Source organism: Zea mays, chromosome 2, assembly GCF_902167145.1.
Source record: "Zea mays cultivar B73 chromosome 2, Zm-B73-REFERENCE-NAM-5.0, whole genome shotgun sequence".
NCBI lineage: Eukaryota > Viridiplantae > Streptophyta > Magnoliopsida > Poales > Poaceae > Zea > Zea mays.
This window is the reverse complement of record NC_050097.1, coordinates 140601814-140673902: the sequence shown is the minus strand read 5'-3', so window position 1 is coordinate 140673902 and position 72089 is coordinate 140601814. Positions and strand designations below refer to the sequence as shown.

The following is a 72089-nucleotide window of genomic DNA, read 5'->3' as shown; positions in this document are numbered from 1 at the left end:
AGGCACTCACATTCTCTCGCCCTTATTGGACTGACGCCTAGTGCAGGTGCCTCTCGGTTTGGAGCTGCTCCGGCTGGGTTTCTTTCTCAACTTGCGTGCTCTCTTTCTATATGTATCTAGCGGTATACTACCTATGTTACCTCCAGATGTCCAGTTCTTTGTCGTGTCCTTCTCCAGCAACGAACAGGTATGCCCGCCTCTTCCCTTCCCTTCCTTCTCTTCGAAACCTTGGAAGTGGGAGGCGAGGGATGGGGGTCCCTGATTTGCTGCCTATGGTACCCGTTCAATGGCTCGTCACGCCTGCCTATATGGCCTTTCCTTATCACGATGTCGACTCGATATGCTTCTACCACTTCTATGTACCTGTCACCCATCCTTCTGTCATTGCAAAAATTATTGTATTATTCCTCTATTGTTTTGGGTGTTAGTTTTTTGTTGTGCTAAGGACTGAACATAATTTGGGTGTGCTAATACTTTATTTATTGTCTGCACATGGTTTGTATTCTTCTGATGATGGCTCATGGATAATGCAAAATATGTGTTAGGATTTGGAGATCCATGCGGGCACTACCATAGGGTGCTCGTCCCTTGTGTTCTTGCCTCTTGCATGCATTACGTCGTTTCTGAGACCACATTAGCGCAATGGACTCCATGATGTTTAAGGTTGCTGAATTGGATGGAGCAGAAATGATTTGTCACGCTAACAGTAAAAAGAAAAGTTATTTGTTAGTTTTAAATGTTAGTAATTGCTACGAAGTACCATAATTTGTATGGAGCGCATCCAATTTTTATTAATGCCTGACTTTAGCAACCAATCTATATTTTGATCTATCTTTTTTATAAGTTTGAGTTCATGTGACTTATTTTAGAAACTTAAGCTCACAAACTTCGTTTTATTTGGCCTATGTATGGTGGAATTATGCCATTCTATAATCTCTGTTCGTTCAGTCAGTCGTTGTGAACTCTCTTCGAATCACTCCCTTCATTGGTCGTGTTGTACCAAGACATATTGGATGGAATAAACAACAACATCAGTTTGTCAAATCAAAAAATATATTATGCGGAGAGCAGAGACAATCAATAAAAAATCTTAAGATCTTTTTGTGGATAGTTTACGTGGGTATTATTGTGAGTCGTCGCAACGCACGAGCACGGACAACCGACTAGTTTAAATTTAGGTCCCGTTTGGTTTCATTAGTCCTAAGATTAAATTTTAGTCCAGAGACTAGACTTTAGTCCCTACCCTGTTTGATTACAGGGACTAAACAAATTCTAAATACATTAAATGCAACACATAAAGACCAAAATACCATTTTTCTTATTTCACACCAGTTTTATAGACAATGACAATTAGAGTAAATGTTGCTCTTTAGTCCCTTTTAGCACCCATCACTAACGGAATCGCAGGCTTTGCCGAGTGCCCGAAGCACTCGGCAAAGCCTTAAAAACACTCGACAAAGGTTTTGCCGAGTGTCGCACTCGGCAAAGAAGGCTCGGCACACAGTGCATCGGCAAATCCTTCTTTGCCGAGTACTTTTTCTCGGGCACTCGAGTGCCAGAGAGCACTCGGCAAAGAAAAGCAGCCGTTATGGCGCCGGGTGACGGAGACGGCGGCTTTGCCGAGTGTCTATCTTTGCCGAGTGTCTGCCCGGCAACACTCGACAAAGGATCCATCTTTGCCGAGTGCCACCTGGGACACTCGGTAAAGAACCCGTCAGGGAGGGTCCCCATGTCAGGTTCTTTGCCGAGCGTTATGGCCTTGACACTCGGCAAAGCGCCACTTTGCCGAGTGTTACACTCGGCAAAGTGACCAGTATGCACCTTTTTTATTTGTTTTTTGTATTCCATCCACACAAACAAAAGATATCACATATACATCACATATATACATCACAGATATCATCACAAACATAAATAGCCAACACAAACATAAATATCCATCACAAACATAAGTGTTCAACACAAGTATCAAACACAAACATAAGTCTCATACGTCTCAAGCTCTGACATAAGTATCAAACACAAACATAAGTATTATACACAAGTTCTGAAGTCTATACACTGAAAACACAACACTCATGGAGGTGGGCGGTTTGACTGGTGCTGCGTTGGGCTGAACCCTTCCGGAGGGTTGTTGGATGCCGCCCCAGATTGGCCCTGCACAGAGAAGAGATTGCATGTGTTATACCAGATGCATTATGAAAGGGAATTAGGCTTACACCTATTTCCTAAATGATTTTGGTGGTTGAATTGCCCAACACAAATAATTGGACTAACTAGTTTGCTCTAGTGTATAAGTTATACAGGTGCCAAAGGTTCACACTTAGCCAATAAAAAAATCAAGTATTGGGTTCAACAAAAGAGCAAAGGGACAACCGAAGGCACATCTGGTCTGGCGCACCGGACTGTCCAGTGTGCCACCGGACAGTGTCCGGTGCACCACGGACAGTGTCCGGTGCACCAGAAAACTCCAAGTCGAACTCGTCACCTTCGGGAAAATCCAGAGGCGCTCCACTATAATTCACCGGACTGTCCGGTGTACACCGGACAGTGTCCGGTGCTCCAAGGGAGAGCGGCTCTAGAACTCGCCATCTTCGAGAATTCGCAACGGCTAGTCCGCTATAATTCACCGGACATGTCCGGTGTACACCGGACTGTCCGGTGTGACATCGAAGCAACGGATACTTCGGCGCCAACGGCTACCTGCAGCGCATTGAATGCGCGCCAGCGCGCGCAGAAGTCAGGCACGCCCATGCTGGCGCACCGGACACTCTACAGTGCATGTCCGGTGCGCCACCGGACATCCAGGCGGGCCCAGAAGACAGAGCTCCAACGGTCGGAACCCAACAGCTTTGGTGACGTGGCTGGCGCACCGGACATGTCCGGTGTGCACCGGACTGTCCGATGTGCACCATACGACAGTCAGCCCCACCAAACGACTAGTTTGGTGGTTGGGGCTATAAATACCCCCAACCACCCCACATTCAAGTCATCCAAGTTTTCACACTTCCAACCACTTACAAGAGCTAGGCATTCAATACAAGACACACCCAAGTGATCAAATCCTCTCCCATATCCACAAAAGCATTAGTGACTAGTGAGAGTGATTTGTCGTGTTCTTTTGAGCTCTTGTGCTTGGATCGCTTGCTTTCTTTCTCATTCTTTCTTGCAATCAAACTCACTTGTAATTGAGGCAAGAGACACCAATCTTGTGGTGGTTCTTGTGGGAACTTTGTGTTCCAAGTGACTGAGAAGAAAAGCTCACTCGGTCCGAGGGACCGTTTGAGAGAGGGAAAGGGTTGAAAGAGACCCGGTCTTTGTGACCACCTCAATGGGGAGTAGGTTTGAGAGAACCGAACCTCGGTAAAACAAATTCGCGTGTCACACTCTTTATTTGCTTGCGATTTGTTTTGCACCCTCTCTCGCAGACTCGATTATATTTCTAACGCTAACCTGGCTTGTAGTTGTGATTATTTTTGAGAATTTCAGTTTCGCCCTATTCACCCTCCCCTCTAGGCGACTTTCAATTGGTATCAGAACCCGGTGCTTCATTAGAGCCTAACCGCTCGAAGTGATGTCGGGAGAACTCGCCAAGAAGGAGATGGAGACCGGCGACAAGCCCACTACAAGTCACGGGAAGGCTTCATCGGAAGAGTCCCTCAACAAGGAAAAAAAGAGGGAGAAGAAGGAGAAGAAGACTTCTTCTCACAAGTCGCATCGGAGTGGCGACAAAATAAAGAAGATGAGGAAAGTGGTCTACTACGAGACCGACATTTTATCACCTTCTACCTCCGGCTCCGACGCGCCCTCCATAACTTCTAAGCGCCATGAGCGCAAGAAGTTTAGTAAGATTCCCTTACATTACCCTCGTACCCCTAGACATACTCCATTACTTTCCGTTCCATTAGGCAAACCGCCAACCTTTGACGGTGAAGATTATGCTAGGTGGAGTGATTTAATCAAATTTCATCTAACCTCACTCCACAAAAGTATATGGAATGTTGTTGAGTTTGGAGCACAGGTACCATCCGTAGGGGATGAGGATTATGATGAGGACGAGGTGGCCCAAATCGAGCACTTCAACTCCCAAGCCACAACAATACTCCTCGCCTCTCTAAGTAGGGAGGAATACAACAAGGTGCAAGGACTAAAAAGCGCCAAGGAAGTTTGGGACGTGCTCAAGACGGCGCACGAGGGTGATGAACTCACCAAGATCACCAAGCGGGAAACGATCGAGGGGGAGCTCGGTCGCTTCCGTCTTCGCCAAGGGGAGGAGCCACAAGATATGTACAACCGGCTCAAGACCTTGGTGAATCAAGTGCGCAACCTCGGGAGCAAGAAGTGGGATGACCACGAGGTGGTTAAGGTTATTCTAAGATCTCTTATTTTCCTTAACCCTACTAAAGTTCAATTAATTCGTGGCAACCCAAGATATACACTAATGACTCCCGAGGAAGTAATCGGGAATTTTGTGAGCTTTGAATTTATGATCAAGGGCTCACGGAAGATCAACGAGCTTGACGGTCCTTCTACGTCCGAGGCTCAACCGGTCGCATTCAAAGCGACGGAAGAAAAGGAGGAGTCTACACCAAGTAGACAACCAATCGACGCCTCCAAGCTCGACAATGAGGAGATGGCGCTTGTCATAAAAAACTTTCGCCAAATCCTCAAGCAAAGGAGGGGGAAGGATTACAAGCCCCGCTCCAAGAAGGTTTGCTACAAGTGTGGTAAGCCCGGTCACTTTATTGCAAAATGTCCTATTTCTAGTGACAGTGATAGGGGCGATGACAAGAAGGGGAGAAGAAAGGAGAAGAAGAGATACTACAAGAAGAAGGGCGGCGATGCCCATGTTTGTCGGGAGTGGGACTCTGACGAAAGCTCTAGCGACTCCTCCGACGACGAGGACGCCGCCAACATCACCGTCACCAAGGGCCTCCTCTTCCCCAACGTCGGCCACAAGTGCCACATGACAAAGGACGGCAAAAAGAAGAAGGTTAAATCTAAATCCTCCACTAGATATGAATCCTCTAGTGATGAAAATGCTAGTGATGAGGAAGATAACTTGCGTACTCTTTTTGCCAACTTAAACATGCAACAAAAAGAGAAATTAAATGATTTGATTAGCGCCATCCATGAGAAGGATGATCTCTTGGACTCCCAAGAGGACTTCCTAATCAAGGAAAACAAAAAGCATGTTAAAGTAAAAAATGCTTATGCTCTAGAAGTTGAGAAATGTGAAAAATTATCTAGTGAGCTAAGCACTTGCCATGAGACAATAGACAACCTTAGAAATGAAAATTCTAATTTGTTAGCTAAGGTTGATTCTATTGCTTGTAATGTTTCAATTCCCAATCTTAGGAATGATAATGATAATTTGCTTGCTAAGATTGAAGAATTGAACTTATCTCTTGTTAGCCTTAGGAATGAAAATGAAAAATTAATTGCTAAGGCTAAAGATTTTGATGTTTGCAATGCTACTATTTTCGACCTTAGAAATAAGAATGATATATTGCATGCTAAGGTTGTAGAATTAAAATCTTGCAAACCCTCTACATCTACCATTGAGCACACTTCTATTTGTACTAGATGTAGAGATGTTGATTAATGCTATACATGATCACATGGCTTTAATTAAACAACAAAATGATCATATAGCAAAATTAGATGCTAAAATTGCCGAGCATAACTTAGAAAATGAAAAATTTAAATTTGCTAGAAGTATGCTCTATAGTGGGAGACGCCCTGGCATTAAGGATGACATTGGCTTCCAACAGGAAGGCAATGTCAAAATTAATGCCCCTCCTAAGAAGTTATCTAATTTTGTTAAGGGCAAGGCTCCCATGCCTCAGGATGATGAGGGTTACATTTTATACCCTGCCAGTTATCCCGAGGACAAAATTAGGAGAATTCACTCTTGGAAGTCTCACTCTGGCCCTAATCATGCTTTTATGTATAAGGGTGAGACATCTAGCTCTAGGCAACCAACCCGTGCTAAGTTGCCTAAGAAGAAAGCTCCTAGTGCATCAAAAGACCATGACATCTCATTTAAAACTTTTGATGCATCTTATGTTTTAACTAACAAATCCGGCAAGATAGTTGCCAAGTTTGTTGGGGGCAAACACAAGGGCTCCAAGACTTGTGTTTGGGTACCCAAAGTTCTTGTTTCTAATGCCAAAGGACCCAAAACCATTTGGGTACCTAAAGTCAAGAACTAAACATGTTTTGTAGGTTTATGCATCCGGGGGCTCAAGTTGGATTATCGACAGTGGGTGCACAAACCACATGACAGGGGAGAAGAAGATGTTCTCCTCCTATGAGAAAAACCAGGATCCCCAACGAGCTATCACATTTGGGGATGGAAACCAAGGTTTGGTCAAAGGATTGGGTAAAATTGCTATATCTCCTGACCATTCTATTTCCAATGTTTTTCTTGTAGATTCATTAGATTACAATTTGCTTTCTGTATCTCAATTATGCAAAATGGGCTACAACTGTCTTTTTACTGATGTAGGTGTCACTGTCTTTAGAAGAAGTGATGATTCAATAGCATTTAAGGGTGTGCTAGAGGGTCAGCTATACTTAGTAGATTTTGATAGAGCTGAACTCGACACATGCTTAATTGCTAAGACTAACATGGGTTGGCTCTGGCACCGCCGACTAGCCCATGTTGGGATGAAGAATCTTCACAAGCTTCTAAAGGGAGAACACATTTTAGGACTGACAAATGTTCATTTTGAGAAAGACAGGATTTGTAGCGCATGCCAAGCAGGAAAGCAAGTTGGTGTCCATCATCCACATAAGAACATCATGACGACTGACAGGCCACTAGAGCTCCTACACATGGATCTATTCGGCCTGATTGCTTACATAAGCATCGGCGGGAGTAAGTATTGTCTAGTAATTGTGGATGATTATTCTCGCTTCACTTGGGTGTTATTTTTGCAGGAAAAATCTCATACCCAAGAAACATTAAAGGGATTCTTGAGACGGGCTCAAAATGAGTTTGGCTTAAGGATCAAGAAAATTAGAAGCGACAACGGGACGGAGTTCATGAACTCTCAAATTGAAGGCTTCCTTGAGGAGGAGGGAATCAAGCATGAGTTCTCTTCTCCCTACACCCCACAACAAAATGGTGTAGTAGAGAGGAAGAATCGAACTCTATTGGACATGGCAAGAACCATGCTTGATGAGTACAAGACTTCAGATCGGTTTTGGGCCGAGGCGGTCAACACCGCCTGCTACGCCATCAACCGGTTATATCTACACCGAATCCTCAAGAAGACATCCTATGAACTCCTGACCGGTAAAAAGCCCAACATTTCATATTTTAGAGTCTTTGGTAGCAAATGCTTTATTATTGTTAAAAGAGGAAGAAGATCTAAATTTGCACCTAAGACTGTAGAAGGCTTTTTACTAGGATATGATTCAAACACAAGGGCATATAGAGTCTTTAACAAGTCCTCCGGACAAGTTGAAGTTTCTTGTGACGTTGTGTTTGATGAGACTAACGGCTCTCAAGTAGAGCAAGTTGATCTTGATGAGATAGGTGATGAAGAGGCTCCGTGCATCGCACTAAGGAACATGTCCATCGGGGATGTGTGTCCTAAGGAATCCGAAGAGCCTCCAAATGCACAAGATCAACCATCCTCCTCCACGCAAGCATCCCCACCAACTCAAAATGAGGATGAGGCTCAAGTTGATGAAGTAGAAGATCAAGCAAATGAGCCACCTCAAGATGACGGCAATGATCAAGGGGGAGATGCAAGTGATCAAGACAAGGAGGATGAAGAACCAAGGCCGCCACACCCAAGTGTCCACCAAGCAATCCAACGAGATCACCCCGTCGACACCATCCTCGGCGACATTCATAAGGGGGTAACCACTAGATCTCGTGTTGCACATTTTTGTGAGCATTACTCTTTTGTTTCCTCTATTGAGCCACACAGGGTAGAGGAAGCACTACAAGATTCGGATTGGGTTGTGGCAATGCAAGAGGAGCTCAACAACTTCACTCGGAATGAGGTATGACATTTAGTTCCACGTCCTAATCAAAATGTTGTAGGAACCAAATGGGTCTTCCGCAACAAGCAAGATGAGCATGGTGTGGTGACAAGGAACAAAGCTCGACTTGTGGCCAAGGGATACTCCCAAGTCGAAGGTTTGGATTTCGGTGAAACCTATGCACCCGTAGCTAGGCTTGAGTCAATTCGCATATTGTTGGCCTATGCTACTTACCATGGCTTTAAGCTTTATCAAATGGACGTGAAAAGTGCCTTCCTCAATGGACCAATCAAGGAAGAGGTCTATGTTGAGCAACCTCCCGGCTTTGAAGATAGTGAGTATCCTAACCATGTCTATAAACTCTCTAAGGCGCTTTATGGGCTCAAGCAAGCCCCAAGAGCATGGTATGAATGCCTTAGGGATTTCCTTATCACTAATGGATTCAAAGTCGGAAAGGCCGATCCTACTCTATTCACTAAAACTCTTGAAAATGACTTGTTTGTATGCCAAATTTATGTTGATGATATTATATTTGGGTCTACTAACGAGTCTACATGTGAAAAATTTAGTAGGATCATGACACAAAAATTCGAGATGTCTATGATGGGGGAGTTGAAGTACTTCTTAGGATTTCAAGTGAAGCAACTCCAAGAAGGCACCTTCCTCAGCCAAACGAAGTATACTCAAGATATTCTAAGCAAGTTTGGAATGAAGGATGCCAAACCCATCAAGACACCCATGGGAACCAATGGGCATCTCGACCTCGACGAAGGAGGTAAATTCGTCGATCAAAAGGTATACCCGTCGATGATAGGTTCTTTGCTATATTTATGTGCATCTCGACCGGATATTATGCTTTCTGTATGCATGTGTGCAAGATTCCAAGCCGACCCTAAGGAAGCTCACCTTACGGCCGTAAAACGAATCTTGAGATATTTAGTTTATACTCCTAAGTTTGGGCTTTGGTATCCTAGGGGATCCACATTTGATTTGATTAGTTATTCGGATGCCGATTGGGCGGGGTGTAAAATCAATAGAAAGAGCACATCAGGGACTTGCCAGTTCTTGGGAAGATCCTTGGTGTCTTGGGCTTCAAAGAAGCAAAATTCCGTCGCTCTTTCTACCGCCGAAGCCGAGTACATTGCCGCAGGCCATTGTTGCGCGCAACTACTTTGGATGAGGCAAACCCTTAGGGACTATGGTTACAAATTAACCAAAGTTCCTCTTCTATGTGATAATGAGAGTGCAATCCGCATGGCGGACAATCCTGTTGAGCATAGCCGCACTAAACACATAGCCATTCGGTATCACTTTTTAAGGGATCACCAACAAAAGGGAGATATCGAGATTTCTTACATTAATACTAAAGATCAATTAGCCGATATCTTTACCAAGCCTCTTGATGAACAAACCTTTAACAAACTTAGGCATGAGCTAAATATTCTTGATTCTAGGAACTTCTTTTGTTGATTTGCACACATAGCTCTTCTATATACCTTTGATCATGTCTCTTTCATATGCTATGACTAATGTGTTTTCAAGTCTATTTCAAACCAAGTCATAGGTGTATTGAAAGGGAATTGGAGTCTTCGGCGAAGACAAAGGCTTCCACTCCGTAACTCATCCTTCGCCGTCACTCCGAGCATCTCTCCATCCTTTGAAGGAGAGTTCAAAGCAAAAGGACTTCGTCTTTGGTACAATTCTCACTCATTTATTTATGACCAAAGGGGAAGAAAGTAGTTCTAGGGCTCTAATGATTCCGTTTTTGGCGATTCATGCCAAAGGGGGAGAAACTATGAGCCCAAAGCAAAAGGACCGCACCACCACCAATTTGTAAAATTTTAGTTTTTCAAATTGGTATCTTATTTGTGATATAATTTCAAATTGGTATAACCTCTTCAAAATTAATATCAAAACCCTCTTAAACACTAAGAGGAGGACTTCATTAAGGGGGAGTTTTGTTTAGTCAAAGGAAAAGCATTTGAAACAGGGGGAGAAAATTTCAAGTCTTGAAGATGCTTTGCAAAATCTTATTCATTTACCTTTGACTACTTGCAAAAGAACTTTGAAAAGGATTTACAAAAGAATTTGCAAAAACAAAACATGTGGTGCAAGCGTGGTCCAAACTGTTAAAAATGAAGAAACAATCCATGCATATCTTTTAAGTGTTTATATTGGCTCAATTCCAAGAAACCTTTGCACTTACATTATGCAAACTAGTTCAATTATGCACTTCTATATTTGCTTTGGTTTGTGTTGGCATCAATCACCAAAAAGGGGGAGATTGAAAGGGAATTAGGCTTACACCTATTTCCTAAATGATTTTGGTGGTTGAATTGCCCAACACAAATAATTGGACTAACTAGTTTGCTCTAGTGTATAAGTTATACAGGTGCCAAAGGTTCACACTTAGCCAATAAAAAGATCAAGTATTGGGTTCAACAAAAGAGCAAAGGGACAACCGAAGGCACATCTGGTCTGGCGCACCGGACTGTCCGGTGTGCCACCGGACAGTGTCCGGTGCACCAGAGGACTCCAAGTCGAACTCGTCACCTTCGGGAAAATCCAGAGGCGCTCCACTATAATTCATCGGACTGTTCGGTGTACACCGGACAGTGTCCGGTGCTCCAAGGGAGAGCGGCTCTGGAACTCGCCAGCTTCGGGAATTCGCAACGGCTAGTCCGCTATAATTCACCGGACATGTCCGGTGTACACCGGACTGTCCGGTGTGACATCGAAGCAACGAATACTTCGGCGCCAACGGCTACCTGCAGCGCATTGAATGCGCGCCAGCGCGCGCAGAAGTCAGGCACGCCCATGCTGGCGCACCGGACACTCTACAGTGCATGTCCGGTGCGCCACCGGACATCCAGGCGGGCCCAGAAGACAGAGCTCCAACGGTCGGAACCCAACGGCTTTGGTGACGTGGCTGGCGCACCGGACATGTCTGGTGTGCACCGGACTATCTGGTGCACCATACGACAGTCAGCCCCACCAAACGACTAGTTTGGTGGTTGGGGCTATAAATACCCCCAACCACCCCACATTCAAGTCATCCAAGTTTTCACACTTCCAACCACTTACAAGAGCTAGGCATTCAATACAAGACACACCCAAGTGATCAAATCCTCTCCCACATCCACAAAAGCATTAGTGACTAGTGAGAGTGATTTGTCGTGTTCTTTTGAGCTCTTGCGCTTGGATCGCTTGCTTTCTTTCTCATTCTTTCTTGCAATCAAACTCACTTGTAATTGAGGCAAGAGACACCAATCTTGTGGTGGTCCTTGTGGGAACTTTGTGTTCCAAGTGATTGAGAAGAAAAGCTCACTCGGTCCGAGGGACCGTTTGAGAGAGGGAAAGGGTTGAAAGAGACCCGGTCTTTGTGACCACCTCAACGGGGGGTAGGTTTGAGAGAACCGAACCTCGATAAAACAAATTCGCGTGTCACACTCTTTATTTGCTTGCGATTTGTTTTGCACCCTCTCTCGCGGACTCGATTATATTTCTAACGCTAACCTGGCTTGTAGTTGTGATTATTTTTGAGAATTTCAGTTTCGCCCTATTCACCCCCCCCTCTAGGCGACTTTCACATTACCAATATCTAACTACAATTTTGATACTCACAGGAGTATGGAAGAGAGCAGGGTCAACTGGAGGGAACAATGGAGGTGGCAGAGCGATGCCCTGTGTGGTGCTAAGGCTCTGCATGTACTGGAACATCTCCGCCATCCTCTGATCAGCCACCAGGTGAGCCTCCCGCTCCGCCCGCTCCGCCTCCCGCTCCGCCATAATCCTCGCCTCCATCTCGTAACGTTCCCTCCTCTCTTCTTCTAGTTGAGTCTGTAATATTACAAGCCCATATAACTCAAGGAAGGACCAGTTACAGAAGCACTAACCTCGAGTTCCTGTATGCAAAGCTGTGAGCTGTCGTGCCGAGGTCGTATGGCTGGACTCGAGCCCGTGCTCTTTGCTCTCACCTGAGACAGAGTGGGAGTGGAGGACGAGTCGATTGCCGAGTCAGCAATCCAGTAGCGCCCATGTCTCTTGCCTCCTCCGACCCTCATGAGCACATCAGGGTCGATCGGCTCGGTGCTTGGATCATAGTCTGGGCCATAGACCTCCTGCGCCATGGCGGTGTAGTCATGAAGACGGCTGTAGACGGCGGGGTTGGTGTAGGCCTCGGGCCCATCATCCGGATTGTAGGTGACGTCTGACGTCGCCTTGCCCTTATGGGCCATAGCATAGGCCGAGAAGGTGGAGCAAGGCCGACCACCATGTGACGCTGACTGCAAGAAAACCAACGAGATAGTTAGAAACAATATCTAATCCAATGCTATATACCTAAATAAAAAAAGTGCGTACCCATGCTTCGGCATATTGCCCCAGGCTCCGGCTGCCTTGGTGGTGGGAGGGACCTTGCATCATCATACGCCGTTCCCGGCTAGCGGTGTGTGCCTCCTCCCACTCAGCCGAACACCACCTATCCACCATCTGCTCCCAGCACAGAGGATGTGCGGCGCACCAATGTGGAATCACCTACAAAGTAAACACGTAAAGTGCATATCAGAAGATAAAATAAAATTCATGCATGGAGTGCTGGAACCAAACATGCATGACTTTACCTGCAGGTACTGGTCCCTAGTCAACAACATGGTTCGGGCTTGCTGCTTGTTCACCCTCTCCCCAAAGACGGAGCCATGGTAGGTGACGATGGCCTGGATTCGGGCTTCATAGTGCATGTCCACGACGAGCTTCTTACAGCTCGTGGTGGCCACCACATCCACCCTAGCCCCGTATCCAGCCTCGCATCTGAAGAAATCCTGCATACAAAAACGATGTATCCATACATTATTTGAAGAATTTGCAACGAATTTGACATATTTTACATTATACTGAGACTTACCCACAACTCTTGCTTCATCCGCTCCGCCTTGTTTGCGAATTTCCGGCCGTCCCGGTCTACTGCATCGGGGGCGACGGCGTAGTGGTCGAAGGTGAAAGCTGGGCCCGTCACTCCGGCGTACTCCACCAGTCCAGGGAAGTGTTCCCTGCACAGCAGGCCGAGGATGCCATTGGGGGGGGACGATGACGCCCAGCATAATCCAGAACCGTCCAAGACCTGTCCAAGTGATAAATAAAAAGTATTAGTTTATATTATGATTTTGAACACATAATAGAATGAAGAATATAAAGTTACATACCTCTCCCCATCCGGCCGAATCAGCGGTCGCCTGTCCCGAAGTATGGGACGCAGAGGGAGACTCGCGGGGCCTTGCAGGTAGATGCTCCTCGAACTTGAGCTGCCAGAACCTGAGGCGTCATGCTACTGGTCGTCGTCGTCCTGCTGCTGGTCGTCGTCGACCTGAGGCTCCGCCTGCTGTTGGACAAGGTCGTCCTGCTGCACCGACTGCTGTGCCTCGACCTGCTCTGCCTCGTCCACCATCCTACTCCTCCTCCCCCTCCTCCTCCTCCTCAGCCAACCGCCCACCATATTTGTCCAACAACCTGCAATTAAGAGTAAACAAATAAGCACATATAAAAAGATGTATTTAAAAACAGGTGCGAAATAAAAAGTCATATAGCATTACATCGATTAAAAATAATCTTCATATGTGTCGGGGTTAGCCGGATCATAACTCTCATCATCATTATCAACCATTTCAATCTCAACACCATCGGAAGACGCAAGTTTGTCATTAATGTCATTGCCTTCAAGGATTACTAAGTCATTATCATTTTGCACCTCATCATCCTCCTCATCAACAACCATTTCAATATCTACATCCATTCTGATAGCTTCGGTTAAGTCTATCTCAAATCACCCTTCTAGCCCATCTTCTTGGAAGAACTCCCCATCATATGTGTCCGGGTCTAAGTTGTAATCTTCATCGTTAGGAACAGGTAACCTCCCGTGCGGCGATACCTTATACACAACATCCCAACCCTTAAGATGTTCTTTCATTTGGCACGCATATGGGAGATAATACACTTGTGTGGCCTGTTGGTCCACGATATAGACATCGTCTCCTGGTAAGGTGGAATCTTGTCGAATTTCGACTATCCCAAGATTAGAATGTGTCCGTCTCGTCACTTGAGGGTTAAACCAATGACATTTGAATATCACTGGAGTAAGAGGTTTGGAACCATAAAAATTGAGCTCATATATTTCTTCGATTCATCCAAAATAATCGACATTGTCAAGGCCGGGCGTAAAGACTCCAGAACACGTTGTTTTCCGATTGGGCCGACTTTTGTCGTAGTTTGTTGTGCGAAAACGGTATCCATTGACGTCATACCCAGAATATTTCTTGACCCTATAACCAAAGTCATTGGCTACTTGTCTCAACTCGCCACTCATAGACGGATCTCTTTGGCCCTGCAAGTATTCGCAAGTTAAAAGACGCTAAATTGAGTTCAAAGACATATGTCTTTTACAAACTAAGCACGTACCTTACGTTTGAACCAGGAAATGAAATCGGGCAACCCATTTCTCGCACCCTTTCTAAGAAGAGTGTCATATTCCTGTGGAGTGGGGTCCCTTGATCGACGCCAGAATTCATGAAGGAATTGTTCCATGTATGGCGTTACCTCTTCAAGGTTGGTCAATACATATAGCATGAAATGCCGCCACTCTTCATGTGTCAGGGTCTTGGTGGTCGAGCCACTTGTGCTTCCGAGTTGGCCTCGAAATATGCTAAGGTTCGATTCATTGTCGCCATCATTGTAATGAGGGGGTGGATTATGCACGCTCGGCAATTTGTCACCATAATAAGTTGTTGTGAAGTTTGAGACCTCCTCTAGAATGTATGCCTCTGCAATGGAAGCCTCGATTTTGCATTTATTTCTACATTTCGTTTGAATAGTCTTTAGACATCTCTCGATTGGATAGCACCAACGTCCCTGCACGGGCCCCCCCATTCGTGCCTCATAGGGGAGATGAAGAATCAAATGCTGCATTGGATTGAAGAAGCCGGGTGGAAATATCTTCTCAAGCTTACACATTAACACGGGTGCCAATCTTTCCAAGTCCGCAACCACGGTTCAAGATAACTCTTTTGCACAAAGCTGATGGAAGAAATAGCTCAACTCTGAAAGCGCTAGCCAGACATGCTCAAGGACATAGCCTCGAACCATCACAGGAAGAATCCGTTCAATCCATATGTGGAAGCCATGACTCTTCATCCCTAAGACTCGCATAGTAGATAAGTTCACCCCCTACTCAGGTTAGCTGCATACCCATCAGGGAACATCAACATCTTGATCCACTGAAGTACTTCCTTCCTCTGGGCCCTACTTAGGACGAAATCGACCTTAGGCCTTCTCCACGTCTTTCCGCCACTTGGCGGCTTCATCTCTAGGTTTGGTCTATCACATAACGCTGCTAGATCCACTCTTGCCTTCATGTTATCCTTTGACTTATCAGGAATGTCCATAATTGTTGCCCACAGTGCCTCGACAACATTCTTTTCAGTGTGCATCACGTCAATATTGTGTGGAAGGAGCAGGTCGTCATAATAGGGGAGCCGAGTCAAGCAAGACTTATGTGTCCACATATGCTGCTCACCATAGCCCACAAAACCACCTTCTGTATTAGCCACGAGCCCATCTATCTGTTGACGAATTTCAGCACCAGTCATCGTTGCAGGTGGGCGGTCTGTCACTACGACACCTTTCGTAAAGTTCTTGATGTCTAGGCAGAATGGATGGTCAGAAGGGAGAAATTGTCGATGTTTATCGAAGGACGAATATTTGCCACCCTTTTTCAACCAAATGAACCTGAGAGCTTCCTTGCAAACTGGGCATGGGAACTTACCGTGAACACACCAGGCGCAGAATAGCCCATACGCCGGTAAGTCATGCATGGAGTACTGGTACCAAACATGCATTCTGAAGTTTTTCTTCGTAGCTCGGTCATACGTCCATACCCCTTCCTCCCAGGCACGTACCAATTCATCGATCAAAGGCTCCATGTACACACCCATTTTATTCCCCGGGTGTCCGGGAATTATCAACGACACAAATATATTCTGCCTTTGAAAGCACACACCAGGGGGAGATTGATTGGGATAACAAACACGGGCCAACATGTGTATGGGGCAACGCTCATTCCATAGGGATTGAACCCATCTGTGGCCAACGCAACACGTACATCTGTGGCCAACGCAGTGTGTCTAAGTCGAGCCATCTACAAAAGACATCGCAAGCAAAAGGGTGAGAACAGAATTAATATGACCAGCAAATAATGAATCATAAGTAAATGAAGGATTAGAATAAAACATGATTTTCAGCAAGGTATAATATATAGTAGAACATAGGTTTGGTCGGTATGACCAACTTTTGAAGGGATATCAAAGTCAAGGCAGAGACAGAGGTCTATAGTCCTTAGAACGACCATTCTACTCTAGGTTAGCGGACCTACAGTCAGCACGGCTTTGATACCACTTATGTCACACCCGGTTTTAGAAGGCAAACCGAATGCGAACCATGTACGTGCCAGGATCAGTTATTCACGTACACAGCAGTTACATAATATGGACATCATCACACAGTGCTCAAAATAGTATTACTAAGGGAAATAGTCGATTACATCATACGTCTGAGACGTCCATATAGTTCTTACAATAAATCAAAGTGCGGAAAAGAAACGTAGATAACCGCGGCCTTCACAGGCAGCCGACTGGGGGTTGCCGCTAACCCACACCTAGAACTCGTCGTAATCTTGGAACTCCTGGAAGTCTCCTTCCACAGCTTCATCTTCGCCTGAGCAGTGGTTGCAATGCTGACAACCTGGGGATGGGGGGGTTTGGTGTGTAGAGCAAGGGTGAGTACACATCAACATACTCAGCAAGTATCCTGTTTGGCTGTAGTGGACTAGCTGTATGTGGGGATAAGTCAAGCAGTTGCTTTTAGTTGGTCAGATTATTACTTACTAGTAGAAAGCCAAGTTTTAGCATTAACCCAAGTTATTAATCCCAAACGTACTCCTTTCCAAACGGAAAGAGTACCACTTACCAGCACCATAGTCATAACCAAAACCATCGATCTCATAACCACCTGTACCAAAGTATCTCTGATCAAGTACCACTAATCACTGGAGCTCCCTTGGCCGCTCATAACCGCGAGCACGGCTGATATATCAGTTTTCAAACACTCTGCAGAGGTTGTGCACTTTACCCACAAGCCGTGATTCCCATTCTGCCCGGAGATCATGACTCTCCATTGATCACTACCAAGGTGACCCAGCAGGGCATCACTATGTAGCCTTTACAAAGATTCCCCGGGGCTGTAGCCACCCGTTAGGTTTCCTAAATGCACCGCACTCCTCCCCAAGGGGCAAACCCAAACTTGGCAGAGCGAGCCGCATACACCGAGCCCCATTGACGGCACGACGGCTAAGTGAACTACACCCCGGATCCTCTAATTATTCAGCTAAGGGCACCCCATTCCACCCTCATGGTTGCACTGTTTTCCCGGGCGGTCATCCATAGAACAGGTCCTTACGGAGAGGCACTCGAGAAACCGCTCGAGCCCCCTTAAAGGCCACAAGTATAACATCATAATAAGAAGAGGGAAAACAGCGTATCATAGATAATCTCATCATGTTCATTGATTAGGGTTTGAGCAATAGCATAAAGCTAAACAGTAATAATCCAACCCAAATAGGTAACAAGGACATGGATAACAAAACTAGTCAATCCTTAGGCATAAATGTGTAAAGCGGGAGGTGAATTAAATAATGAATAGGACATAGATAGGTCAAGGGACACTTGCCTCCACCAAACGACTGCTGCTCAGGGGCTTCTCCTGCGGGTTCCTCGGGCTCTTCAACCGGATCGTTCTCTATACGAGCGCAAACATACATACATCCACATATTTAATACCAAAGAACAGTACACCATACAATAGAATGCGATAAGTAAACAGACGTTCTACGCAGGCTCGCGAGTACGGTTAAGAGAGAAAGAGGAAAAGACAGTCGAGAAACGATAACGTTACATGATTATAAATTAATCACTCGCTTAATAGAAGGAAATTTAATGTAGACACTATGTTTAGCGTAAAGTAAAGTCATGTTTCATGTCTAATTATTATAAGCAGGTGGAGATAAATAAAAGGATGGTCGCGCGGCGAGACGCGCGACAAAGCTCTCTAAAACAAATTAAGAAGTTAACGACTCGTCGCGTGACCGAGCACGCAACGAGACACTTCGCCTTAGTTAAGAGGAGACGTTAAGCGTCGCGCGACGAAGCGCACGACGGCATACGTCGACTAAACTGAGTCCAAAGTGGAACGTCGCGTGAATACACACGTGGCGCTACACCTTAAACAACCTGAAACAAAAATGGATCGTCGTGCGACGAAGCGCACGACGCAACACAAGATAGAATCTGAATTTAGACAAATCCGTCGCGCGGCGAAGCGCGCGACGCAACACGCTAATTAACGAATAATCACCGCGAGCGCGGGCGAGCGAAGATACGGTCGGGCGAGGGCGGGACGGGGGAACGGGCGGGCGAGCTGGGGCCAGGGCGGTTGAACCGGCCAGGGGCGGGGGCGCGCGGGCGAGCGGGGCTCGCCGCGCCGCGGGAGGGCGCCGGGCCACCACGGCCGGCCGAGCCGAGGGGCGGGGCCGCGCGCAGGGCCCGGGGACGGGCAGGGGGCGAGGCCGAGCGCCGCCGGGGGCCGGGGTGGGGCCGCGCGAGGGGAGGCCGGGGACGGGCGCCGCCGCGCCAGGGAGGGCCGAGTGGGGGCCGAACGCCGCCGGGGAGGGAGGGGTCGAGCGCCGCCGGGGCGAGGGAGGCCGGGCGGGGGCCGCGCCGAGGGGCCGAGCGGGGGCCGCGCCGAAGGGCCGAGCGGGGAGGTCGAGCGGGGGGCCGAGCGCCGCCGGGGAGGCCGGGCGGGGCCGAGCGGGCGGGCAGGGAGACCGGGCGGGCGCCGCCGGGGAGGGAGGCCGGGGACGGGGAGCCGAGCGCCGCCGCGGGAGGGAGGCCGGGCGGGCGAGCCGGGGGCGGGCGCCGAGCGCCGCCGCGGGGAGGGCCGAGCGGGCGGGCAGGGGCGCCGCCGCGGGAAGGGGCCGAGCGGGCGGGCAGGGACGGGGTCGGGCGCGGGCAGGGGGAAGAGGGAGGGCGCGCGCGCGGGGAAGAAGAGGAGGGAGAGGGAGAGAGAGAGAAGAGAAGGGGAGGGGAGGGGAGCTCACCTCGGGGTCCAAAATCCGGTGATCGCCGTCTCCAAATCCTAGGGCACCACGGGGAGAGAGAGGTGGAAGAGGGAGAGGAGAGGTTGTTGCGCGGGAGATCCAAATGAGAGAGGGAGAGGAGGGGGGGCGCATGGGGGGGTTTGGGGGCCAGGGGCGCGCAGGCCGAGGCGGGCCGGGCCGGCTGGGCTGGGCTAGGCTAGGTTGAGCTGGGTCGGGCCACTTCGCGGATCGAAAACCCACGACGAGTGCGGACCACTAAACGGAATTAAATCGCGAACCGAAATCCAGAACGGAACGAGACGAACATTCAACATCAGACAAAGAAATGTGCTTCGGCATGATGCAACACCCATGACACTTAGGTTTTGGTTTATACATGACACGGACACCTGCCGCTATACTGGTTTGAAATTGGAAAGAAGGAGCAAACGGGGAAAGAGAAAAGAGTGTAACGCCCGAATTTGGTGAGAGAAAAGAAGAAAAAAATCTACCCCCAAATTCAGGGCGTTACAAACCTATCCCCCTTAAAAGAATCTCGCCCTCGAGATTCAGGGTTGGCCAGCAAAGAGCTCAGGGTATTTAGCCATCAGATCATCTTCACGCTCCCAGGTTGCTTCTTCCTCAGAGTGGTGATCCCATCTGACTTTGCACATTCTGATGGTCTTCCTTCGGGTGACTCTGTCTGCAACCTCAAGGATTTGCACTGGCTTCTCAACGTAGGTCAAGTCCTCCTGGACTTCAAGACCTTCCACTGGCAACTGCTCTTCTGGCACACGCAAGCACTTCTTCAACTGAGACACATGAAAGACATCATGCACAGCAGACAAATTCTCGGGCAAACTGAGCTGATAGGCCACTTCTCCACGTCTTGCAAGAATCTGATACGGACCAATGTAGCGGGGTGCTAGCTTGCCTTTCACTCCGAATCTTCTGACTCCTCTGATCGGTGACACTTTCAGATAGACGAAGTCTCCGACTTCGAAACTCAGCTCTCTTCTTCTTGTGTCTGCATAGCTTCGCTGCCTCGATTGCGCTATCCTCAGATTCTCTCGAACCATCTTGATGTTCTCTTCGGCTTCAAGCAAAATGTCTGGCCCAAACACTTGCTTTTCTCCAGGCTGATCCCATTGCAACGGAGTTCTGCAACTCCTTCCATAAAGCGCCTGAAATGGTGACATCTTCAAACTGGCCTGGTAACTGTTGTTATAGGAAAACTCTGCATAAGGCAATCTCTTATCCCATCCAGACTGATCTTGCAACGCACAGGCTCTCAACATATCTTCAAGAATTCGGTTGGTTCTTTCGGTCTGGCCATCTGTCTGCGGATGATAAGCTGAGCTGAAATTCAGATGCGTGCCCAAAGCTTCATGCAACTGCTGCCAGAAATGAGAGGTGAACTGCGTTCCTCTGTCTGACACTATCTTCTTTGGCACACCATGAAGACAAACGATCCGAGACATATACAATTCTGCCAATACTGCACTGCTGTAGTTGGTCTTGACAGGTATGAAGTGGGCTGACTTGGTCAAGCGGTCCACCACTACCCAAATGGAATCATAGCCGGCTCGAGTGCGAGGCAATCCGACTATGAAATCCATACCGATTTCATCCCATTTCCACTGAGGGATCTGCAACGGTTGCAACAATCCAGCAGGTCTCTGGTGTTCTGCCTTAATTCTTCGGCAACTATCACACATAGCCACATGCTCTGCGATTTCCCTCTTCATTCCGTACCACCAGAATTTCTTCTTCAGGTCCTGATACATCTTCTCACTGCCAGGGTGAATCGAATAAGCTGTCTCATGAGCTTCCTTGAGAATCAACTCCCGAATGGACTGGACATTGGGAACACACAAGCGGTCTTTGAACCATATCACGCCTTCTGCATCCACTCGAAAGTTTTTGCCTTTGCCATCTAGAATCAGTCGCTGGATCTCACTGATTTTCTCATCATTCTTCTGCGCTTCTTTGATTTCGCGCTCCAAGGTAGGTTCCAACTCAACTGTGACTCCTCGCGAATTGTTCAGAAATCCGAGACTCAACTTGTCGAACTCCTTGGCCAACTCATAAGGCATCGGACGAGCGACCATCAGATTGACTTGACTTTTTCTGCTCAAAGCATCTGCCACTACGTTTGCTTTGCCTAGATGGTAATGAATCTCCAACTCGTAATCTTTGATCAACTCTAACCATCTTCGTTGCCTCATGTTCAACTCTGACTGAGTGAATATGTACTTCAGACTCTTGTGATCTGTGTAAACATCGCATTTCTGTCCATACAGATAGTGCCTCCATGTCTTCAGTGCGTGAACCACTGCTGCCAACTCTAGATCATGGATTGGGTAATTCTTCTCATGAACCTTCAGCTGTCGGGACGAGTAAGCCACAACTCTTCCCTCTTGCATCAACACACATCCCAAACCTGTGTAACAAGCATCACAATACACCGAAAAGGGCTTGTGCACATCAGGCAAGACTAGGACAGGCGCTGTAGTCAACTTCTCTTTCAGCGCTTCAAAGGCCTCTTGACATTTCTGGGTCCACTTGAACTCAACTTTGTTGCCTAGCAACGCTGTCATTGGTTTCGCAATCTTCGAAAACCCTTCAATGAATCGCCGATAATATCCGGCCATTCCAATGAAACTCTTGATTCCTCTAGCATCTGTTGGCGCTTTCCAGTTCAAAATGTCTGCCACTTTCTTCGGATCCACAGCCAATCCTTCTTTGTTGATTACGTGACCCAAGAACAGGACTTCACTGATCCAGAACTCACATTTGCTCAACTTTGCATACAACTGGTGCTCTCGCAATCTCTGCAATACCATCCTCAAATGACCTGCATGCTCTTCTTCGCTTTGAGAATAAACCAGAATGTCATCAATGAATACCACCACAAACTTATCAAGGTAATCCATGAATACACTGTTCATCAAGTTCATGAAGAATGCGGGCGCATTGGTCAAACCAAAAGACATCACTGTGAACTCATACAAACCATACTTGGAAATGAATGCCGTCTTCGGAATGTCCGAAGGTCGGATCCTGAGCTGATGATAACCTGACCTCAGATCAATCTTGGAGAACACACTGGCTCCTCTCAACTGGTCGAACAGATCTTCTATTCTGGGCAAAGGATACTTGTTCTTGATCGTGACCTCATTCAAAGCTCGATAATCGATACACATCCTCTTGGTGCCATCTTTCTTCTCCACAAATAGGACAGGGGCGGCCCAAGGCGAGGTGCTTGGCCGAATGTAACCTTTCTCTGACAGCTCATCAATCTGCTCCTTAAGTTCAACCAACTCTGGTCCAGATATTCTGTAAGCTCTCTTGAAGATAGGGGCGGTTCCGGGAAGAAGCTCTATGGCAAACTCAACTTTCCGCTCTGGTGGCATACCCGGTAAGTCCTTTGGAAACACATCTGGGAACTCAGACACAACCTTGATCCTCTCAATTGGGTCTGCTTCACTGCTATCAACAGCTATCTGATAACAACTTCCTTTCTTTGGCTCAGGCGGGACTAACTCGGTCACCACTTCCTCTCCTAGTGGGGACACCAACTTGATTGTCCTTTTATCACAACTGATAATTGCCTGGTACTTATCTAGCCAATTCATCCCTAGGATGACATCTATTCCCTGAGTACCCATTACTATAAGGTTGGCGGGAAACGCTATCCCCCTTATTTCCACACTTATATTCAAACAAATGCTATCGGCTCGAATTCTACCACCGGCTGAGTCAATTTGAATGGGGGTTGACATGGTAGTAATTGGAAGATTATGTGCTTCTACCCATGATGCAGTAATGAAAGAATGCGTTGCTCCAGTATCAAATAACACTTCTGCAATATGGGAGTCGACTGGGAACATACCTACTATCATGTCGGGGGTCTCCTGAACTGCTTCAACCTCCAAGTGGTTCAGTCTTCCATGATTATAGCGCGGCTGAGAGCGATTGCCTGCTCCAGGCTGAGGCACATTCTGCTTTGCTGGGGCATGGGGGCCTGACTGCTGCTGGGCTGCCTTCTTCGGACATTGCATCACCCAGTGGCCTTGCTCTCCACAGTGGAAACATGCTCTGTTTCCAACCTGAGCTGGTGCTGCCTGACTGTTCTGCTGGTTTGCTGGGGCAGGAAGGCGAGGTGCTTGCTGATTCTGCCTCTGAAACTGACCTCCTGACTGATTGCTCTGACGGTTCTGGTACTGGTGCTGAGGATACTGCCTTTGAAACTGCTGATGCTGCTGAGGTGGACGCTGGTTCTGCCTGAACTGCTGAGGTTGATTGCTTGAGAAACGAGGACGATTGCTGCTTCCAGGCTGAGGTCCACTGATCTTGCGCTTACGATCTTCCATCTCCTTACGCTTCCTTTCCGTCATGATTGCTCTGTCAATCAGGTGCTGGAATGTCGGGAAGGTGTGATTCATCAGTTGGTACTGCAGAGGGTCAACCAAGCCTCTCAGGAAACGGTACTGTCGCTTGGCGTCAGTGTTGACATCTTCAGGAGCATAGCGAGACAATTGCAGAAACCTGTCCCGGTACTCACTGATAGACAATGACCCTTGCTTGAGGGCCAGGAACTCCTCCTTCTTCACTGTCATCAGACCTGCAGGGACATGGTACTGACGAAAGCTACTTCTAAACTCTTCCCAGGTGATGGCGTCAGGATGGGCATGGGTGGCGAGGTAAGACTCCCACCATGACTGGGCTGCTCCTCTCAACAGACGGGGACCATACAGGACTTTCTCCCTGTCATCGCACTGAGCGGTATGCAACTCCCGCTCCACAGTGCGCAGCCAATCTTCAGCATCCATAGGGTCAGAAGAATGAGCGAACGTTGGTGGATGACCTCTCATGAATTCAGCACGCTTGTCTCTGGGCATCTGAGGCATCTGAGGCTGAGGTGGAGCCTGCTGCTGCTGCTGCTGAATGGCGGCCAAAGTCTGACCGATGGCTTGAACTGCCTGAGTCTGCATCAGAAACATCTGCTCGATGGACATCGGGGGCGGGGGCGGCAGGTGCTGCTGCTGGGGCACCTCCTCCTGTTGAGCGGCTCGCTCCTGCTGAGCACGCCTTCCTCCTCTGCGCCTGTTCTCTGACATCTGCAGAATGCAACCACACATCAGAACTGATCTGGCAAATCTTGCAGCATAAGGAAAGAGAATAGAATTCTTCAACAGCACTGAACAGATGAGCATCTTCACTAATCTCCAACACAGACCACACAACTTCTCAGATAGAAAGGAAAGTGGAATAAAAGGGGTTTCCCAACTATATAATTAACTCCATTAACATAATAGATAAACCAAAATGCAGGGGGTACCCACACTCTGGTGACAATCATTACAAAGATCCAAACCAAACATAGTTCATCATGACAAACATAAATGCACAGGATATAGCAAACTACCCTGTCTAACTAAGACTAACTAAGACTGAGACTAACGCTAAGACAGAAGCTTCTACGTATATATTTCGTATTAATTACAAGATCCAACTCTAACGATTTATGGTTCTAGAGTTATCTTGGTCTTGCAGTCGGGGTTGCCATAAGACTGGTGTCCACGCTGAGGTGAGCGGTACGGGTGCTGAGTCCCGACGGGAGCGGGGGAACCACCATCCAGATGACGACGTTCCGCTCGCTCAGCCCGCAGCAGGGCGATCTCAGCACGAGCCCTACTCAGCTCGTCTAATGCATGGTCCAGCTCCGTGTTTAGCACGGCGGCTAGGTTGACTGTGCTGCTCAACCTAGGATTGCCCTCACCGACAGGTGAGACAATCACGCCTCCTGTGCTGCCAGATGGACGGCGGGGGTAATACTTCAGGTCAAGACCATCAGCTGCCCCACCGAAAACCGAGCAGTAGTGCGAAAGCGCACGCCGTGCAGCATCTTGCATGGCTGCCTCAGCTGAGTCCCGCTCAGAGATAGAATAGTGCTCTGAACAGGCCTCCGCACCCTGGAGACTGTTCTCCGGGCAGCGCACCAAGCAGGTTGCCTCCCAGCGGTCCGGGTAGACCCCGCGACTATGCTGGTAGACCACACAGCGATACTCGACGGACCTAGTATGTCGGTTAAATGCCCGACGTAGCAGGGTGTCGAGCGCATCATGGAAGTGACACCCGCGAGCAGCGTCGCGAGTGATGGGTCGAGCAACCCATCCTTCCGGCTCAGGGTTAGCAGAGAAGTCGGTGTCGTGGCTCGAGCTGTCGTCGCCATCTCCGTCGTCTGGGTCTCCTCCAGCAGCTACTCCAGAAGCTGGGGCGCCCAGTGGTGGTGTAGGGGGCGGCTCCAGAGGAAGCACAGGGGAGCAGCTCCTCACAGACTCTATCTCCTGGTGGAGCGAGAAGGAAGAGCTCTGCTGCTCCTGTCGTCGATGTTCCTGCTCCTCACGCAGGCGGTGGTGTAGTCTCTCCAAGTGGCTGGACTGTCCGGCCACGGGACGGCGAAGCGGACGCTCAGCAAGGCGGGAGGGTAAGAAGGGGATGACTGACTTTCGTGCAGTGTGTCTAAGTCGAGCCATCTACAAAAGACATCGCAAGCAAAAGGGTGAGAACAGAATTAATATGACCAGCAAATAATGAATCATAAGTAAATGAAGGATTAGAATAAAACATGATTTTCAGCAAGGTATAATATATAGTAGAACATAGGTTTGGTCGGTATGACCAACTTTTGAAGGGATATCAAAGTCAAGGCAGAGACAGAGGTCTATAGTCCTTAGAACGACCATTCTACTCTAGGTTAGCGGACCTACAGTCAGCACGGCTTTGATACCACTTATGTCACACCCGGTTTTAGAAGGCAAACCGAATGCGAACCATGTACGTGCCAGGATCAGTTATTCACGTACACAGCAGTTACATAATATGGACATCATCACACAGTGCTCAAAATAGTATTACTAAGGGAAATAGTCGATTACATCATACGTCTGAGACGTCCATATAGTTCTTACAATAAATCAAAGTGCGGAAAAGAAACGTAGATAACCGCGGCCTTCACAGGCAGCCGACTGGGGGTTGCCGCTAACCCACACCTAGAACTCGTCGTAATCTTGGAACTCCTGGAAGTCTCCTTCCACAGCTTCATCTTCGCCTGAGCAGTGGTTGCAATGCTGACAACCTGGGGATGGGGGGGTTTGGTGTGTAGAGCAAGGGTGAGTACACATCAACATACTCAGCAAGTATCCTGTTTGGCTGTAGTGGACTAGCTGTATGTGGGGATAAGTCAAGCAGTTGCTTTTAGTTGGTCAGATTATTACTTACTAGTAGAAAGCCAAGTTTTAGCATTAACCCAAGTTATTAATCCCAAACGTACTCCTTTCCAAACGGAAAGAGTACCACTTACCAGCACCATAGTCATAACCAAAACCATCGATCTCATAACCACCTGTACCAAAGTATCTCTGATCAAGTACCACTAATCACTGGAGCTCCCTTGGCCGCTCATAACCGCGAGCACGGCTGATATATCAGTTTTCAAACACTCTGCAGAGGTTGTGCACTTTACCCACAAGCCGTGATTCCCATTCTGCCCGGAGATCATGACTCTCCATTGATCACTACCAAGGTGACCCAGCAGGGCATCACTACGTAGCCTTTACAAAGATTCCCCGGGGCTGTAGCCACCCGTTAGGTTTCCTAAATGCACCGCACTCCTCCCCAAGGGGCAAACCCAAACTTGGCAGAGCGAGCCGCATACACCGAGCCCCATTGACGGCACGACGGCTAAGTGAACTACACCCCGGATCCTCTAATTATTCAGCTAAGGGCACCCCATTCCACCCTCATGGTTGCACTGTTTTCCCGGGCGGTCATCCATAGAACAGGTCCTTACGGAGAGGCACTCGAGAAACCGCTCGAGCCCCCTTAAAGGCCACAAGTATAACATCATAATAAGAAGAGGGAAAACAGCGTATCATAGATAATCTCATCATGTTCATTGATTAGGGTTTGAGCAATAGCATAAAGCTAAACAGTAATAATCCAACCCAAATAGGTAACAAGGACATGGATAACAAAACTAGTCAATCCTTAGGCATAAATGTGTAAAGCGGGAGGTGAATTAAATAATGAATAGGACATAGATAGGTCAAGGGACACTTGCCTCCACCAAACGACTGCTGCTCAGGGGCTTCTCCTGCGGGTTCCTCGGGCTCTTCAACCGGATCGTTCTCTATACGAGCGCAAACATACATACATCCACATATTTAATACCAAAGAACAGTACACCATACAATAGAATGCGATAAGTAAACAGACGTTCTACGCAGGCTCGCGAGTACGGTTAAGAGAGAAAGAGGAAAAGACAGTCGAGAAACGATAACGTTACATGATTATAAATTAACCACTCGCTTAATAGAAGGAAATTTAATGTAGACACTATGTTTAGCGTAAAGTAAAGTCATGTTTCATGTCTAATTATTATAAGAAGGTGGAGATAAATAAAAGGATGGTCGCGCGGCGAGACGCGCGACAAAGCTCTCTAAAACAAATTAAGAAGTTAACGACTCGTCGCGCGACCGAGCACGCAACGAGACACTTCGCCTTAGTTAAGAGGAGACGTTAAGCGTCGCGCGACGAAGCGCACGACGGCATACGTCGACTAAACTTAGTCCAAAGTGGAACGTCGCGTGAATACACACGCGGCGCTACACCTTAAACAACCTGAAACAAAAATGGATCGTCGTGCGATGAAGCGCACGACGCAACACAAGATAGAATCTGAATTTAGACAAATCCGTCGCGCGGCGAAGCGCGCGACGCAACACGCTAATTAACGAATAATCACCGCGAGCGCGGGCGAGCGAAGATACGGTCGGGCGAGGGCGGGACGAGGGAACGGGCGGGCGAGCTGGGGCCAGGGCGGTTGAACCGGCCAGGGGGGCGGTTGAACCGGCCAGGGGCGGGGGCGCGCGGGCGAGCGGGGCTCGCCGCGCCGCGGGAGGGCGCCGGGCCACCACGGCCGGCCGAGCCGAGGGGCGGGGCCGCGCGCAGGGGCCGGGGACGGGCAGGGGGCGAGGCCGAGCGCCGCCGGGGGCCGGGGTGGGGCCACGCGAGGGGAGGCCGGGGACGGGCGCCGCCGCGCCGGGGAGGGCCGAGCGGGGGCCGAACGCCGCCGGGGAGGGAGGGGTCGAGCGCCGCCGGGGCGAGGGAGGCCGGGCGGGGGCCGCGCCGAGGGGCCGAGCGGGGGCCGCGCCGCCGCGCCGAGGAGGCCGAGCGGGGGCCGCGCCGAAGGGCCGAGCGGGGAGGCCGAGCGGGGGGCCGAGCGCCGCCGGGGAGGCCGGGCGGGGCCGAGCGGGCGGGCAGGGAGACCGGGCGGGCGCCGCCGGGGAGGGAGGCCGGGGACGGGGAGCCGAGCGCCGCCGCGGGAGGGAGGCCGGGCGGGCGAGCAGGGGGCGGGCGCCGAGCGCCGCCGCGGGGAGGGCCGAGCGGGCGGGCAGGGGCGCCGCCGCGGGGAGGGGCCGAGCGGGCGGGCAGGGACGGGGTCGGGCGCGGGCAGGGGGAAGAGGGAGGGCGCGCGCGCGGGGAAGAAGAGGGAGAGGGAGAGAGAGAGAAGAGAAGGGGAGGGGAGGGGAGCTCACCTCGGGGTCCAAAATCCGGTGATCGCCGTCTCCAAATCCTAGGGCACCACGGGGAGAGAGAGGTGGAAGAGGGAGAGGAGAGGTTGTTGCGCGGGAGATCCAAATGAGAGAGGGAGAGGAGGGGGGGGCGCATGGGGGGGTTTGGGCGCCAGGGGCGCGCAGGCCGAGGCGGGCCGGGCCGGCTGGGCTGGGCTAGGCTAGGTTGAGCTGGGTCGGGCCACTTCGCGGATCGAAAACCCACGACGAGTGCGGACCACTAAACGGAATTAAATCGCGAACCGAAATCCGGAACGGAACGAGACGAACATTCAACATCAGACAAAGAAATGTGCTTCGGCATGATGCAACACCCATGACACTTAGGTTTTGGTTTATACATGACACGGACACCTGCCGCTATACTGGTTTGAAATTGGAAAGAAGGAGCAAACGGGGAAAGAGAAAAGAGAGTAACGCCCGAATTTGGTGAGAGAAAAGAAGAAAAAAATCTACCCCCAAATTCAGGGCGTTACAAATGATATCAAAGTGTTTCCATGCTTCACCATCGGATGCGTGCACCATCTTGTCAGGATTGTATCGTTTTCCATTTTTGTGCCATGTCACCTGTTTCGCGGATTCTTCTGTCATGTACAGACGCTGGATCCTCGGTATGAACAGAAGGTGCCGTAGGATTGTCAAGGGGATGTCGAGCTGCCTCTTCTGTCCATCACTAGAGTCTACCTCCATGAACCTAGACGATGTACACTTGGGACAGTACTTTGCCTCCGTGTATTCTTTCCTAAATAACACGCAACCCTTCGGACAAGCATGAATCTGCTCATACGTCATCTTGAGTGCACGAAGGAGTTTCTGTGCCTCGTACATGCTCTTTGGTAGAACGTGATCATCCGGAAGCAGGCTCCCAATAACCGTCAACAAGCCATCGAATGTGTCTCTACTCATGTTGTACTGCGACTTGAACACCATTACACGCCCAATGGCATCCAGTTGAGAAACCTTTGTCTGGGCGTGAAGGGGCTTCTGTGCCGTGTCGAACATGTCGTAGAACGCCTTTGTAGTCGGCTCTGGCTCGTCATCCATACATTCTCCCGTGTATTGTGCCTCCTGATAGTCGTTCAACATATCCGCTACCCCCGCATCCGCGTCATAATCCTCGATACGTTGTCTCGGCACCTCCTCTCTCGTACGATGCGCTTCACCATGAAATATCCACCGAGTATAGCCCGACGTAAATCCATTCTTACAAATATGTTCTACCATGGCCTTCTTTGGTTTTCTTTTCCGGTTGGCACAATTGCTGCAAGGGCATGAGACTAGACTCGCTCCTTTAGCAGCTTCGTCATATGCCCGTTCCACGAAATCATCAGTCTTTCTAATCCATTCAGTGGTGACATCGTTCCTTCCTCTACGGCCCGTGTACATCCACTCACGGTCCTCCATCCTATAACATATATAACGGACTATAGTTTAATATAACATGTAAGACATATGCAAACAAAATAACTCAAGCCTATCAACAAAAAATTCGGCAGCACCTCCCCTGTACGGGGATGTTTACAAAACCTGCAAATAAAACTAGCAGCACGATGGCTGACATCCACAAATATATCTAATTTACACACCTAGTATAAACTCCCTAAATTCAATAAACATGTAGTATAAATTTAATACAACACATATACTAAATTCAATAAACACACATAATTCATTATAAAAACATAATATAAACACGTAGTATACACTCACTAAATTCAATAAACATGTAGTATAAATTTAATACAACACATAATATGACAATAAACACAAATAAATTTAATAAATTAAATAACATATGACAATAATACTGACGGTGGAGGGCGCGGGCAACGGCGGCGGCGTTCCGGGCGCGTGGGGCGGGCGACGGCGTGGGCGCGGTCGATGGTGGCTTGCCGGGCGCGTGGGGGTGGGCGTGTTACGGCGGCGGCGCTCCGGGGTGGCAGGGCACGGACGGCGGCGGCGCGCGGCCGGGGGCGCGAGCTAGGCCGGCGGCGAGCGCGGGCGCGCGGGCGCAGGGCCGGGGGCGATGGCGGGCGCTGGGCCAGGGGCGCGCGGGGCCGGCGGCGAGGGCGGGCGCGGGGTCGGCGGCGAGCGCGGTGCGGCAGCATCGGCATGAGAGAGCTTGAGCATGAGTGAGAGAGAGAGAAGAAGGAGAAGCCGTTGGTCGGTTAAGTTCAACTTCTTTGCCGAGTGCCCGCGATGTGGCACTCGGCAAAGATTTTTTTAAAATTAAAATATTTACTTTGCCGAGTGCCCCAAACCTGGCACTCTACAAAGACGTATTTGTCGAGTGTCTGCGTACAGGCACTCGACAAAGTCTTTATTTAGGGTTTTAAGAAAACCTATGCCGAGTGTCACACGGCTGGCACTCGGCAAAGACTTCTTTACCGAGTGTCTTATGTTGACACTCGGCAAAGCAAATTTTAATTGTTTTTTTTCAACCAAACTTTTTTGTGGTGTGTTCCTACATTATGTAGACCTACATGTATCATTTTGAGACAATTATAATAGAGTTTTCAATAGGTAGTAGATTTAGTTCGTTTATTTGAATTTATTCGGAAAATTCAGATTTGAACTGCAGGTCACTCGAAACTTGAAAAACCGTGCATGCAAAAATGATATCCATGCTACTTAGCACAAGTTACGGTCTATTTCAGGAGTGGACCGGAAACTTTGAGCAACATGCTCACTAAACATGGCCGTGAACTTGCCATCCACATGTTTAAAAATTGTATAAAACACAAACAAAGTCAGAAAATCATGAAACTTGTCAACGTGTCATGATATCGTATATAGATGCTGTGATAAAAAATTGAGAATGTTTCGAGAAAGTTGTGAGACATTTTGTGTAGAAACCTAAGAGAACTACACATGAAATCATGGAGTTTCAATGTGGATCTCTTAGGTTTGTACACATAGTGCGTCACAGCTTTCTCGAAATTTTTTCAAATTTTTATCATAGCCTCTACATATGATATCATGACACGTGGACAGGTTTCATAATTTTCTGACTTTGTTTGTGTTTTATACAATTTATAAACACCTGGATGGCAAGTTCACGACCATGTTAATTGAGCATGGTGCTCTAAGTTTCCGGTCCGCTCCTAAAATCGGTCGTAACTTGTGCTAAGTAGCATGAATATCATTTTTTCATGCACTGTTTTCCAAGTTTCGAGTGACCTGCAGTTCAAATCTGAATTTTCCGAAAAAATTCAAATAAACGAACTAAATCTACTAGCTATTGCAAACACTGTTATAATTGTCCCAAATGGTACATGTAGGTCTACATAGTGTAGGAACATACCACAAAAAGTTTGGTGGCCAAAATGAAAAAAACAAAAATATGGTTTGCCGAGTGTCTATAGAAGACACTCGACAAAGTCTTCTTTGTCGAGTGCCCAGGATTTGGCACTCGGCAAAGAAGCCTCTTTGCCGAGTGCCAGTCCTCGGCTCTCGGCAAAGACTAACGGCCGTCAGCTTTAGGACGGCCGCTGACGGCCCTTTGCCGAGTGTTTGACACTCGGCAAACATGTCTTTGCCGAGTACGGACCTGTGCCGAGTGTCCTGCACTCGGTAAAGAGGCTCGTTACCGAGAACCGAACTTTGCCGAGCGCGGCTCTCGGCAAAGCCTTCTTTGCCGAGTACCCGAGAAAAGGTACTCGGCAAAGCGTCCGGCACTCGGCAAAGACTCGGATTCCGGTAGTGCATGTGAGAGACTAGAGACTAAATCTAACTAGTTCCTACTTTAGTCCTTCCATTTGGCAAAATAGAAACTAAACGGGAATAAAAACTAGGGACTAAAGATCAGTCCCTCTAATCAAACGGGGCCTTATGACACCAGTTTGAGAAATTCATCAACTCGCAGCCACGGCGGAGGCACAACGGTAATGATTGCGCCAATCCGGACCACATCAGCCGCAAAGATCTCTCACGCACGCCCATTGTTGTAGAAATTAAGACGGTTGGATAGCCGTTTGGGTGTTCCGCTAATGATGAGGCGCACTGTACTCTCTCGCAGGGACTCCCGTCGATCCATCGATTTTGGGCAGGGAACGACGAAGCCTCGCTTGTTCGTGCACTCCGTACATGACCACGCACGCTGCATGCATGCAGCTGGGCAGAAGGCTAGTTTTGAAATGCTGGTTCAGATAACAAGCTGTGTTCCTGGGTTTCCTTTTCATCCGAAAGAAGCCAGGCACCCTGCTCCATCCACATACGGCGCGAATCCTAGCCTAGGCCGCCCGTTCCTACACCACATGTACCATGAGTACCGCTAAACAAATTACGAGTCGAGGAACACCAGATGATTGATCCTTCTCCATCATGTTGGAGCCAAGCACAGTAGTAGTATGTGAGGGTGAAAACAAGCCGATACGGATGTACAATAGGTCATCATGTATGCTACCTTAATATACAAATATTGATAGTTATATTAGAAACGGAACGGATACAGATCGGATATTTTTTCATGCAAATAATTGACGGATACATATTTCATTTGATCGGATACTGAGCGTCAGATAATGCATGAATTACTACTACAATTAAGTTTGCGCATATAACAGTATACACAATCATTACAGAGAAGATAGATCAACATTACAATATAGCAATAAGTTTAGATCATACACAAGCTCCAACACAATATTTCAAACATAATGACAAGATTCAAATCGCACAGTAGTACACGCGATAGTTTAACACAATAGTTTGAATATAATGACAAGGTTTTATCTCATAATAGTCTAACACAAAAGTTCGAAAATAATGACAAGATTTAGATCACACAATAATCCAATATTACCTCCTATCTCGAATATTTGAAGTCCGCCAATACATCTTTGAACTAGTCGTCGACAAATAAAAAAGAACGGAGAAAGTATAACACAATATATATAGCCACACTATTGGTCAACCTAGGTGACGATTCCCACTCTAAGTATTAGAGTTAAACATATGATGTATTATCTAAAAAATGCATTAGAGAATCTCCAACAAAGGTGCTAAACCGGGTCCTCTTTATAATAAGACTCGAGGTAAAAAACTAGCTACCAAAGAGTTCCTATTTTATAAAATTTGGCCAAAACTGATATAGAGCTCCAACCTATACCTCTCAAATATAGGACCTCGAGAAAGAGGACATATTCCTGCTTTCACGTGGTATTTCATCGTTGATGCGTCTCCCTTCCGCAACCGCCCGCACGACTCCACGTCCAATTAACGTGGTTATAAGACTCATCGTTGGAATAAAGAAATTTTGTTGGGTCCTAATCACTCAAATCGGGACTTATTTTGATTTTAGGACTCCTAGAGATGCTCAGACTTTGATATAAATTTGGATAATATTTCAATAATTTCGATGTATATATATATATATTCAAAACAAAATTATGATGCACTACAAAATTGTAAATCTCTTCGAGCTTTATGTTTTTTTATAAATTTTATCTTCATCCGAGTTCATATCATAAAAGTTATGATTCTATAAAAAATTACGCACAAAAAAGAAACACATGTACCCAAACCTAGGTACCCATATTAGAGTTGAATATCCAGGTAGTTCTCGTTTATCGGACCTAAATTCGAAGCTACACTATTCGAGTTCTGCTATCCCTATGGGTAAAGCTCTGTCACGCACGACCATTGTTGTTGATAGTAAGACACCCTTTGGTAGGGCTCCTAACGGCTTCGGCTCTGGCTCCTTTAGCTTCTTGCCTTCTTGGCTTCTCTAGAGGAGCCAGAGCCGTTTTGTAATTCATTTGGCAAAACAGCTTTTCAAGAGGAGATGGTGGCAGAGACTGTAATTTCGTGAAACATTATTGTGTGCCGAATAGAATGAGCCGGTAGAATAATGTGCCGAATAGAATGAGCCAGTAGAAGCTTGTTTTCTCGTGCTTCGGCTCTAAATAGCAAAACAGCTCTGGCTCTTTGATGGCTCTCGGTGAGGAGTCGTTTTTTTAAGACCGTTTGGTACGGCTTCACGAAGAGCCAGAAAAAGAGCTAGCGAAAGAGCTCTACCAAATGGGGCGTAAGAGAAAGATAGAAGGATATATAGAATAAGACGCTAGCCGTTTGGGTACTTGCTTCGCTCAAAGATGCGAGCAACAAGAAGCCAGGCACCTTGCTCCATCCCATACGGCGCGAATCCTAGCTTAGGCCGCCCCGTTCCTACACCCCCATGTATCATCAGTGCCGCTAAACAACTTATTACAACTCGATGAGCACCGGACGATTCCTGTGGAACACCGTGAAACAGGAGCTGACCCGCATCACATGGCACATCACGGCGGCGCTGCAACAACTCAGGATTGGGGCCTTGGGGGGCATATGATTGCAGGCTGTCCATACCCCATTACCCAGACCATGCCATCCATGCAAAGCCCCGTTCGTTGCAGGCTTTCCTCCTTGGCATTCGTGGAGCTGCGTGTCTTTCCATTCGCCTCCACCCAGCCGCCCGCCCGCCAGCCCGCCACTACGAAATAAAAGGGGCGCCATTGCCATTAGCACATTACCATTAGGGGCGCTAATAGTATACTAATCATAGAGCAGCGCAGTTGCAGCCTAAAGTGACCACCGAGGGAGGTGGCTTTCTTCTACCAATTCCATTTTGCCCTTCCAACAAAGTTTAGTTTCAGAAAGGATTAGAAGAAGAGGAGAGCTGCGAGAAGGGCTAGCTAGCTACGTGTGTACTGTAGACCATGCCTTTCCCTCCAGTCGCCGTCAAGGAGATGAGCAGAGAAGCCAGGAAGACGAAGTCTCGGTCCTCCCCTTCGCCTTCGTCCTGGCTCGACCGGTCCATGAAGTTCTACTACCCGTCTTCCACCTCCCGCAAGAGCAGAGCCCAGGCAGCGCCAGCCGCAGCGACAGAAGGCAAGAGCACTGACGGCGGCGACAAGCCGAGCAACGGCAGCAGCGGCAAGAAGAAGAAGAAGAAGAAGAGAAGCATAAGCATCGGTCGGAGCATGGCGTGCGGGAGCTCCATCTGCAGCACGAGCACCAAGGAGAGCTCGGTGATGAGCCGGGACAGCAGCAGCGGCGCCTCCAGCAGGTCGCTGAGGTCTCCCAACGTTGACGCCGTGTACGCCTCGGCCGCCGCCGCCATCTCCGCCACGTCATCATTCAGCTCGGTCACCACCACGGCGGCGACCACCGTCACGTCGTCGACGTCGTCGTCCTCGCCGCTGTCGTCCGCACTCTCGTCGCCGCTCTCCTCCATCGGGAGATCCTTCAGGGGCGTGCAGATCAGGAGGCTCTCCGGCTGCTACGAATGCCGCCACTCCGTCTTCGACCCCAGTGGCTTCGCCGCCAGCTTCCCCTGCGCCGACTGCGACGAGGTGTTCAGCAAGCCAGAGTCGCTTGAACTCCACAGAGCAACCAGGCATGCAGGTATACATTCTGTTCTAAAGCAGAATGGCATCTTTAACTTGTAACAACACGTTCAGACTTTACACATTCTTGGACAATGATCCATGTAAACGAATAGCGCGATAACAATGATCTGTCTGTGCAATGGCAGTTTCGGAGCTGGCACCCGAGGACACGAGCAGGAACGTGGTGGAGATCATCTTCCAGTCCAGCTGGCTGAGGAAGCAGACGCCGCCGGTCTGCAGGATCGAACGGGTACTCAAGGTGCAGAGCAGCGACAGGACCGTGAAGAGGTTCGAGCAGTACAGGGAGAGCGTCAGGGAGAGGGCGCGCAGCGATGATCAGGGGCAGGGCAAGAAGAACCCTCGGTGCGTCGCCGACGGCAACGAGCTGCTCAGGTTCCACTGCGCCACCTTCACCTGCTCCCTCGGCCTCGCCGGCAGCACCGCGCTGTGCCGGGCGCCGTCGGCCCAGTGCATGCTGTGCAGCATCATCAAGGAGGGTTTCAGGTAGAGCAGCAACCATTCAGACATCTCAGATCATTCCTTTACGTGAAAATCGTCGTACGGATTGTGGAATGGCCAATTGACAGTACAGTACTGTATGTAATGCGACAGGGTGGACGGTGATGGGAAGATTGCGACAATGGCGACGAGCGGGCGGGCCCACGACACGGCCCAGCTGGTGCTGCCGGACGGCAGTGACAAGAGAGCGATGCTCTTGTGCAGGGTCGTTGCAGGGAGGGTGAAGAAGGCGAGTGGCGAGAAGTGCTCAGAGGACTCTACTAACTTCGACTCTGTCAGTCTCAGTCCCAGCACGGAAGGGGTCTACTCAGATTTAGATGAACTGTTTGTGTTCAACCCTAGAGCTATATTGCCCTGCTTTGTGGTCATATACAGTGGCTATTAAGTTATAGCCACTGCTAATTTTTGTTTCGATTTCACTGTTGTTGGTCCTATAATATAATCCAGTTCTTCCTTTTATGGCCCAGAAGTGCAAATTTTGGCTACCTATCGCAGTTCTTCTGCAGGATCTGGCATACATAGTTACATGCATATCTGGCATACATAGTTGCAAAAATCACAAGAATCGTTTAAAATAGTCTGTAAGCATATAACATGCAGATAGCAAGAGAATAATTGCATACACTACCAACAAACCAGCGAGTTGCACCAGCTTCCAAGATCTAGCTAAATCAAAATCAAAACTTCAGTTTGTCCCCATGTGCTGATCGAGCTCAGATCAGATGCTTACCTCCATAGGCATTTTAGCTCCTTCCAAGAAGCAGCAAGACAAGAGGTTAAAAACAAACAGGCATGCAGTTTGGGAGAAGAAATGGACTGCAGATTTTATACTCTCTTGGAGATGGTACCTCCAGCTACATCCAACTCGATTTACTAGCAATAATACAAGTGTATAGTACTGATCCCTAGCAACTCAGATGGTGATTGTTCAGTAATTTAGTCAACAGTGGTATGAGGTTGTTGTCTGCTTGTCCTCAACAAGATCTCGTAGCCGGTTCTGGTCCAAACATATCAGATACATGGGGTTGTTTGTTAACCGCTGTCAATCTAGTATTCCCATCTAGTGTCCTGCTACTCATCTTTCAAAAAAAAGTGTTATGGTCATGAGAAAACATGTTCAGACATCAAGAAAACTGGTGTCCCTCAACTTGCCTCTTTTGTTCCGTTGGAATGCTGCAAACAGCGTGCCTTGAACGACATGTATATATGGAGGAGACCTGGGGTTACATCGAGATTCAACCTTGAAAATAGAAGACACGAAGCAAATTTTGTATCCTAGTGGTCACCTATCTGGCTATTTGCAGTGTGTTGGACACCGGTTAGAACTTGTTCGGTTATTCCCATCCCATCCCATGTGAATTTAAGAGGATTAGAAAAAATTAAAAATAACTTTTGACTTGCTTTAGATTTAAATCAACTAAATCCCCTCCCATTAACATAAATTGAGATGAAAACGAACATGACTTCAGTGGAATCTGGGATGCAAACCCCATGTGTGGTACTTAAAACTGGCTTACAGTATTGTCAATGATTACAACAAATATGATGTTTTCTCTGGGACAGTAAGTAATAGGAATGTCTTCCCTAGAAAACAAGTGATATATATGTCATTAATTCATGACTTACTTTAGAAAGCATCACAAAAATTGTCTCCAGGTTACAGACGTAAACATCTTATTAATTGAAAAAACAATAAAATATTGAGCTACTCTTATATAAAATAGATCTTGAGTTTTTTTTATTGTAATTGTTGTGCATGAAACAAGCCAATTTACTGAAATCATAAAAAGTAGCAAACACAACTTGCCTTAATTTCAGTACTGGTTTTCTAAGAACCGATATTGAAATTAAGGGAAGGAACCACTATTTACAGTTTTAGTACTGATTTTAACCGCCCGAAGCTTTAGCATCGGTTGGTGATTGCAACCAGTACTAATGTCAAGACTTTAGCACTGGTTGAAGACACCAACCGGTATTAAATCCTTAATATTAGTATTGGTTGGAACTGCAAACCAGTACTAATGTTCCTGCTTTATAAACTCTCTCCTTTCTCGAGCTGGCGCCAAGAACACAGAGCTCTCCGTTCATGTCAGCATAAGCTAAAAAGATGGGAGGTCTTCTCCAATTTTTTTGAAGAATTTGTTAAAGGTTTCACGCATTTAAGTGCGAAAAAAGATTAGCAAGTTCATTCTCTCATATAGTAAAGTTGAAATAGTTATTCTTTGTTTAGATTCTTGATACTTGTGGTTGATTTGCATAATTTATGGGAAAAATATTATTTCATCCTGATCTAATATTTGTTGCAATATTTTTGAATGTAATAGAAATTAGTAGAAAATCATATATGAGCTTTGTTCATAGGCTACATATATTTGAGGGTTGGTGTGTAATATTTCTTGATTTGTGTTAGTTAATCCTCTCACATGTTGTGTATTATGTATGAAGGTAATATAATACTCTATAAGAGGAGAGGTGTTGTCCAATTTTTTTGTTGAAAGAATTGTTGAAGATTTCAATTATTTAAGTGTGAAATAGGTTAGCATGTTCATGCACTCATATAGTATAGTTGAAATAGTTATTTATTTGATTAGATGTGACGGAACCTCCCAAGTCATTAGCCCACCTACAGTTGTCCTTGTCCATCGGACATCGGACAACCCTGCAGGTGCACCTGATCACTTGACAAGTTCGGTATCTGTATTCTTTACCTTGCCCAAGAGCGTTTCACCCGTCACGCAGATATTACAACACATCGGAGGAATGAGTATGCGGAAGCAGTTACAATAACTTTATTTTATATTAAAAAAAAGAAAGAGTAGTATTATTACAGACCAGAGCAAATATATGAGTGCTGGAGTAATATTATTACATAACTTGGGAGGAAAAAACCCCTCCTGATAAACAGTAAAAAGTTTTAAAGGAGGACACTTCCTCCCGAGGCTTCAGTCTTGACTTTCTTCCTTAGGCACCACCTTGGAACAAAAGCAACAAAAATTTGCTGCTTCCTCACCTAAAACAACATGGGACAAAGCCATGAGTACGAAGTGTACTTTCGCAAGTCTTACCCGTCAAAATAAACGAATCTCAAGGATATGTTGGCTTTAAGGGAGTAAAGGTAAGGCTTAATTAAGAATCAAGACTTTGTTTGCAAAAATGCTTACTAATAGTGGATCCTTAAAAATCCAATTTTATTAGCAGGTTAAGTCATTACCTGAGTCTAGAGTTTTTTCTACACTAGTTCAAGCACTTGACCTATACTAGCCATCTTTTTATCAACCCTTCATGTTCACTGGAATGCTACGTGTAGGGCAGTGACCAAGTCTTCATATCCGAGAAGTAACGGCGATCTGAATCGATTAATACTCAGCTGAGGATCTCCAATCACACGACATAGGTAGCACTTAACCCTTGCATATGTCAACTCGTCACCGGGGTTCTTAAGACCAGGTCAGGTTCACGCCAACCGAGAGCACAGATACACCACCGTCCAGCCTCTTGCCACGGAGGGTACACGCTACTCTCGCCATCTCTCCACTCCCATTGCATGTTATCTTATTCTGGTATTAGTTTGCCCGAGGCAAAGCTTACCCATGATGAGGCATGTGACCAGTTAAAGGGTCCTCGATCAGCAAGCCTACATCGACAAGGTCCTTAATCGACTCAGACGGAGACACTACACCGAGACTCTCTTCTCGTGCAAGTCACCCGCCCGGTCTCAGCTTTGGTACCTGACAGAGGTACATATTTTCCGATGTTGAACCCATCACGGCCATGATGGATCCACCATCAAGATTTATTTTTGAAAACATCCCACCCCACTTTGAAGCATCATCTTTTGTTAAAACAAAACATTTTGTTTTTGTAGAGCAAAGCTAAGCATAAGAAAAACCTTTTTAGAAACAGGGGATCAAGAAAAGGGAATTAAATCTTCAAGGAAGGAAATGCAGCAACTTGTTTAGCACACAACTCCTATCACTTAATGCATCAAGCAAGTGAGAAAGATTTTAAATATCAAGGAGGTGGCAAATGCACCGGGGCTTGCCTTATGTGATAGGTGAGTCAGGCTCTGCTCCACAGATGTCAAAATAAAAGCAGTTCCCGGCCTGGGGTTCTTCAGGTGGTGGTGTAGTTCTTGCTTCTTCAATTTCTATCTCTTCCTCGTTTTCTATATATAGCATATATAATCATCAATGCTCATGTAATGCTCATGAAAATGTAAAGACAATAAAAGTATATTATCTTATGTCTTGAATATAATTTTCCTTCACGGATCTCTAGGAAACTAGGGTTTTTGGAGTCTATAGTGAAGTTCATAAGGTAGGAGACTAGAGTTTTGGGTTCTAGGTACCAAACATGGTCCAAATCATGCCAAACTTTACCCAAGGCTTCTAACTAATACTTAAGACTTATTTAAAAAGTTTGGTGATTTTTGGAGTTACTAATTAATTTCTAAAATTCCAGAGGTATAGGTTTTGGCTATTTAAAATACTTCATACTTTCTGGTTTGAACTAAAAATCTTGAAATCATTTTTATTAAATACTATAGAAATTTGGGAGTTCAACAAAATTGGTCTCATATTTTTAGCATTTTTCTACAATTTTCTATGAATTCTCCAATTTTGGCAGAAAAAGAAAAAGAGAAAGGTGCTACAGTAGTGGGCTCATTTCAGTCCGAGACGACCCAGCAAAGACAGAACTCGCCCGCGCGTGCGCCCGCGTGGCGGTTTTGTACTGAGGACCCTTGCTTTGAAAACAATCCGAAAGAGCCCGCGACACTGTTGCCTCAGTCGCTGACATTTACACCGAAGCCCCCAAGTTCTAATTCTTTACGACCCGAGGTCCCCGACGTCGCACGGCGGAGAACCGAGCTCCAGCGAACTCATACCGGCCACAATAATTAACGACTGGTGCTCTAATTCGGCTGAAACCTAATTCAACCCTTAACAAGTGTTTCCCCTCAATCAATTTTACTAACTAAGCTCTAAATCGCCCGGTCCACGGAAACAACGCAGACAATGGAGGAATAGAAGTGTTCCCGGTGATCTAGGGTAGTATAGTTTAATTGAATGAGTCGAGCAGCATTAGGAGAACCTAAGGACACTAAAACGAACGATCAGAGAGTATGAACAGACCTGGAACAAGCTGGCCACGGCGAGGGCACTTTTACGGTGGCGGAAACCGATTTGGGGGAAAAGAGCAATTCGTGGGCTCTGGTGAGTAATTGAGAGCACAAGCAGTTGGATTGGATGCTGGATTACCTAACGGAGTCGGGGGTGTGCTCAATTTATAGTGTGTTTGAGCGGTAGCCAGTGAATTGGACGGAGACACGCGGCGGCCCGAGAGGAGGAGGGGCACTGGCGCGCACGATTAGTGGCTTTCACCGTGGCAGACTCACCGGCAACGAGCCAGTGACATAGAGCGGCTTACGGCGACGTGGTGAAGCTTCAAGGCACGTGGCATCCGATCGACGGGCGGCCGATCCCGGTAAACTTATCTGAGCCGGCCGCAAAGCAAAGGGGTACGGAGGCCAGCCGCCGGTGTTATCCCCAGGCAAAGATCTTTTACCCAGAAGTGTTATCTGGTCACCGGTGAGAACGAATCACAACGGCGGCGTGAATCCGGGCGCACGGTCACCGGCGGTGAGCTTCTCTGCGCTGGCGTCCTGATCCAGTCATTGTACCATCGCGAGGCTTCATCAGTTGGTTTGATAGAGGATCTTTAGAAGCGTTTTTCTTGAATTTTTGTATGATAACTTACTAATCGGTTTGTAGCAAACTTGTAGCCCTATATACAAACTACAATTCTGCTGCAGAGATCATACTCAGTTGCTTACCCCTTGGAGCATGAATCCAGCCTAAAGTTCTTCAAAACTCACTGACAGTCCATGTTCAGTTTTGAATTGTCTGATAGCTAAACTTTAGGGCCAATTATCTTCATCTTTTTGTACAACACAATGCTTAATCCCTTAAGCAAAGTTGTACTCCTATAGTAGCTCTAGACTTTTGATGTGTTGACCCTAGGCAAATTCCTGGTATTTTTAGAACTACAGAGCTCCAAAGTCAGCCTTGTTCAACTGTTTTTAGACTTAACCATTGGAGCACTAGGGTGGCCTTTTTGCAAATAAGCCCAAAACTCATGGGTTCTCTTGCAAATCTTCAAATATGTGAACCATATGACTTAAGGTACCCTAATTCCATGGTTTTTTCACTTAGGTCCAAAAGTGTGCAACATTTACATAAAATCCCCTAGGGTTTTAATCCAGGGTTTTCCAGGAGTCTATTTAGGGTTTCTGGCACTTCTAGGGTTTGGATGCTATCAAATCCAATTAGAGTTGATATCTCATGACCATTTCTAATAAGTTTTGAGAATTTAACTCATTTGGGCTTTATTGACACCCTAAGCTCAGTTTAGGGTTAAGTACCCTACCCTAGGGTTTCACCCAAGACTAGTCACATCAATACAACTTATTTTAAATTTTTGCCTAGTGAATGCATTCTAAGTGTAACAATCACATGATATGCTAATGCTCATGATGTTATGCTCAAGTTTTAGTGGCAGTAACACCAGAGGTGTTACATTAGATTTCTTGAATTTTATGGCTGATTGTCTCATATGCTTACAAAAGATTGTGTCGGTAATATTTTATACAAATAATGAAGATGGACCGTCAATGGATATACTGGATCAACACTCTAAAGGATATATTGATGGCATTCACTATTTTCTAAAGACAGTCGAGAGACACAAACTTAGAGGATTTATATGTTGTCCATGCTAAGACTAAGAATGACAGGGAATACTCTCCACTAGCAACAATTCAAATCCACTGGCTGCAAAGGGGTTCATGCCTAACTATATTTCTTGGACCAAGCATGGAGAAATAGGTGTCCTAAAGGACGAATAAGAGGATTATGATGACACATTTATGGACTATGCTCAGTACAGTTTTTTTGTAGATGATGTATTGGGTGAGGCTGAAGATATTGAAGACAACGATGCTCTGGCACATACATTGCAAGATCAAGAGAAAGAGTGTGTCAGTGAAATTTGACAGCATCAACATATGAATCCAAAGAGGTTGTTTGCCCTATTAGTTCGGAAGTACAGAAGATACATACATGTCCTAATGATTGTATATTATATCATGGTGAAGATATTAGTTTGCCAGCATCGGAAATTGGAAGTTTTCATGGTTTGAAAGGCATCACGATACAAGATAAGGCTTGCATTTGAACTTGAAGGCGAACCCCCCTAAAAAAGAATTTTTTCGTAACAAAGAGCACGCCAAAATGATGTGGTGGCACAAAGAAGAGTGTAAGGTGGATGCAATGTTGAGACACCCTGCTGATGGTTCGTAATGGCATAAAGTTGAAAGAACGTTTCTAGAGTTTGCATAGGATGCTAGAAATGTAAGGTTTGGTTTAAGCACCAATGGCATGAACCCTTTTGGTGAGCAGAGCAGTGGTCATATCACTTGGTCTATGACTGTGTATGTACAAACTACCTCTCTAGCTAAATAAAAGTTTATTATGATTTTACCTCTCATGCCAGGGGGGCTCGGATACGTGACCAAGCCCTCGGCCTCGCCCTCGGCTCTCAGAGGAAAACAAGCAAACATAAGTCAACAACAAAGTATCGAGCCATATTGTCTATAGGACATGAAGACACCCCTTCACAACATGTCATTAGCTCTCGTCCGCAAGGCAGCTCTACCGGGCCTATAAGTAGGACAGTCCATGGAACAGCGAGGGGTGAGTGAAGACTGAGTAGTATTCTCCCTCATACGGTATTGGCACTTGCCTCAATCACTCCTAGAGACTTGGGTTCCTCCCTCTCTCGCTTTGCTTGTAACCCGCACTGTGAGCACTTTGGTGTGAGTAATATAAGCCTCATCCCCCGCTGTTGGAAGTAGGGCCCTTCGTAGCCCAAACCAGGATAAATCGCTTGTGTCAACTTGCATCACCATATGGGTCCGGGTCACGTGATGCTAGTTTCACTGGTTGGTTAGGACCACGAGTCCAAACACCGACAGATAGTATCTTAAACATCTCATCAGTAGCCACCACATTTGTAGTGCTCCTCTCTTTTCACATTTGGCAATATGCCCTAGATCAAACTTCTCCCAACAAGCATAACATAGCCCATTAAGTGTGACAGAACCTCCCAAGTCATTAGGCCCACCTACAGTTGTCTTTGTCTAATGGATCTCAGACAACCCTGTAGGTGCACCTGATCACTTGACAAGTTCGGTATCTGAATTCCTTACCTTGCCCAAGAGCGTTTCGCCCATCACGCAGACATTACAATGCATCAGAGGTACGAGAATGCGGAAGCAATTACAATAACTTACCTTATATTGAAGTAAGAAAGAGTTTTATTATTACAGACTAGAGCGAAATATAAGAGTGCTGAGTAATATTATTACATAACCTAGGAGGCAAAAACCCCTCCCGATAAAAAGTTTTTCTTAACGGGGGACCCTTCCTCCCGCAGCTTCAGTCTTGGTTTTCTTCTTTGGGCACCACCTTGGAACAGAAGCAACAAAAGTTTGCTGCTTCTTCACCTAAAACAACATGGGACAAAGCCCTGAGTACGAAGTGTACTTTCGCAAGTCTTACCCGTCAAAATAAAAGACTCTCAAGGATATGCTGGCCTTTAAGGGAGTCAAGGTAAGGCTGATCAATAGTCAAAGACTCTGTTTGCAGAAATGCTTACTAATAGTGGATCCTTAAAAATCCAGTTTTACTTGTCAGGTTAAGTAAAGTAACCTGCCTCTAGAGTTCTTTCTAACCTAGTTCAATCAATTGACCTATACTAGCCAATTTCTTAACAACCTTTCTTATTCACTGGAATGCTACGTGTAGGTCAGTGACCAAGTCTTCATGTCCGAGAAGTAACGGCGATCCAAATCGATTAATACTCAGCTGAGGATCTCCAATCACACGACATATGTAGCACTTAACCCTTGCATATGTCAACTCGCCACCGGGGTTCTTAAGACCAGATCAGGTTCACACCAACCGAGAGCACAGATACACCATCGTACAGCCTCTTGCCACGGAGGGTACACGCTACTCTCGCCATCTCTCCACTCCCATTGCGTGTTATCTTATTCTGTTATTAAACTGCCCGAGGCAAAGCTTACCCATGATGAGGCATGTGACCAGCTAAAAGGTCCACGATCATCAAGCCTACATCGAGAAGGTCCTTAATTGACTCAGACGGAGACACTACACCGAGACTCTCTTCTCGTGCAAGTCACCCGCCCGGTCTCAGCTTTATCATTTCAAACCCAAAGTTTGGTACCTGACAGAGGTACATCTTTTCCGATGTTGAACCCATCATGGCCATGATGGATCCACCATCAAGTTTTATTTTCGAAAACATCCCACCCACTTTGAAGCATCATCTTTGTCAAAGCAAAACATTTTGTTTTTCTAGAGCAAAGCTAAGCATAAGAAAAACCTTTTTGTAAATCAGGGGATTAAGGAGAACTAATCAAGTCCAAGGAAGGAAATGCAACAACTGGTTTAGCACACAACTCTTATCACCTAATGCATCAAGTAAGTGAGAAGGATTTCAAAATAATAAGGAGGTGGCAAATGCACCGAGGCTTGCCTTGTGTGATAGGTGAATCAGGCTCTGCTCCACAGATATCAAAGTAAAAGTAGTTTCCTGCCTAAGGTTCTTCAGGTGGTGGTGTAGTCCTCGCTTCTTCAACTTCTATTTCCTCCTCGTTCTCTAGATATAGCCATATATAATCATGAATGCTCATGTAATGCTCATGAAAATGTAAAGATAATAAAAGTTTATTATCTAATGTCTTGAATATAACTTTCCTTTACGGATCTCCGGGAAACTAGGGTTTTTGGAGTATATAGTGAAGTTCATAGGGCAGGGGTTAGGGTTTTGGGTTCTAAGCACCAAACATGGTCCAAATCATACCAAATTTTATCCAAGGCTTCTACATAATATTAAAAGTTTACCTGAAAAGTTTGGTGAATTTTGGAATTATTAACTATTCCCTAAAATTCCAGAAATATGGATTTTGGCTATTTTAAATGTCCCAAAATTTCCTATTGGAACTAAAAATCATGAAACTATTTTTATTAAATACTATAGGAAATTAGAAGCCTAGCAAAATTGGTCTGTATTTTTAGCATTTTTCTATAATTCTTTATGGATTTCTAAATTTTCTTAGAAAAAGAACAAGGAAAAGTCATCAACAGAATTGGGCTGATATCGGCCCACCCAGCCCAGGCCTGTGCAGAATCCGGGCGCGCCCGCAACCGCGCGGTGGACTTTGCGCAAAGGCCCTCGCTAGTTTGAAAATCTGAAACGAAGTCCTCATCTGACTTTAACGTGTCACTGACACATTACACCCTGCGCCTTCCAAGTTATTTGCCTTTTAAAACTAGATCCTTGACCCCAGACGGCGGTGAGGACGAACACCCCTTCGTCGCGCCACGACCATGGGATACCCGAGCACCCATTGCTCCCTGCCCCACCAAATTATACCCTATCTTAAGCTATTATGGGCATCAATTTGGCTGGCACACTCCGAGAACGCTCTACCCACACGCACGGCGGAAACCGCGACGTCGAGCCCGCGTTCCCACTAAATCACGCCCAAATTGGTCAAATGGTTGCCACGATGAGCTTCATGGGTACACAGAGCTACTAAAACAATACGCGAGAAGCGCAGAACCATACTAGAATGGTCCGGCCATGGAGCGTGGAGAATTTGTGCTCGCCGGTGACTGAGAAGGGGGAAAACGTCGCTGCGACGAGCTCGGGTGGAATTGGGAGGTCTTGCTGGGGCTATACGGTCGCAAAGGGCTACCGATTCACCGTGCACACTCAATTTGGGGAGAGGTGGAGAAGGCAGTGCGAATTTTGACTTCAATTGAACTCACTGAAGAAGTTGTGAGTGCCTCGCCGTGGTTTATGGCGCTATTTATAGCCACGGTGGTCCGGCTAACGATCAGTGGCCGTGGATTGTATTGTTCACACATGGTTACCACGTAGAGAAGAGGCACAGTAAGGGGAAAACGAGGCATGGGTGACACCACGGCGGAAGTGACCGAGCCACGGCGACCGCCGGTGGGATATCTCCGGCCACGCACGGCTGGGTTCGCGGGATGGTGCCACGTCCGAAGTTATCTCTCTGCGATCGACTCCCTTCACCAGATCACTCGAGCACATCCAGTTCAAACAGTGCCTCAGATCCTTATCCACGTTCTTCAGATATTTACAGCGTTTTGATCTTCAACATTTTACTGAACCGACCACCTTTCATCCTCTCAATCTCCTAATCCTTGTTAAGAACAGGGTGATATTCATTAATAAAATTTCTTCACCAAACAACAGTATTTAAGTTTTCTATAGGGCTCATGGTTCAATTCTGTATAGATTCTCAGATTTGGTGCTCTCAAATCGACTGCATTTCATTGGGGCCATACCATTCTGAATCCAATTTTCAGATTTGTCCAACTTACTTCTTACAACACAACTTCACACTTATTTATCTCCAATTTCTATTCAGCCCCAGTGATCAGTCACTTAATCAAACTTGTTCTCCTATGATAGCCCTACAAACTTGATGTGTTGACCCTTGGCAAATTCCTCATAGTTTTGAAATTACAGGGCTTCAAAGTTGATCCCATTTACTGAAATTCAGACTTAGCCATTGGAGCACAAATGTGGCCTTTTTGCAAATAAGCCAAAACTTATGGTTTCATTTGCAAATCTCCAAATATGTGAACCATATGACTTAAGGTACCCTAACTTCGTGATTTTTGCACTAAGGTCCAAAATGTGCACACTTTTACAGATAACCCCCTAGGGTTTAGTCCAGGGTTCTTTAGGGGTCTGTTTAAGGTTTTTGGCACTTCTAGGGTTTGGATATCACTTAAGTTCATTAATGATGACATTTTATGATCATTACTAATAAGTTTTGAAGTTTTCTTTTGTTTAGGCTTTGTTTACTCTTTTAAGCCCAGTCTAGGGTTAAGTACTGTATCCTAGGGTTTCACCCATGAAATGTCACATCAATACAACTTGTTTGAATTTTTTGCCTAGTGAATGCACTCTAAGTGTGACAAACACATGATATGCCAATGCTTATGATGTTATGCTCAAGTTTTAGTGACAGTAACATCAGGGGTGTTACATTAAGTCTTCTAAAATCTCGAAGTTGTCTTTCCCTTGTGAGATCTGCTCCATGATACTATCCTTTCTCCTCCCATTTCTGGACAACAACAGGTTATTTCATATGCACATTCAACCCTTGACGTGACCCTTGAATTTTTTTTCTCTCCAACACCTCCTATTGAATATGAGCCAATGGAAATAGAATGGTCCATAGTAGATGGTGTTTGGACCTGCACCACATCTTGTAATTCAAACTTAAGGCCTCACACAACATATTCCTCAAAAAATGTCTCATCAAATCAGAGTTATGAACAGCTAACCCATATATGGCATGCTCAAATTCAGACACATAAGAATCCATGGTAACAGTTTGCTTCAAAGCTAACAATCTTCTCAATGCCTTAGGATAAGCATTAGCACCAAATTTACCAATCACAGCTGAAGAAAACTACTGCCAACCACCCATGCCATGTCTCAGCTTGTGATACTGCCACCAGCCCACCACTGGGCTGCTACATGTTCCAAATTCATAGAAGCTACTAACACCCGTATAGCATTGGGGACCCTGTAAATAGAGAAATACTACATGAACTGATTCAGCCAAACTACAGAATCACCACTAGAAAACCTGGGAACAGGAAATTTGGGTAAACCTTGATAAGTCTATTCTAGAGATTGTCTGCCGTCTCCTTGCATCATCCATGAACCACCTCTGCAGTCCTTGTCACCTCTCAACCTCCTTCTCTGGTCGGCCTCGCATATACTGAGACCCACTATGGTTATGATCATAAGATGTTTCCCCAGAGCCCCAAAAGATTCACCCAACTCTTTCACCATCTATTCCAACCTCATCTGTGTTACCACCCTTCCAATCTCCTCCAGTTTACGACACAACTCGGTTCTCTCCTTTGCAGCCTGCTCAGCAACTGATGCTACTAAATCAGTGTGCATCATCATATGTTGTTACACCCTCTCAACATCCTTCAACCGATTACTCACTCCATCCAAAGTCTCGATAACACGACTCCAATACTCCTGACTAACCCACTCCTTATCCACCATAGCCTCCAACACAAAGCGAGTATGTATGTATCGATTGTTTTGTAGTGGGCGTTGTAGTGATCGAACTGGAGGTGAAACTCGCTGACGGTGACTTCTCCCATGAGTAGCCGATGATAAAGACGAAGACGATACACCAATCCCACGCGGTTGATGAAGACGCCGATGACGTAGACTTGAATTCGATACCAGATGACACCACCTATGGTCGTCGTTGTGCAAATCCGACGACGTGAGCACGCGCCGACCTAGCAACGAAGGGGAAAACTCCCGAGTGCTCAAACTCACTAGATAAGTTTGGAAGTTTGTTGTGGTTTCTATTTCATTTCATTTCTTGTCCTCAGCTAACCACTGGATTACAGTATTTATAGCCAAGCCATTAGGGCCGGACCACTATCAACACGGCTAATTAGCGACTGTTATGCCCAAATCATGGCTTAACATCCCATTTACAACCACTAGTACACAGAAGAACTATAGTGACGGTCTTAAAACTATTTCCACTGGCGCTTTTCAGTGCCGCCAGTGCTAGGGGCCAGTGGAAATCGCCATTTCCACTAGCGGTTATTCAAGAACCGCCAGTGGAAATAGCATTTCCACTGGCGGTTTTCTTAAGCAACCGCCAGTGAAAATAGCATTTTCACTGGCGGTTTTATTAAGAAAACCGCCAGTGGAAATGCTATTTCCACTGGCGGTTTGTTTTATTTAGCCGCCAGTGGAAAGGTTTCCCGCCTTTTTTAAATTTTAGTACTGAAATTTATATATTTACACACACAAACATATATATATATTGATATTTATAAACATGTAGTATTGATATTAAAAGCAACATGGAATTAAATTCTATCATACATTTATATACATCAAAGTCTTGTTTACAACCATGTATGCATCACACATTATATACATCAAAGTTTTCACTTAAGCTCTAATAACTATCTCGGCTAAGAGATAGTCTACTAATTTCTGTTAGTATTCTAAACTCTGGCAAAGCTAATGTTCCGGAAGCATCGTGATATTTCCCTTCTGCGGGAATGACCTCTTTCAATATGAATGTGCACAGGTCCTCAACTATGCCATACAATGCACCTTCAGTCAAGTTCTCCGGGCTTCCTTTTTGAAATTGTTGTAAAGGAAGTTTATAAACATCAACTATTTATACTCAATAATAACACATTTGCATCTTTAATGACATAAATACATACGTGACTATTACTAATAATACCTTGCCAGGGTTCGTGATGTATCGTCCGTTCATTCTCATGAACTCGCACACGTAGAACCCACATAGGACCGATACGGGTGGTTGCTTGTGGCACTACATAACGGGAGATTGGTTATTTAGTTGCAACATTGTCCTATGTACGTACATGTATGATATGTATTCATAAATTCACATACTTACCGGCCAGTTATAATGGATGTCTAGTGGCACGCCTTTTTTGGACGTGTTGTACTTTCCACCATGTAGCTTATAAAACCTAAATGCCCTGTGATCTCAAATAGAATCACCATGTTATTCTACAATTCTCATCGATATAAGTATGCATGCATAGAAAAGGCTTACAGCTCTAAGATGCTGAGGAATTTTGAATAGGCCGAAGGCTCGGTGCGCAAGGAGTCGAGCACCAGCACCTTTCCAACCTTAGGATAAATGAAGAAGCATATCCAGTGGTCCCTGTACGAATCAAACTTGTGATACATGTGTATTGAAAGTATTAATTTATTTATGCAAAATCACACTTACTTAAAGTTGTACGGGGCCACTATGGATTCCCTGTCTTGAAATTGAAGCATTGCGTGTCCTATGTAGGTGGCGTATCTTGCTTCAAAATCCTTCTTCAGATCCTGGATACGCACCTCAATTTCTTCGTCTGTTAGCCCCTGTAATGCTTCGTTGCCTTTTTTGATTCTAAAAGTGTGGTTATCCTCGCATATCTTTATTGGGTTGAGATACCCAACCCTTTTACTGGCACTAGCATTGGGATTAGTACCATAAAGGATCTCCTGCTGATCATGTTGCATTCTGCAACGCACACATGCATGTCAGATATTGAAAATTTATACAACTCACTAATAATAACACATATATGTGGAGTATGAGTGACACTTACAATGCAAATATGGTTACAAGTTGCACGTCGAGTCTCTGAAGGTTCATCATTAACCACATGTCCTCGAATGTAACAACGCCTTTTTGATTTGAACCAATAAAAGCATGGGCTGGTATATTAACACTGATAGTGTCGATGGCAACTGAAGATGCCCGCATGTACCAATCATGCAACCTTTTATTATTAGCCGGGACCTTCCTTAGTTTCTCAAAAGTGAGTAGTGGTCTGCCCGACACATATTTTTTAGGCACGTTTTTATAATCTGCCTTAGTTGGCTTCTTTATCTTTGCGGCCATTGCCTCAGCCTTTTTTGCGGACTCCTCGAGATCGGCCAAATCAACAGTGTCTACGTGAGGCTCCGTCCAATCCCTTTCAAAAAACGAACAGTGCCAGCAGTGGATTTACTCTTCTTTTTCTTCTCGAACGGGGACACTAATTTTGGTATAGAAACTTTAGATTTCTTTGATGGTCGTGGAGATGGCTGTGGAGAAGGTGGATCCCTGAAGGGCGATGTATGTGGCGGAGACGGTGGGCCACCATGAGGATGAGGAGAAGGAGGGTCAGAAAGAGGATGAGGAGCAGCATGTGAAGTTTGAGGAGGTGATGATGGATGTACAATAGGAACAACAATTTGAGAAGGCGGAGACGGTTGGGCCTGCGACGAATTCGACCAATCAACCAATTCGACATCCCTTCGAGGCCAAAGGATAAAATTCTTGATAGCTTGTCCAAGTGTCTCGATACCTTCGGGCCTAGGGATGTCTAGCATGTCGTCCTCGTATCCTTGGACGACTGTCGTCACTTCTACCCTGCAATATTCTTCTGGAATGTCGTTTCCATGGAACTTGCGTCCTAGGATCGCAAGGCATGTGGCTACTTTCTTTGTACGCTGATTGTTAATACCATATCTTATAACTAGCGTGCATGCCACAAGCCTTGTGATGTCATCAACTGGATAGCGGACCTTATTTCCCGTTGACGCGACAGAGCTTGGGATGGTCGTACCCTCGGTGGAAGCCGGCGTTTGAGCTGCTAGAATTATTTGCATCTGTGGAGTGGTCATCTGTTGAACAGACATCGCACTTTGAAAGTCGCCTAGAGGGGGTGAATAGGGCAAATCTGAATTTTACAAACTTAATCACAACTACAAGCCGGGTTAGCGTTAGAAATATAATCAAGTCTGCAAGAGAGGGTGCAAAACAAATCGCAAACAAATAAAGAGTGTGACACACGGATTTGTTTTACCGAGGTTCGGTTCTCGCAAACATACTCCTTGTTGAGGTGGTCACAAAGACCGGGTCTCTTTCAACCCTTTCCCTCTCTCAAACGGTCCCTCGGACTGAGTGAGCTTTTCTTCTCAATCACTTGGAACACAAAGTTCCCACAAGGACCACCACACGATTGGTGTCTCTTGCCTCAATTACAAGTGAGTTTGATCTCAAGAAAGAATGAGAAAGAAAGCAATCCAAGCGCAAGAGCTCAAAAGAACACAACAAATCACTCTCACTTAACACTAAAGCTTTTGTGGAATTGGGAGAGGATTTGATCACTTGGGTGTGTCTTGTATTGAATGCCTAGCTCTTGTAAGTAGTTGGAAGGTGGAAAACTTGGATGACTTGAATGTGGGGTGGTTGGGGGTATTTATAACCCCAACCACCAAACTAGTCGTTTGGTGGAGGCTGCTGTCGCATGGCGCACCAGACAGTCCGGTGCGCCACCTGACACTGTCCGGTGCGCCAGCCACGTCACCAGGCTGTTGGGTTCCGACCGTTGGAGATCTGACTTGTGGGCCCGCCTGGCTGTCTGGTGGTGCACCGGACAAGTCCTGTAGACTGTCCGGTGTGCCACCCGCGCGTGCTCTGCTCCTCTGCGCGCTGGCGCGCATTTAATGCATTGCAGTCGACCGTTGGCGCGAAGTAGTCGTTGCTCCGCTGGCTCACAGGACAGTCCGGTGTGCACCGGACATGTCCGGTGAATTATAGCGGAGCGGAAATCCGAAGCTGGCGAGTTCAGAGCCGCTCTCCTCTGGAGCACCGGAAACTGTCCGGTGGTACACCGGACAGTCCGGTGAATTATAGTGAAGCGTCTCTGAGAATTCCCGAAGGTGCGAAGTTTGGCTTGGAGTCCGGTGGCACACCGGACAGTCCAGTGCGCCAGACCAGGGCAGCCTTCGGTTGTCCCTTGCACTTTTTGTTGAACTCATTTCTTGGTCTTTTTATTGGCTAAGTGTGAACCTTTGGCACCTGTATAACTTATACACTAGAGCAAACTTAGTTAGTCCAATAATTTGTGTTGGGCAATTCAACCACCAAAATCAATTAGGAACTAGGTGTATGCCTAATTCCCTTTCAATCTCCCCCTTTTTGGTGATTGATGCCAACACAAACCAAAGCAAGTATAGAAATGCATAATTGAACTAGTTTGCATAATGTAAGTGCAAAGGTTGCTTGGAATTGAGCCAATATAAATACTTATAATATATGCATGGATTGTTTCTTTAATTTTTGAAATTTTGGACCACGCTTGCACCACATGTTTTGTTTTTGCAAATTCTTTTGTAAATCCTTTTCAAAGTTCTTTTTGCAAATAGCCAAAGGTAAATGAATAAGATTTTGCGAAGCATTTTCAAGATTTGAAATTTTCTCCCCCTGTTTCAAATGCTTTTCCTTTGACTAAATAAAACTCCCCTAAATGAAATCCTCCTCTTAGTGTTCAAGAGGGTTTTAAGATATCGATTTTGAAAATACTACTTTCTCCCCTTTTGAACACAGTAAGATACCAATTTGAAATTAACCAATTGAAAATCATCAGTTTTTAAAATTAGGTGGTGCGGTCCTTTTGCTTTGGGCTCATACTCTCTCCCCCTTTGGCATAAATCGCCAAAAACGGAGTCATTAGAGCCCTGGAAATAACTTTCTCCCCCTTTGGTAAAAGACATATGAGTGAAGATTATACCAACGTTGGAGAAATGGCTTGGAGCGACGGCGAAGAATGAGTTATGGAGCGGAGTGGAAGCCTTTGTCTTCGCCGAAGACTCCAATTCCCTTTCAATACACGTATGACTTGTTTTTGAAATTCACTTGAAAACACATTAGTCATAGCACATGAAAGAGATATGATCAAAGGTAATTTTATGAGCTATGTATGCAAGACATCAAAAGAAATTCCTAGAATCAAGAATATTTAGCTCATGCCTAAGTTTGTTAAAAGTTTGTTCATCTAGTGGCTTGGTAAAGATATCGGCTAATTGATCTTTAGTGTTAATATAAGCAATCTCGATATCTCCCTTTTGTTGGTGATCCCTTAAGAAATGATACCGAATGACTATGTGTTTAGTGCGGCTATGCTCAACGGGATTATCCGCCATGCGGATTGCACTCTCATTATCACATAGAAGAGGAACTTTGGTTAATTTGTAACCATAGTCCTTAAGGGTTTGCCTCATTCAATGTAGTTGCGCGCAACAATGTCCTGCGGCAATATACTCGGCTTCGGCGGTAGAAAAAGCTACAGAATTTTGCTTCTTTGAAGCCCAAGACACCAAGGATCTTCCCAAGAACTGGCAAGTCCCCGATGTGCTCTTTCTATTAATTTTACACCCCGCCCAATCGGCATCCGAATAACCAATTAAATCAAAAGTGGATCCCCTAGGATACCAAAGCCCAAACTTAGGAGTATAAACTAAATATCTCAAGATTCGTTTTATGGCCGTAAGGTGAGCTTCCTTAGGGTCGGCTTGGAATCTTGCACACATGCATACGGAAAGCATAATATCCGGTCGAGATGCACATAAATAGAGTAAAGAACCTATCATCGACCGGTATACCTTTTGATCCACGGACTTACCTTCTGTGTCGAGGTCGAGATGCCCATTGGTTCCCATGGGTGTCTTGATGGGTTTGGCATCCTTCATCCCAAACTTCCTTAGGATATCTTGAGTATACTTTGTTTGGCTAATGAAGGTGCCCTCTTGGAGTTGCTTTACTTGAAATCCTAAGAAATACTTCAACTCCCCCATCATAGACATCTCGAATTTTTGTGTCATGATCCTACTAAATTCTTCACATGTAGATTCGTTAGTAGACCCAAATATAATATCATCAACATAAATTTGGCATACAAACAAGTCATTTTCAAGAGTTTTAGTGAATAAAGTAGGATCGGCCTTTCCGACTTTGAAACCATTAGCAATAAGAAAATCTCTAAGGCAATCATACCACGCTCTTGGGGCTTGCTTGAGCCCATAAAGCGCCTTAGAGAGTTTATACACATGGTTAGGGTACTCACTATCTTCAAAGCCGGGAGGTTGCTCAACATAGACCTCTTCCTTGATTGGTCCATTTAGGAAGGCACTCTTCACGTCCATTTGATAAAGCTTGAAGCCATGGTAAGTAGCATAGGATAATAATATACGAATTGACTCAAGCCTAGCTACGGGTGCATAGGTTTCACCGAAATCCAAACCTTCGACTTGGGAGTATCCTTTGGCCACAAGTCGGGCTTTGTTCCTTGTCACCAAACCATGCTCGTCTTGCTTGTTGCGGAAGACCCATTTGGTTCCTACAACATTTTGATTAGGACGTGGAACTAAATGACATACCTCATTCCTAGTGAAGTTGTTGAGCTCCTCTTGCATCACCACCACCCAATCCGAATCTTGAAGTGCTTCCTCTATCCTGTGTGGCTCAATAGAGGAAACAAAAGAGTAATGCTCACAAAAATGTGCAACACGAGATCTAGTGGTTACCCCCTTATGAATGTCGCCGAGGATGGTGTCGACGAGGTGATCTCGTTGGATTGCTTGGTGGACTCTTGGGTGTGGCGGCCTTGGTTCTTCATCCTCCTTGTCTTGATCATTTGCATCTCCCCCTTGATTATTGCTGTCATCTTGAGGTGGCTCATTTGCTTGATTTTTTCCTTCATCAACTTGAGCATCATCCTCATTTTGAGTTGGTGGAGATGCTTGCGTGGAGGAGGATGGTTGATATTGTGCATTTGGAGGCTCTTCGGATTCCTTAGGACACACATCCCCAATGGACATGTTCCTTAGCGCGATGCATGGAGCCTCTTCAACACCTATTTCATCAAGATCAACTTGCTCTACTTGAGAGCCGTTAGTCTCATCAAACACAACATCACAAGAAACTTCAACTTGTCCAGAGGACTTGTTAAAGACTCTATATGCCCTTGTGTTTGAATCATATCCTAGTAAAAAGCCTTCTACAGTCTTAGGAGCAAATTTAGATTTTCTACCTCTTTTAACAAGAATAAAGCATTTGCTACCAAAGACTCTAAAATATGAAATATTTGGCTTTTTACCGGTTAGGAGTTCGTATGATGTCTTCTTGAGGATTCCGTGTAGATATAATCGGTTGATGGCGTAGCAGGCGGTGTTGACCGCCTCGGCCCAAAACCGATCTGAAGTCTTGTACTCATCAAGGATGGTTCTTGCCATGTCCAATAGAGTTCTATTTTTCCTCTCCACTACACCATTTTGTTGTGGCGTGTAGGGAGAAGAGAACTCATGCTTGATGCCCTCCTCCTCAAGGAAGCCTTCGATTTGTGAGTTCTTGAACTCCGTCTCGTTGTCGCTTCTAATTTTCTTGATCCTTAAGCCGAACTCGTTTAGAGCCCGTCTCAAGAATCCTTTTAAAGTCTCTTGGGTATGAGATTTTTCCTGCAAAAAGAATACCCAAGTGAAGCGAGAATAATCATCCACAATAACTAGACAGTACTTACTCCCGCCGATGCTTATGTAAGCTGTCGGGCCGAATAGGTCCATGTGTAGGAGTTCCAGTGGCATGTCAGTCGTCATGATGTTCTTATGTGGATGATGAGCACCAACTTGCTTCCCTGCTTGGCATGTGCTACAAATCATGTCTTTCTCAAAATGAACATTTGTTAATCCTAAAATGTGCTCTCCCTTTAGAAGCTTATGAAGATTCTTCATCCCAACATGGGCTAGTCGGCGGTGCCAGAGCCAACCCATGTTAGTCTTAGCAATCAAGCAAGTGTCGAGTTCAGCTCTATCAAAATCTACCAAGTATAGCTGACCCTCTAACACTCCCTTAAATGCTATTGAATCATCACTTCTTCTAAAGACAGTGACACCTACATCAGTAAAAAGACAGTTGTAGCCCATTTTGCATAATTGAGAAACGGAAAGCAAATTGTAATCTAATGAATCTACAAAAAAAAACATTGGAAATAGAATGGTCAGGAGATATAGCAATTTTACCCAATCCTTTGACCAAACCTTGGTTACCATCCCCGAATGTGATAGCTCGTTGGGGATCTTGGTTTTTCTCGTAGGAGGAGAACATCTTCTTCTCCCCAGTCATGTGGTTTGTGCACCCGCTATCGATGATCCAACTTGAGCCCCCGGATGCATAAACCTACAAAACAATTTTAGTTCTTGACTTTAGGTACCCAAATGGTTTTGGGTCCTTTGGCATTAGACACAAGAACTTTGGGTACCCAAACACAAGTCTTTGACCCCTTGTGCTTGCCCCCGACATACTTGGCAACTACCTTGCCGGATTTGTTAGTTAAAACATATGATGCATCAAAAGAATGCTATGGTCATTTGATGCACTAGGAGTTTTCTTCTTAGGCAACTTAGCACGGGTTGGTTGCCTAGAACTAGATGTCTCACCCTTATACATAAAAGCATGGTTAGGGCCAGAGTGAGACTTCCTAGAATGAATTCTCCTAATTTTGCTCTGAGGATAACCGACAGGGTACAAAATGTAACCCTCGTTATCTTGAAGCATGGGAGCCTTGCCCTTAACAAAGTTAGATAATTTCTTAGGAAGGGCATTAAGTTTGACATTGTCCCCCTTTTGGAAGCCAATGCCATCCTTGATGCCAGGGCGTCTCCCACTATAAAGCATATTACGAGCAAATTTAAATTTTTCATTTTCAAGTTCATGCTCAGCAATTTTTGCATCTAATTTTGTTATATGATCATTTTGTTGTTTAACTAAAGTCATGTGATCATGAATAGCATCAACATCTCTACATCTAGTACAAATAGAAGTGTGCTCAATGGTAGATGTAGATGGTTTGCAAGATTTTAATTCTACAACCTTAGCATGCAATATATCATTTTTACTTCTAAGGTCGGAAATGGTAGCATTGCAAACATCAAAATCTTTAGCCTTAGCAAGCAATTTTTCATTTTCATTTCTAAGGCTAGCAAGAGAAATGTTCAATTCTTCAATCTTAGCAAGCAAATCATCATTATCATTTCTAGGATTGGGAATTGAAACATTACAAACATATGAATCAACCTTAGCTAACAAATTAGCATTTTCATTTCTAAGGTTGTCAATAGTCTCATGGCAAGTGCTTAGCTCACTAGATAATTTTTCGCACTTTTCTACTTCTAGATCATAAGCATTTTTAACCTTAACATGCTTCTTGTTTTCTTTAATAAGGAAGTCCTCTTAGGAGTCCAAGAGATCATCCTTTTCATGGATAGCACTAATCAATTCATTTAATTTTTCCTTTTGTTGCATGTTTAGATTGGCAAAAAGAGTACGCAAATTATCCTCCTCATCACTAGCATTATCATCACTAGAGGACTCATATTTAGTGGAGGATTTGGATTTAACCTTCTTCTTTTTGCCGTCCTTTGCCAGGAGGCACTTGTGGCCGACGTTGGGGAAGAGAAGTCCCTTGGTGATGGCGATGTTGGCGGCGTCCTCGTCATCGGAGGAGTCGCTAGAGCTTTCGTCGGAGTCCCATTCGCGACAAACATGGGCATCGCCGCCCTTCTTCTTGTAGTATCTCTTCTTCTCCTTTCTTCTCCCCTTCTTGTCGTCGCCCCTGTCACTGTCACTAGATAGAGGACATTTTGCAATAAAATGACCGGGCTTACCACATTTGTAGCAAACTTTCTTGGAGCGGGGCTTGTAGTCTTTCCCCCTCCTTTGTTTGAGGATTTGGCGGAAGCTCTTGATGACGAGCGCCATTTCCTCGTTGTCGAGCTTTGAGGCGTCGATTTGTTGTCTACTCGGTGTAGACTCCTCCTTCTTCTCCTCCGTCGCTTTGAATGCGACCGGTTGTGCTTCGGACATGGAGGGATCATCTAGCTCGTTGATTTTCTTTGAGCCCTTGATCATATACTCAAAGCTCACAAAATTCCCGATTACTTCCTCAGGAGTCATTAGTGTATATCTAGGATTACCACGAATTAGTTGAACTTGAGTAGGGTTAAGGAAAATAAGTGATCTAAGAATAACCTTAACCATTTCGTGGTCATCCCACTTTTTGCTCCCGAGGTTGCGCACTTGGTTCACCAAGGTTTTGAGCCGGTTGTACATGTCTTGTGGCTCTTCTCCTTTGCAAAGCCGGAAGCGACCGAGCTCCCCCTCGATCGTCTCCCGCTTGGTGATCTTGGTTAGCTCATCTCCCTCGTGCGCGGTTTTGAGCACATCCCAAACTTCCTTGGCGCTCTTTAATCCTTGCACCTTGTTGTACTCCTCTCTACTTAGAGAGGCGAGGAGTATTGTTGTGGCTTGGGAGTTGAAGTGCTCGATTTGGGACACTTCGTCCTCATCATAATCCTCATCCCCTACGGATGGTACCTGTACACCAAACTCAACGACATCTCATATACTTTTGTGGAGTGAGGTTAGATGAAATCGCATTAAATCACTCCACCTAGCATAATCTTCACCATCAAATGTTGGTGGTTTGCCTAATGGGACGGAAAGTAAAGGCGTATGTTTCGGAATGCGGGGATAGCGTAGGGGATCTTACTAAACTTCTTGCGCTCATGGCGCTTAGAAGTGATGGATGGTGCGTCGGAGCCGGATGTGGAAGGTGATGAAGTGTCGGTCTCGTAGTAGACCACCTTTCTCATCTTCTTTTTCGTGTCACCACTCCGATGCGACTTGTGGGAAGAGGATTTCTTTTCCTTCCCTTTCTTTTTGTTGCGGGACTCTTCCAATGAAGCCTTCTCGTGACTTGTAGTGGGCTTGTCGCCGATGGGCTTGTCGCCGGTCTCCATCTCCCTCTTGGCGTGTTCTCCTGACATCACTTTGAGCGGTTAAGCTCTAATGAAGCACCAGGCTTTGATACAACTTGAAAGTCGTCTAGAGGGGGGTGAATAGGGCGAATCTGAATTTTACAAACTTAATCACAACTACAAGCCGGGTTAGCGTTAGAAATATAATCAAGTCCGCGAGAGAGGGTGCAAAACAAATCGCAAACAAATAAAGAGTGTGACACGCGGATTTGTTTTACCGAGGTTCGGTTCTCGCAAACCTACTCCCTGTTGAGGTGGTCACAAAGACCGGGTCTCTTTCAACCCTTTCCCTCTCTCAAACGGTCCCTCGGACCGAGTGACCTTTTCTTCTCAATCACTTGGAACACAAAGTTCCCACAAGGACCACCACACGATTGGTGTCTCTTGCCTCAATTACATGTGAGTTTGATCTCAAGAAAGAATGAGAAAGAAAGCAATCCAAGCGCAAGAGCTCAAAAGAACACAACAAATCACTCTCACTTAACACTAAAGCTTTTGTGGAATTGGGAGAGGATTTGATCACTTGGTTGTGTCTTGTATTGAATGCCTAGCTCTTGTAAGTAGTTGGAAGGTGGAAAACTTGGATGACTTGAATGTGGGGTGGTTGGGGGTATTTATAACCCCAACCACCAAACTAGCCGTTTGGTGGAGGCTGCTGTTGCATGGCGCACAGGACATTCCGGTGCGCCACCGGACACTGTCCGGTGCGCCAGCCACGTCACGAGGCCGTTGGGTTCCGACCGTTGGAGATTTAACTTGTGGGCCCGCCTGGCTGTCCGGTGGTGCACCGGACAAGTCCTGTAGACTGTCCGGTGTGCCACCCGTGCATGCTCTGCTCCTCTGCGTGCGCTGGCGCGCATTTAATGCGTTGCAGTCGACCGTTGGCGCGAAGTAGTCGTTGCTCCGCTGGCTCACCGGACAGTTCGGTGTGCACCGCATGTCTGTGATTTTATATGTCATGTCAGGAAACTTGTTTAGCCCCCTGTCACCACTGTTCCGATCGCTCTGGTTCCTTTTCCTTGACCTCTCGGTAGTTGTCTCGGTCGATTCCGGTGCGCCTTGGGTCGGTTCCGGTGCGCCTTGGATCGGTTCCGGTGCGTCTTATTGGGTCGGTTCCGTTGCGTCTTGGTATCGTGCGGCAGCTTTTTCGAGCATCGCACAAAATTGAGACAAGACCTCCTATTCATGTAATAAAATGCACAAGAAATCATGAATGTGTAATAGACATTGTGAAATCAGCTAATTAATTAGGTACACACACGAAATTAAGGATGTGTAATTTACCTCATGGTCTTGTGGATCATAAGTAGGGTCACGTTGCAACTCACGCGCAGCGGCCCTATCTATCCTAGTGGTAGGAAAAGGGTTGCTAGGCGTTTCATATCCTTCACTGCTGGATTCTTCTTGAGCAACACTCTTGTCCATGTGGTCGGGCCCTAATCCTTGGTCCTTGGTTGGAGAACTCATTGAGCTATATATATACAAATACATATTAACACATATTAACATAAGAAATAATTAAATTCATATTAACAAATACCCTAACCCTTAACCACTAACACTAACCCTAAGCCCTAACCCTAACCCCTAATATTGTGATACGAATATTATCGAGTTACGTATAGAGAGGGAGAGTAGTATAGGACGTAGAGAGAGAGATGGAGAGTCGTATAGAACGTATAGAGAGGGAGAGAGAGGGAGAGTCGTATAGAATGTAGAGAGAGATGGAGAGTCGTATAGAACGTATAGAGAGGGGGAGAGGGGGTCGTATAGGACGTAGAGAGAGAGATGGAGAGTCGTATAGAACGTATAGAGAGGGAGAGAGGGAGAGAGGAGGAGTCGTATAGGACGTAGAGAGAGAGAGATGGAGAGTCGTATAGAACGTATAGAGAGGGAGAGTCGTATAGAACGTAGAGAGATGGAGAGTCGTATAGAACGTATAGAGAGGGAGAGAGGGGGAGTCGTATAGGACGTAGAGAGAGAGATGGAGAGTCGTATAGAACGTATAGAGAGGGAGAGAGGGAGAGAGGAGGAGTCGTATAGGACGTAGAGAGAGAGATGGAGAGTCGTATAGAACGTATAGAGAGGGAGAGAGGAGTCGTATAGGACGTATAGGAGGAGTCGTATAGGACGTAGAGAGAGAGAGATGGAGAGTCATAGGAAATGGCGTTCTTAATGAAGCTTTGATTTTTTTTGCTTTGCTAATGAAGCTTGATGCATACTCTTTGTGTGAGAGAGACCAAGGACAGGTGATGAGAACTCGCTCTGGTCAAGTGGGGTTCTGATGAGTTGCTCTTAATCGAAGCAACACAAGTGTGTCGTACGTCGTCTTCTAATTTCACTAGCTAATAGTACTATAATGGAATATGTTGTTTACTAGAGAGTGGAAGCCAAAAAAATATTTTATACTAGTGAATCTAGTCTACATTTTACAATGGAATACGTTGTTTACAATGGAATACAATGGAATACAATGGAAAAAACATGCTTTCCGTTGCTCTCTCCTCTCTCTCTCTCCCTCTCCCTCTCTTTCCTCTCTCTTCCCTTTCTCTCTCTCTCCTCTCTCTCTCTCCCTCCACTCTCTTTCCTATATATACACTCCCTCTCCCTCCTCTCTCTTCTCTCTCTCTCCCTCCCTCCACTCTCTTTCCTCTCTCTTCCCTTTCCCTCTCTCCTCTCCTCTCTCTTCCCTCTCCCTCTCTTTCTCTCTCTTCCCTTTCCCTCTCTCTCCTCTCTCTCTCCCTCCACTCTCTTTCCTATATATACACTCCCTCTCCCTTCTCTCTCTTCTCTCTCTCTCCCTCCCTCCACTCTCTTTCCTCTCTCTTCCCTTTCCCTCTCTCATCTCCTCTCTCTTCCCTCTCCCTCCTCTCTCTTCTCTCCCTCTCTCTCACTCTCTGCAGAGACGCGCGCAGGGGGTTTACACCCTAAACCCTCTCCCTCTCTTCCCTCTCCCTCCTCTCTCTTCCCTCTCACTCTCTCACTCTTCCTAGTCCTAGGGTTTAGACGCGCGGCAGCGGCGCGTGTGCACGACGGCGGCGGCGCGTGCCCGAGCGATCATAGTCGAAGAAAGGGAGAGAGAGAGAGAAGAACTTACCTACGGCGCGGGGACGACGGCGTGGACGACGTCGTGGACGACGGCGGCGCACGGCGGAGAAAATCGCCGGGGCGAATTTTTGGCAGCCTGACGGCGGGAAGTGTGAAAGACAGGGCGCCAAAGACTTAGCGAATTTTCCGGCCCCGCGCGCGCTCTTTTATATAGGAGACATTTCTACTGGCGGTTCTCTATGACAACCGCCAGTAGAAATTTCTACTGGCGGTTGTCATAGAGAACCGCCAGTAGAAATGACATTCACAGACTGTGGAGGCCATTTCTATTGGCGGTTGTCATCGAGAACCGCCAGTAGAAATGCCATCCACAGACTGTGGAGGCCATTTATACTGGCGGTTTTCGTTGTGAACCGCCAGTAGTAATATTTTTAGTATATTATTTTTTATTGTATAGTCATACATTAAGTATATAAATTTTTATACATATTAAATATATAAATATATATATTTAGTATACATAATATATATATTTATATATTACTTCTCTCTCTCCCTCCTCTCTCTCTCTCCTCTCTCTCTCTCCCCTCTCTCCTCTCTCTCTCTCTCTCCTCTCTCTCCTCTCCCTAGCTCCTCTCTCCCCTCTCCCTCCTCTCTCTTCCCTCTCTCTCCCTCCTCTCTCTCTCTCCTCTCTCTCTCTCCTCTCTCTCTCTCCTCTCTCTCTCCTCTCTCTCTCTCTCCTCTCTCTCTCTCCTCTCTCTCTCTCCTCTCTCTCTCTCCTCTCTCTCCTCTCCCTAGCTCCTCTCTCTCCCCCTCTCCCTCCTCTCTCTCCCTCCTCTCTCTTCCCTCTCTCTCCCTCCTCTATCTCTCCCTCTCTCTCCTCTCTCTCCTCTCTCTCTCCTCTCTCTCTCTCCTCTCTCTCCTTTCTCTCTTCTCTCTTTCTCCTATCTCTCTCTCTCCTCTCTCTCTCCCTCTCTCTCCTCTCTAGAAAGTCACTAGAATGCCCGTAATTGCAGTGTTTAAATACTACGTCGTCTCCTGGCTTCGCGTCTCTCGTCACCATTGGTGTGAAGTTCTTTCACAAGTATCAGATCTGGTAAACATCTTTCCAAGTTCTTTCACAGCATGTTCTTTGAAGATGCTTATTTCTTACTGCCTGATATATATATATATATATATATTAGTTGAATAGTCGCTAACAATAATCAATTACATGACATGTCCTAACAATAATCAATTACATGACAACTATATAATCTAGGGAGCTATTGTTCTGCCTTGTCCATCGTGGCGTACCCAGGGCATCGAATTGCATGGGATGCTTCGCTCAACGTTCCTTATCTTGGTTGGATGGTCTATGAAAAGAGACATGTCGTTGAACTGGTTAAAATCCTCTAAATCAGATACACCATCAACTCCTATAACTTGTTGTTTTCCAGGAAAAACTACATGCTTCGGTTTGTCGGTGCTTTTCTTCTCATTGTTAGAAATGATCTGTTCAGCATAGAAGACCTGTGCAGCACGATTAGCAAGGATCCATGGGTCATCTTTGTAACCTACCTTACTTAGATCAAGAACTCTTACCCCATAGTTGTCTACCGTGACATGTTTATCTTCAACCCATTGACATCGGAAAACCGAGATCTGAATGTACCATAGTCTAGTTCCCATATGTCCTCGATAAAGCCAAAATATGTAATAATCTCACCAGTTTCATCATCTATGGCCTCGCATCGAACACCACTGTTTTGTGACATGCTCTTTTTGTCCTTGGACTTTGTACAAAATGTGAATCCACTAATGTCATAGGTTTGCCATGTTGTGACCTGGCGTGATGGTCCAGATGCCAACCCCTTGATGGTTTTTTCTTCTATTGTTTCTCCACGTGGAATGTCCTTCACCATTAGCCATGTGTTGAACTGCTGCTTATGTTGCTTCATTACCCAATCAGCCGTATGCCTAGGATTTTGCTCGTGAAGCTCATTGATGTGTTGTTGGATAAATGGATCTATTATCGCTAGCTGATGTAGGATGTTGTGATGTGCATCAAGTACTGTATTGTAATCTGGTGGGATGAAAGATTTCCGTCCCATCCTCCCGCTTCCATACAATCTACCCTCGTGTCGTGACGGAGGCAGACCTATTGCAACCTGGTCTTTTAGGATACTATTGCAGAATGGACCTCCGGACTCAATGGCCTCTTCGGTACAGTACCTCTCTATCATGGATGCCTCGGGACGAGCACGGGTTGATACATAGCCATTCAGTATTGACATGAAACGCTCGTACGTCCACATTTCATGCAAGTATATAGGACCCAATGCCTCTATTTGTGGCACCAAGTGCACCACAAGGTGCACCATAATATCAAAGAATGATGGAGGGAAACACATCTCAAACTGTGATATTGTCTCCACTGCGAATTCCTGAAGAGATGCCAACTCATCACGGTCAATTACCTTTTGTGAAATTCTGTTGAAAAAGTAGCACAACCGTGTGATTGCCATCTTTAAAAACAAAGGATTTATAGCCCTGATGGCAATAGGTAGGAATGTAGTCAGCATGACATGACAATCATGTGAGTTGTAGTTGGTGACTATCAGGTCTTTCATTGACACAATATTCGTATGCTAGAGCAGAATCCGGATGGGACTTTCAAATTCTTAAGCCAAACACACATCGCATGTTTCTCATCTACATTGAGATTGTAGCTTGCTGCTGGGAGATGATACTTCCCATTTTCTTGAAGAACAGGATGTAGTTCTTTTTATGCCTAAATTTACCAAGTCCATGCGTGAATTGAGCCATTCTTTTGTTTTGCCCTTTATGTCTAGCAAGGTGCCAATTATGCTTTCAAACACGTTCTTCTGAACGTGCATACCATCGATCGCATGCCACACATCTAACTCTTTAGACACAGATGCAACACACTCTTCCTCTCGATAGTCTTTATTCGTCTTGTACCTACTTGCACCACACTTTGGGCAGCTCTCCAAGTCTTTATAATCATCACCTCGATAAAGGATACAGTGATTTCTACACGCGTGGATCTTCTCCACGCCCATAGTGAGTGGACTGATTAGTTTCTTTGCATAGTACATGTTAGCAGGCACTTTGTTCTCCTTTGGAAGCATGTCTGCGACAATACTCAAGAATGCATCGAAGCCAGCATCAGACAGACCATATCTAGCTTTTAACATCAACAACTTTAACACAGACCGGAGCGTCGTGAACTCTTTGGTACAACCCTTAGACTCGTCGTACAAAGGCTCTTCTGCTGCCTTCTTCAGGGACTCCATACCTTTCATGAAGAACATCGATGGATCTGTATGACGATGCAACATTGCCTCTAACAACTCTGCATCTTCCTCGTCCATAACATTTGGCAGAACATGGGTTCTTTCACGTTCATTTCCTCCGGCGTAACCATGATCAGTAACATTTGGCACTACATGTTCGCTCTGTGGAAGAGGTTGTTGTGTCTCGTGAACGAACTGAAAGCTGTCGTCGATGTTCGCAGGGTTTCCAGCTCTATAAGGCAAAGAGCTACCCTCTCCATGCTTTGTCTAAATTATGTAATCCTTCACAAATCCTCGGCATACCAGATGAGATATGATTTGTTCTGTGTCATCAAATATAACATCATTTTTGCAGTCCATGCATGGACAATATATGTGCTTTGTCTTTGTTCTCCAAACATGGTTCGTAGCGACAACAATAAACTTATGGACCTCAGATATGTATGATGGATCTAGCCTTGATAAGTTATACATCCAGGATATCCTCTCCATCATCACCTGTAAAAAAAGAAACATGAACAACCTTTCTTAGCGACCTTCTTCCAAAAAATAAAGATCAAAACCTCCCCTTGTATTTTGTGAAATCTGGCCTTCCAATAAAAGTTGGGCTGCGCGCGAGCTACACAGTTTTTGTCGGGAAGGATGAAGCATAGGCGGTTGGATCGATTAGGCAACCTAACTACTTTATCTCTAACACATGGTGAAACCCTAGATCCAAAATGTGGCTAAAATGGAGAAAAAATGAACAAAATTTGGCAAAAGAAACATAAGTCAAACTTTCCTAGCAAATAATAAACAAAAAATTTTAATACCCAAACCTATCTCTAACACATGGTGAAAGCCTAGTTTCAAAATGTAGTTAAAATTGAGCAAAAATAAACAATAATTGACAATTGAAACATAATTAAACCAACCTTCCATACAACACATTCACCATTCATTAAACAACTAAATATGTGTTATGGACAAACTTATTTGAGAACTAAACATGAAAAAGGAGAGGGAATAGACAAAATCTAACCATCTTAAGCAACCTCATTTGAGGCTCATTTGAGGAAATATAGAAAATAACCTAGCTATACTCTTCTCTCTCACATGTAAAACCCTAGATCCAAAATGTGGCTAAAATTGAGCAAGAATGAACAAAAATTGACAAAGAAACATAAACCAACCTTTCTTATCCACCTTCTTCCAAGAAAAGAAGACCAAAACCTCCCTCCTTGTATTTTTGTGAAATCTGGACCTCCAAAATCGCCTCCAATGGAAGTTGGCTGCGAGCATACAGCTCCTGTCGGGGGAAGAAGATGTGTATTTATAACAGACAGTTCACTGGCGGTTGGCTTGAAAAACCGCCAGCGGAAACCTATTTCCACTGGCGGTTATCTTAACACAACCGCCAGATATTTCTACTGGCGGTTCTGTTACACCAACCGCCAGTGGAAACTAAATTTCCACTGGCGGTTTTGTTACACCAACCGCCATCCTATTTCCACTGGCGGTTGTGTTAAGATAACCGCCAGTGGAAATAGGTTTCCACTAGTGGTTCCCAAGCCGGGCCCACCTCGTTTTTTTTACTGGCGCGCGATAACTGAAACCGCCAGTGATAATTTATGGGTACCGCAGGCTTTGAGCTCTTTTCTACTAATGAACTCCACACCAAAACAACACAAGGACTCAGTTTGCCATGCCAGAAGCAGTACTAACACCTCTCCAATTGCACATATCTCCGTCTGTGCCACACTAAGCTTCGTCTCCTTGCCTGACACCAGCAAAAACCGCACACAAATAAATCCTCGGTCCAAAACAAAATCCTAGAAACCACTGCAATGATGAAAGTTAAAGCACGACATGAACAGACAAATCATTAAACTGATCCATGAGCTGGTTATCGAGGCAGGTGAGCTCGATCGACCCTAACGGGAGCTGTGCATCAGCGCCATGAACTCGTCATCCTCAAGGTTGGTCCACACAGGTCCCCTCCGGCGCATGGAGCCCCTAGGAGCCACCGCATTCCTGTCTTCGCCTCCATCGGTCATACCATATCTGAGACTGCGACCCTCGCGTCGCGCCCCAACTATTAAAGAAGATACTTCTAGATTTCGATTTCCATGTTGGAATAGAAACCCTAATGCACTTTCTTTGGAAGAATCTGTTACACACAAAGATTTAGAGATAGCGAGCACAGCTCCCGGAGCTCTCCTGTTAAAATGAAGAACTGGATTTATGGAATCCATGGGCTACAGACGATTGATGTCGCCATCCTCTGGCTCAACCAGTTCTTACTTCTTGTTCAGGTTCACCCTCCTCTCTTCTCACTATAGATACAATTATACAAATACCCCTTCTTAATAACTCTAACACAAAAAGGAAAACGCTCACACACTTCTCTGGGTCCAATTCGGCCTAGCCACTCTCATGTTGGGTCGGATCACACGGTGCGACATGCTCCTTTCAGCAAAAGCTTCCTCCTGTTCTGTGACATTCTCCCCGTATATACTCGGCTTTTCCCCAAGCCAAAGATCCTTGATCGCCACTCCGCCCTTCCACATAGCAAGGTCATCAGGCTAGGTGGACCACTTGATCAACAGTTGAGTGACGTCTCTAGTCGAACGACGCACAACCCTGTGCTAGAAATCTTTTTCTAGCCACTAAAGGTTATCTGTTGATGAAGGGAGTAAAGCTAAATGGTAGGCTATGGAATTTTTTTGCAGCAACAGGATATGGTCCGAAGTATTTGAAAGCCAATTTATGATTTGCACATCTGACCATCGAAGATTGAACATTTGACTGCAATTTATGATAAACTAATTCGCCCGCTTCAAATTCCTTTATAGGCCAAAATTTGTCAGCCTGAAGAACTAGTTTGCGCTCATCCATCCTTGTCTGAAGAGAAGGAATATCACAGGAAGCTCGAAAATCAAATCCCAAATGTCGATGGGGGTACCCATACAAGACTTCAAACGGTGTGGGCTACAAGGAGGAATGATAGCTGGTGTTGTACCAGAATTCAGCCAAAGAAATCCAGCGTTTCCATTTAGTGGGAGAGGCTTGAGTGAAGCATCCAAGGTACGTTTCCAAACATTGGTTAAGTCTTTCGGTTTGGCCATCCGATTGGGGTGATAAGTGCTGTCCATTTAAGTGATTTTCACTTTATTTATATATAAAAAAAGAGACAAAGTGAGAGACCAGCTAGGTGGGCCGCTACCAGGCCTGGTAGCCAAGCTAGCCCACCGGCCGGCTCATCCCTAGGGTAGAAGCAGCCGTGCTCGAGAGGGAGAGCCAGCAGAGAAAAGATAGGGGCTGACGGCGGCGTTCTGTGCGCTCGCCGATCTCCATGCCGTCCTTCTGCAACCGTTTCTCCCTCGGTTCCTTAAGTATGGAGACTTGCTCCCTGCTCAGGATCTCGTAGAAAATCATCAGCTCTCTGTTCTTCTTCCCCTCTCGGCTCCAGTCACGGTTTGAATCGATTCCGTCGATTCTTGGTGTTCTGGTGTTCATCTTGCTGGCGGAAGAAGGTGGAGTTGGCACTGTTCGTGCGCAGTGAGGTTCCTGTGTGGTGCTCTGTCTGCTCTGATCTCTGTCCGCCGTGGTCTGGTGCTTGGGCTCTCTGCTGCGCGGTATTCCTCTTCTCGGGCTGGTGCCGTGGACGTCTCCCTTGGCTCCAGCAGCGACTCTAGTATCTCCGTCAACCTCCCGCCGTGCAGGCCCGGACGTGGCCAGCAGAATTGGTTTTCTGGGACAGAACCTTGTGTTCGCTGAGCTGGTCTTCCCACGTAGACAATCTGCGTGCTGTGAGTTGTTCGTTGTCTCACTTTATTTACTGTTTAATTTTGTGCAATCTGCTAGTATTAAATACTTGGGTGTGATTGCACTATTGTGGGCAGAGTTGATTACTCGATGATGATAGCGGTGTAGTGAGACGACGTGACAGTCTGGGTTTTAGTGTGTTGTTATTTTCAGCATTGATATTATTTGTGCCTAATTATATCTATATTTGTAGAGGCTGTTTACCTGTATTAAATTCTGTTATTTTATTTAGTACACAGCTCCTTACTACTAGTATTTATACTTGATTATTAAGCTTATTACATCTGAATTAAACCCCTGATTTGGTAAGATAGGACCGTCACGTTAGTCGAGGATCTTTGATCATCCTTTAGCGTTGGAGGGTTGTCTAGTGCAGCAACCCGCTATTTTGAGAGCAATATTTTAAGATAAACAATAGTGTTTATGTGTAAATTCTGCCTTCTTCATCTGCAAGCCATGTTTAATTTTGGAATGGACCTGAGTAGCTATTTTACATGTTTACATGTCCTAGAATTGCTACCGTTAATTGCTGCTATAATTACATATGACATTTATCTGAGTAATATGCCTGTTTTATTCGAAATTAAAATATTTAATATATTTAAATATATTGGAAGCATGTCACTTATTTCTCAAAGTTTACAACAATCTAGAAAACCAATTCGTATATGGCCTCCAGTTCTGATGTCAATAAGCCTGAAGCGTTCGACGGCGCAAGCTTTAAGCGCTGGTAGATTAAGACTCGCATGTGGCTCACTGACCTAAAATTATTTTAGGTAGTGACGTCGGTTGTTTCCTAGGCTGCATCAGATAATTCTGATGATGCAGCGAAGGCCGCTGCACTAGCAGAGAAGGCCAAGTGGGACGA

General features: G+C 46.0%; 1 protein-coding gene across 1 annotated transcript; it reads left to right on the top strand.

Moving 5' to 3' along the window:
- The first annotated feature begins 35492 nt into the window (after positions 1-35492).
- Positions 35493-37160, top strand: LOC100384377 (uncharacterized). Its single transcript, NM_001176920.1, is given in 3 exon segments — positions 35493-36204; positions 36335-36692; positions 36801-37160. Coding segments are annotated over 3 exon segments (1074 nt in total). The 5' UTR covers positions 35493-35780; the 3' UTR covers positions 37093-37160.
- Positions 37161-72089: the final 34929 nt, after the last annotated feature.